The following is a 67,217-nucleotide window of genomic DNA, read 5'->3' on the forward strand; positions in this document are numbered from 1 at the left end:
GTGACCCTATCCTCCCTAACATAAGCGGCTTTTCGGTGGTGAAATATCTGTGAGTGGGCCCTTTTCTCAAATTGCATGATTTTATTAAAATACTAGGCTTGCATTCGTGAAAAACATGGTTTCATGAATTATTTAGGTTTTATGATACATTTACGAATTCTTGAATTTACACTTTATGAAATATTTATGATTTATTGAATATAAGTTTTATGAAACAATTATGATTATTGAATTTATTGTTTTATGAAAATGTTCTACTTTATTGAATTTATGTTTATTGAAATATTTATGAATATGATTATGGTGATGATGTTTTGAGCTAGAACACAGTCATGATTTTATGATATGATGCTTCGAACTATTGAGATCTTATGATATGATGTTTCGAGCTTTTGAGCTCCGATGATGTGTTATGAGAGATGTGGTTTATGTTTTATGTGCTTACTTAGTGGGTAATCATACAACACATACACACAACACGAGTATGTCCCTGTCTACGACTACATGACTCAGTTTTCGTTTATTGAGGTACTTCAGGATGTTTTCTTCACTAGCGCAACCCAGTTTCATACAGTTTCACCTTCGGGTGATGGGGCTTACCATATTTCTTCACTGGCGCAACCTAGTGTCGTACAACTTCACCTTCAAGTAATGGATTCAGTGTGATATGTTACGCGTATAGGATATTTATGATATACTCCCAGCTTCACTGGCGAAACCAGTGTCAGACAGCTTTACTAGCCACGACTAGTGTCGGTGCAATATGTATTATGTTTTCTTCACTAGCGTAACCTAGTGTCGTACATCTTCACCCTTAGGTGATGGTTTTGCCTTCGGTCGACTATGATACCCCTATTTTAAGTACACTGCTTTATCATTTACGAGCACATTACGGATTTTCCTTTGGACGATTATGATGCCACTATTTAAATACATGGTTATGTTATTTATGAACGTTTTCATGGCATGCTAGAGTTAAAAAAAAAAAAAAAAAACCTACCATGTAGTATTATTCGGTGCTTTCAAAATGGAGGGTTAGTATGTTCAAAAAGAAAATTGGTTTTACTTATTATTATTTTAAACTCTGGTCCACTCACCCTTTGTTTTGGCACCCCCTTCAGGACTTAGAAACAAGGCGTATGATTCCGACATTGAGGCATTCCCGTATTGGTAGTTCCGAGTCCTTTTCTCTGGGTAGGACCTTTTCTTTGTAATCACACTTTTTTCTATAATATTCCTTCTGTTGATAATCTTGATTAGTTGTATGCTCCGAACATATTCACGCATTTCTTATGTTTTAACTATCAATGATTAGTACCTTACCAATGTTCTGTTTAAGTTATGCATTTTTAATTATGTTTACTTTATTTCGCAGAAAAATTTGCATACATGTTTTACATATTCTTAGCATAAGCATGCTAGATTGGCTTTCGTTACCTTCAGGTGTCGGCCAGCACATACCCATCTTGATGATTGGATGATATCGGGATTGAGGCGTGACAAGACTCAACAAAGATATTTTGTGTAACCCTCTCGACCGCCAAAGCATCCTTTCTCTGGTAACCAATGCTTTCATCGAGTAGGTTGCATCCCCTATTCCTCTGTGGATATTTCTAGGCCCAACAATGGAGTGAGAGGCTCGAATAAAATCCTACAACCAACATATAGACCTCATCAATAATACATTGTCTTTCACATTTCCCTGTCCACAAGACCACCTTCCTAGCCCTCAAATGGATTGCATGTTAGAAATACTGTAAATTCTATTCTTTTGGATGGAGGTCAAAGTTCATGTTGTTAAGGTCGGAGGCTAAAAAGAGAGTGTATTCGATATTCTATAAATTCAATCCTTTTGGTGGGTGACCAAGGGGAGGCGACATCTCAGAACACATATGCGAAATCTAAATAGTACACAGTAGTCATCCCCGATATGTCTTCTAGTGAAATTAACTCTAGTAAGCGGAATATCGTTGCAAATTGGAGACCTTTACTTTTGGGGGGACATCTCCAAGGGCAACCCAAGTCTTTTTCCATGTAGGCACGCATAGATCAGGATTGAAAGATGAACCTGTTGTCAACAAATCTCCATTTGTTTTTTTTTTTTTTAAACAAACGATGTTATCTATGTTAAGAGGGGAAAGTGAGCTTAGCCTTAAAATGGGCTAGCATGAATGTGATTCAAATTTGCCTAGCAAGAATTGAATCTAATACCTCTCACTTACAAGTAAAGAGAAATATCATTAGACCGTAGTACTAAATGGCAAAAAAATGTATACTAAATCAAAAGGAATACATCTACTTTTTGTTGGGTAGTCATATAAATACGTACATAGAAAATATTTGCAATTAAAATAAAATGAAAGAAATTGAATAGACATGGAGAGTACCCAACAACATATTGTTGATATTTTGATTTGCAAAACATATGGAAAGCTATTATTAACAATCCATAAAAGATTCCATACACTCCAAACAACAACAATAATAATAAAGTCTTATCTTGCTAAGTGGTGTCGGTCGTATGAATCTTAGAACGTCATTGTGCTCGGTTACCACCTTTAAGTATTCTGTTACCTCCAAGTACTTCATGTCATTTCTTAGAGTCTCTTTCTAACTCTTCCTAGGTCTTCCTCTACCCATTTTGCATCCAACCTATGTCTCATAATTGCATCTTCTAACCCGAAAATCTATAGGTCTTCGGTTCACATATTTAAACCATCTTAACCAATTTTTTTCTCATCTTGTCTTTAGTTGTAGCCACTCCTACTTTACCTTAGATATCCTTGTTCTTAATCATATATTTTCTTGTGTGTCTACACATCCAACAAAATATTCTCATCTCCATTACAATCATTTTTTTGCACGTGTTAATGCTTGACCAACTAACATCTGTGCCATAAAAGCATTACTAGTCTTATTGTTGTCCAATAAAATTTTCTCTTGAGTTTTAGTGGCATACATTGGTCACACAACATACTCAATACACTCATCTACTTCATCCATCCAGCTTGTATTCTATGGTTAAGATCTTCACCCAATTGTTCGTTCTTTTGTTGGATAGATCTAAGATAACGAAAGCGATCACTCTTTGGTACTTCTTGATCTTCACCCCTTGCCCTCATTTGGACCTCTATTCCCAGTGAACTTGCACTCTATAGACTTTGTCTTTGACCAACTTAGGCAAAGACCTTTAGTTTCCAATACTTCCCACCAAAGGTTAAGTTTCACATTTACTCCCTCCTGCTTTCATCTATCAACACTATATTATATGTGGAAAGTATACACCAAAAAATATCATCTTAAATATGTCTCATTAACTCATCCATTACCAATGCAAAAAAGTAAGGACATTAAAAAAAAAAAAATGTAAAAATGCACTTAGAAAAGTAAAATGACTTTTTTTGAAGGGAATTGATATTAACACTCTAAAAATCTCATTTGGCACTCCAAATTGTCTATAATTAGAAAGAAAAATACATTTATGAGGAGTGTAGAATGAGATTTTTGGAGTGGTAATAATAGTTTCCTTTTTGAATTGCCCATAAAACTTATTTTCATACATTCAATTCTCCTCTTCGAAAACACAAAAGTTTAATTTTTTTTTCACTTACTAAATATTTGGGACATGGTTTTAATGGTTGTTTCTTGATTTGGGTTTCATTAGTTTGCATGCAAGAGGATAGTTGGGAGATCAGATGGGGTTCGACGCAAACATCTAAAATTTGTTGAAAAATCAGCAAGCATTAGTGGAAATTAAGCTGATAACAGTTAGTTTTTTTTCTTTTTTTTTTGATAAATCCTTTCCATAGAAAGGAAGAAATTTTATTGCAAAAGTAATTTATAAGACAAAGGCCTACAAAAAAATATTAACAAAACAAAAAAGGCCACCCAAGCTAACTTAAAAAAGCCCAACCAAGAGCCCAAAGATACAAAGCACCAGAACGTGCTAGATTCATCCCACCGTCGCAACAGTTCTTCTTGATTAACCGAATTCGATTTCCCAATTGATGCCACAACTCCCACCAAGCAGCATCGCAAAGATGAAATGAAGTGATACCTCATCGCCCAGCCACGAACGACGCACCGGCCTTGGCCAAAACTTGAAAGAAGTCTGTGTGATTACCACGAACAACATTGCCAACAAAGATAGACAGAGAGAAGAAAGTGGTGTTGTAAACACCTGAGCTGGCTTAACCCTCGAAACTCTACACACCCCTTGAAAGAATGCATCAAAATGTGTTGAAAGCTGACTACAGACCGGATCAAAAGAAGTCGAAGAAGATGGACGCCCATAAGGTATAATGGATTGGTTAAAACGGGAAGGATAGATGGGGAAAGAGGTAGCAAAAGGAATGAAAGGAGGAAATAGAAAGAAAAAGGCCAGTTCCTCACTATAATTGAAATGAGCATTTTGCTTATTATAATGAGACAGTTGAAAAGAAGTTGTTAAATCTTTTGAGTGTACATCGTACAGAACCATCTGCAACAATATTAAACATATGATACAAGAGAATACATTTTACAAGCTGACCTCCAAGGTCAAAAAAGGGGGGAACTATAAACCAAGTAAAGAAACAAAACCATCAAAAGAATAGGCTAGTCTCCAATGAGAAACCTCTACCTTTTTCCCTTGGTTGTCCGTAAGTGCTCAACCAAAATCTCTGATCTAGGGCAAAGTAGAATGATATTATTGCCCATGAACTTAGAAAGCAATACAAAACAAGAAAGAATGTGAAAGGACATACTGCAAATCTAGATGCATTCCTCAAATGCGGAGGTAGCCCCTTCTTTCTTGAACTCCAATTCCATGGGTTTTCTTTAGGAATGACTTCCTGTTGAGGGACCAGCTCCTCTTCATGACTCTTCTTCTGTGCCAAACAATTATTCGGGTATAAAGAACAGGAAAGTTGAAGCAGAGAAGTGCCAAAAGAAGCATAGCTACACAGAGTAACATGACATTACGGAAACCATCTTTCAACGTTGGATCTTTTTGTCTCGTCCATGGAACTGCCCCCACATTCATGCTAAACATTGCAAGGGATACAAGGGTTTGTTGTCAAATGCTTCGTGCTTACAGTGGAACATATAAGGATGCCTCACAAAAACCTGCCAATGAAAATTTATGCTAACAAACAACTTTACCTCCAGTAATGATGGATAAAGGAAGGAATGTTATAGAGAGGAAAGAGAGACAATACAGTTTCCTGTTTATCTGCTCAGCTTGCCAGGTGTCTAGACCAGTCTGTATTGCCGTGACACGATTTGCTATAAAGCCTACATTCTCCTTTAGTCTCCTTAACTGTCTGATCAGCTCTTTAAGTGAGGCAATATCTTCACTCGAAAACCATTGTTTTGAGGAACATCTTTCTTTGACATGAGGAAAAACTTGCTCCCTATGAGGTCAGTAAAATTAAAAGGACAATCAAGAAGGTTTATCCCACATGGTCATTCCTAGAATAAGAATTTACATCAGTTAGGAGTTACAATTTCTACCCCGTTCACATTCTTCTAAACAATCAAGGAGTATGTATGATATGACACATGTCTACAAACTAAGATGTTTATGTGCTATTAGGCCCAGTCTCCAAAATTGCTGATGGAAAAACAATCAAACAACAACAACAAAGCCTTATCCCACTAAGCAGGGTCGGACTATATGAATCCTAGAACGTCACTGCACTCGATTTTGTGCAATTAAGCATTTTAAACTCATGGAATTGGCTCTAGTGAAAGAACGGAAGAGCAAAATACAGTCACCCTTGTCCTAATAAGCAACCCACCGGAAGCAACCAAAATATTCCTTGGTGAATAGGGTGAAAACTCAAACTACGGACATACATACTTTAGAAAAAGGAAAAGCCAACAGACATAAAACAGGTGTTATTGGGGCTACACCTCTCGCTTTGTCAGTATACTACGAAGAATGGCATGGATTGGTAGGAAATACCATTCCAGCACAATATGAGGCGGGGTGGGCATCAGATTAGCAGGTTTATAATTGTCGGGATGCTCCAAAACATTAGGAGCATAAAACATCCAAATGGAAGAAGTTTGTAGTGCACTAGTTTCTTTGATTAGGTTGTTTGCCATTGTAAAGAGAAATAACCTCTCAAAATATGCAATAATGCTTTACTTGGTTCCTCTTTGTTCCACATTTTAAGAAAATGATGGATTGACAAACTACCTGTAGAAGCCGCTGTAGATTTAGATGCATTTTGGGTAATCTCCTATCATCCAGCATTTGTTTCTTTAAAGCAAACCCACCTGTTACAAATCAGAACACCAATGCATATTATTTGATCAAATAAAGTTCTAAATATACATAGAAGACTTTAGAAGTCTGCTTCTTTAATATAATTTTATTATTTTATTATAGCGCTAACTATGTACATTATTTGAAGGATATGCATGGTACTATATGCCGGTGGAATTTGGATTTGATCATAAACTCTTTGTTGACATGCATGGCACTTATAAACATCATGCCAGATTGATATACTACAGAAATAGGATGATATATAACTGACTTGTTGGGTTTTTCCAGCCCATGATGAGTTGTCCCAAGTTCATTAGGAATTATAGTCTTGGAGGATTAAATTGTTTACCTAATTGAAGTTGTTTTCCAATTGGAGTTGTTTTCCAGGTTGAAGTTGTTTAGCCAGTTTAAATTGTTTACCCAGTTGAAGTTGCTTTCCAAGTGGAGTTGGTTTCTCAATTGGAACCAGATTCCAACTAGGATTAGTAATCCTTATTGAAGACGACCTTTATTATGTTTAAATAAAGGGCTATTGCACTAATTTTAAAGTAGGAGCAAAATCGTTTGTTGTATACCACTCAAGGAGTTGTGAGAGAAGGGTAAAGTGTGTGTGAGAGAAAAGAAATGAAATCAAGAGTGTATTTCTTCTTCTTGTTCTTTTAGGTTTTTCGTCAAATCTTAATCCTATTCCGTTGTACTCATTATTGATATGGTGAAGATTGTTGTTGCAGTTCTGTGGAAGTAGGCACATATAGCTGAACCATGTTAATTCTTAGTGTTATTTATCTTGGTTATTTTTGTTTGAAGATTTCTGAGTTCGTTTGTTTTCCTATTCTTAAATGTGATATTCACAATACGACCCTATTTTGTTGTTTTTCTTTTATGAACTGTATAAATCTATGATACATCCTAATCAGTCATTTTTAAGCAACTACATTAACAGATAAAAAAAAAAAAAAAACAGAGGATAGAAGTTTTAGTTATTGTATATGGAATTTCACCAATTCCTAATGTCCATTCTTTTTTAACCTTTCCTCAGTGGTTTGTTACAGTAAGTCAAAGTCCTAATTACAAATGGGAGACAATACAATTACTGAAAACATTAGCAGTTTAAAATGGTGTCTAAGGAATATATACATCTTAGCAGTTCAAGATTGCATCAGTTAACTAAAAGGACAACACAGTACGTCCCACCAGTTACTGAAGGTATCCCAAATCAACAGAAATTAGAATTGCTTATAATAGAGAACAACAGTACTGATTAGAAATAAGAGGAATGAAATATGAAACTTGTAAGTTTTATAACATTTTTTGCACACTGGATGAAAAAAAAAAATTGACTAGAAATTTTTTTTTTTGGGTAACAAAATTGACTAGAAATTTGTTAGAAAAACAATATGCGCTGGGATAAACAATGAATAGACAGAAGAATGCGTTAAAATGAAATCTATTGGATGTAGTTAAACATAGTAGATGAAACTCACCTTTATCCATCTGAAGCTCAACGGAATCCAACTCTATCTCAAGTTTAGTCACAACATCTTGGAGGTGATCCACATGCGTGTCAACAATATGAACTACAAGATTTGAGACAGATTTTGGCACAAGATTATTGTCTTCCTCAGAGTGATTCATTGTCAATAAGAACTCAAGAACATGCACCCTTATGACAATCCCTTTCCTTTCCCTCTGTTCTCCTCTATGATACGAGGGGCTCTCCACATTAGGAATCTCTGAGAGAAGAGATTGACCCACCGGTGAGAAACCCAATCTAGGAACGTGGCCCAAACTCACAGTGATCACTAAATTCTCAGTAATTCTTGCGGCAATTTTAAATGTGAAATCACTGGAGGGAGGGTCGGGAGAGTTGACTCTGAAGACAAAAGCCTCATCAACATACCCACAAAATGGTCTATTGCTGACAAGAGAGAATATCCTGGAGTTTCAAAGGCGGGCAAAGAACGCCAATGAGGTATTGGGCAGACTGAGAAAGCTTTTGATGTTCTTTTGGAAGTTCAACATGGTACCAACTGAACTCATTGCCTCTACCTTCTGTTAGATCCTATTCCTTATTGTAAAACTTTCCAGAACCATTAAAGATATAGGCTTTCTTTCTCACTATCCCCCCAAAATGACTCTGGTAAGAGTGGGGCTCCCGGAAATGAGCATATTCAGAGGGCTCTCTGTCTATTTCCTCAGCCTCTTTGTTGGTGACGGGTTCCTCTTCATGAAGCTCCATAATTGTATAGCTTTTATAATATAATGATGCGAGATTTATACGCACACAAATTAAACCCTCTTTTTGTCAATTGTAGTATAAGTATAAGTAGGGATCGTTCTAGACCGGGGATTAGGAGGGCTTGTTAATCTCTTGGAAACTGACTCAAAAACGTAAAAACAATATAAAACACTAAACTAGACTCAAAGAATGTGAAACTAAACGTTAAAACATTAAGACAAACCAAAAGACTCAAAATGCTTTAAAAACACAAACTAAATTGATTTCTAACTAATTTGACAATAAAGTAAAGGGGGGATTGTGTTTGGACGAGATTAAATTAAATGGACAAATTGTAATTAAAGGCAAAACGTAAATATGAATGAGATGAAAATATGGATGATGGAATAGCCAAGGGGTTCTTCTCCACACATGTTACACTTGCATACAAGATTGATTCTCAGTTGGTCTTTCGATAAATTATGATTTCTCAACACCCCGGGTTAATTAGGTCCGCTTAAATTAACCGTCAAGTTTTCCTTAAGTTAATGAATTGGATGACATCATACGACAACCCAAAGCATTCTTCAAAAGTTCCTTACATGACATCATAATAAAGATACAATCAAAGATCATTACGTTCAATGAAAACTATAAGTGTTGACGAGGCATTCGTTACTATGATTGCATGAAACTTATGCCAAGAATTTGTTTAACGCGATTGTTTATAAGCAACCTCCACTACTTGTGAATATAAGTTCATAACGATTAGGTGAAATTCACTTATATTCTAGCGTCATATTCATGCATGAAAATTAAGCGCGCATTCTTAATAAACATACATAAATAAGTTATCAATCAAACAGTTAAACAAATTGAATCCACAACTTATGAAATTCCAACGAAAGTTAATCAATTTATATTGCAAACATAAACATAGTTTCGAATCACCCCCTAGCTAAAGGGGTTTTAGTTCCTCATAACTTTGAAATCAAAGAAACACCTAAACATTCCAACAACTCAACTTGAATTGTATGAACGTTTAGGCACTCTTCTCTTCCGTACAAAACAAAGAGAATTGAATTTAAACATTGAAATCAAAGAAACACCTAAACATTCCAACAACTCAAACTTGAATTGTATGAACGTTTAGGCCCTCTTATCTTCCTCTTTATTGTAGCATAAGGTCTAGGGATAGTTGGTTGGGGGGATGGAAGTGTGGAATGGAGTGGGGAGTGATGGAAATGGAAGATGGTTTTTGGATTCTAATGGAGAGAAACTCACGGCTAGAGAGAAAGAATGGATGTGTTTGTGTATGAAATGAGATGTTCAATGAATGAATGAATGCAAGGGTATTTATAGGAGTAGTGGAGGGAACATATAGGGAGAGAATGGATGGGAGAGCATGTGAATGATAGCTAGGAGAATGATTAAAGGGGTGTGAATGGTTGGAAATGCATGTGGGTGAATTGGTGGTGCAATGATGAAGAATTGCATGTGGAAATAAAAGGGAAAATGTGGTGAAATGATGAAGTAGGAAGGTGGAAATGCATGTGAGATGTTGGAAAGGAAATGGGAATATGAGTAGGCCATGGCATGGGAGTTGTTTTGTTGGTGTAAATGTGCCATGGTTGCAATGATGAAGAATAAAGGGTGCATGTGGGGTGGAATTGAATGAATGCAAAGTGAATGAATAATGAAATGAGTTAAAGAGGGAGAATGTGGTGAAATGATGAAGTAGGAAGGTGGAAATGCATGTGACTTGTTTGTGGAATAAAGAATGAATGGTGGAATGATGAAGAGTTGCATAAAGAATGCATGTAGGGTTAGCTAGGTTGGCTTTGTTTGGGTGCATGTGTGTTAATGTTGGTTTTGCATGTGAATTGATGGATTGTTTTTGATGGAATGGATGGTTCTTTGCATGGCTTTTGAAGTGATTGTGGGCTTTGGAATTGGAAGGAAATGCATGGCCTTGGGGTTGGTTTAAGAGAGAATGGGCTAGGCCCTTTGTTTTATGTCCAAAATGAATACAAGGCCTTCAAATTCGTCCAACACTTTGGCTCCAATCATATGCTATCCATTCCAAGCCCAATTTTGCTCCAAAATGCTCCAAAATGCATCTTTTTGCTTCCTTAGCCATATGAACCTAAAAACACACGAAAATGGCTTAAAATACTAAAACAACTATGAATTAACAACATAGATGCACGAAAACAAGCTAAGTAAGTCGCCTAAATATGCTCCTATCAAACTCCCCCACACTTATCTTTTGCTAGTCCTCGAGCAAAACAGAATAAAAACAAATAAACAAAACGACACTAAACACGTAAAACACAACCTACACCTTCCAACAATCGTTTCAGGGATTTCCAATGCACATGACAAGTTAAAAATTATTATTCCCACAGAATTTAGCCATCTTTACCCTTAAGTACATTCTTAATCATAGTCACCACATACTAGTTCACAATTAAGCATTTAAAACCATGTTTTGAATGTAGTAACATGCCTTAGAGAATTTGCTCAATTCCTTACAAGATATGCACTCAATTTTCACTCAGATTTTCTAACTACACACCCTAATCTAGTCATATGTGAGAAGATTGATGTAAACATGAAAACGAACACTCACATATATGTATCACAAAGAACGCAATTTTTGGAGTTAATAAGCATGTTTAGATTATGATCTCATGAATGGAATGCTACTACTTAGACGCGAGAACCAGTGACACCATATGCTCATACCAAGTTCAAACTCCACAAATTGAAACACATAACACTCAAGATTGAAGTCACGGGTTGTAATGGGGCTTGGGGCGTGTGGATAACAAAGAAGGGATATGGAAAACAAAGGTTCTTAAAGAAATAGTGAGCAAGGCAATTGAATCAACTTAGAATTCACTTTTGAATGAAAACTCAACTTTGGAACAAAAAGGGAGACAATTTAGGGCCAGAATTGGTGTTTTGAGCCCTTACTTCAATCACTCATTCTTTCATTTTTTTTTCAAGCTCTTTTTTCTTTCTTTCTTTTCTTTTCTGTTTTTCTTTTCTTTTGAAACTCAAAACATACTTAAGAACAAGCATTCATTCTCCCACACTCATTTTCTTGCATAATGTAACTCAAAAGGAATTCATTTAAGTCATGCTCACTATCTTCTAAGAACAAAGGTGTGGATTGTCCTAAACTAGGCTAGGTGAGGAAAATGTGGGTAAACAAAGAATAGAGGCTAAACAAGGCTTAATGGGGTTAAACTTAAACACAAAATGAGTTAAGGGCACATGGCTTTTTGGCTTTGATGGTGGTCACTACACAACTTCATCTTGATATATGTTATGCAAATCAATAACATGCTTTGAATGAAATGGGCATGAGTTCTAGCATTTGGAACTATATGATGAAACGCCTTCTAAGTAGTAACCAAGCAAAGAATAATGAGATCATGCAACGACTTTAGAAAACAAGAAATCACAGATTATACTCTCCAAAGAACGTTATAGGCTCAAGTCTTTCAGGGTTGTAGCGTTTGTTTGAGTTCCTTCCTTCAAGCATGTTACAAAAACGAATTTTTCTTTTATGATAGCATGTGAAGTCATACATTATAACCATAACCAAGCATATACCAAGAGTAAATCAAACTTTTCTCTATGTTTATAACTCTTTTTAACAGTCATGCACCAAATCCTTATCATTGTGTTGGAAGGTATCCTAAGACACAAACACACAAAAACGACTCAAAACACTCTTTTTAGGCTTTTCAAAACACTTTTTCAAATTTTTATGGGATTTTCGAATTTTTAAGTCAAAACACACTAAAACAGTTTTAAAACACTTAAAAACAGCAAGAAACAACATTTGAAGTTATGGTGGATCAAACCCTACGAATTTGCATCAAAACACTTTAGTTACCCCCCCACACTTAAATCAAACATTGTCCTCAATGTTTTAAGCTTAAAACCACACTAAACACAAGCAAACATAAAAATAGCAACTAAACATACTAAACATAGAAGAATGTATCTAACAAAGAGAAGAGTTTAGAGACGCAAATCTGGTTATAGAGTGTAAATTCCATCTTCTCCTTGGTAATTGCATTGAGGCTTGGATCTTTGTGATTCCACAGGCTTACTCTTGAACTGCGCTGCTCCATCGTTGATTTTCCTTTGTGCTACTCTTGAACTGGGCAGCAGGCTTCCTTTGGTCTCCCCCGAAGGTCTGAGCTTCCTTCTCTTATCTGTTTCTTTGTTCAATCTCTCCAATTCGTATTGAAGAGGGTTAGAGGATAGCTCAGCAAAGCTAGGTAAGCAACCAGGGAATAGAGTCTAGATAGACTCCAAGTGCCGGCTGATTGCTTCTTTCACTTTGCTATGCGATTAATAACAAAGACAAAGGAAAAGACAGGGAAAGAGCATGATATGAGATACTTTTGCTTTTGACCTTGATGATATGAGATACCTTTGCTTTTGAAGAAGCGGTGAATGAATCAGCACATGTATTTGTTGTGCTGCTTCCTCCTGGGTCATCTGTACTCCAGGCATCTGGTATCATCTTTGGGGAAGAAGAAAGAAGTGAGTGTTTCGAAAGGCTTTGCTGGGAGTGCGCCCTCAGAGGTGAGAAAGAGTTGGGCATTTTCTTCAGGTTTGCCTTGCCATAAAAGATGAAAGTCGACAAATATAGGGATTTCCTAATAGCAAGTGGTGGTACTGTTCTCTTACCCTTGTCGACAAACGTTTTGATCCCGCAAATCCGGCTTTTTGAAATAGTGACGACTCTTCGATCTTTGAAGACGCCTCTTCGATTTCTGAGCAGGCGCTTTCTGAAAAGCAGAGAAAGCGTCGCCGAACTTTGCGCTTGTCGGCTAAAGACGTGTAGCTGCGATGATGGCCTCCACGTGTTGAACGCGTTTTCTGAAAAGCTGAGGGAGCGTCGCCGAATTTTACGCCTCAAATTCCGGCTTTTTGAATTGGTGGACGCGTTGCCTTGGCTTTTTATAGAGCTATCGATCACCGCCAACTTACACACTCTGAAGATTTCTCATTCTGAAAATTCGTCTCCGGTCCTTTGAGAATCTACTCCGTCCACCCCTTCTCTTTGAACACTTTTGAAAAATGGCAAACCCATCGAACCTTAGCTTAGAATTGAGTCTCCGTAGTGATATGGGCGTGCCGCGTCAAGGTAACGTATGGCGCCCTTCTTTCTTATCTTCTAACGGTCCTCTTACAGGTGAAGACTCTGTGATGCAGGACGCCACAACAGCTACGATAGTAGCTCGGAACCTCCTCACTCCCAGAGATAGTCAGCTGCTTTCAGGACGGTCCGATGAGTTGGCCGTTCAAGAGTCCCTGGCTCTCAGCGTTCAGTGCGCTGGTTCTGTGTCAAACATGGGCCAACGCCTCATTGCTCGCTCCCGTCAGGTTGAATCTTTGATGGCGGAGGTGGAGAACCTGAAACAAGAGATCAAACAACTTAAGTACGAGAATAGAACTTTGCATGTGCTTGCCAATAACTATTCGTCGGGCATGAAGAGGAAGCTTGATGAGATGCAAGAATCTCAAGGTCGGATGCAAAGTGACCGTCAACGGCTTGCGTCTTTCTTCCAGGGGCACCTTTTTCCTGGGTCATCCAGCGTTCCGCCAAGTATTGGGGCCTGGAATGCTCTATATCCGATGCCTCCTGCTCCTATGCCTCTCGCTCCGATGCCTCTTGCTCCGATGCCTCTTGCTCCGATGCCTCCTGCTTCGATGCCTTCCGCTTCTAGAGTTTTGCCTCGTGGTGGGTCTTCACGCAAACAAAAACAAAAACAACCTTTGTGAAGCTCCATTTGTTAGATACATTTGTAATTTCTAGAAAATTAATGAAAAAGCTTTGTTTTATTCACTGTATTGGGTTGCCTCCCAAGTAGCGCTTTCTTTTACGTCTTGTAGCCGGACGAGCAACTTCTTTCCTCACTTATGACCCACGACATGGAATTTATCTTTGAATGGTGGGTGGTACTTGAGATGATCCGGTAATGGTTTAAATTCTAGAGTGGGTGCCTGGATCATTAACAACATATCAGTATAAAAGAAAATTGAAATTCGGGGAGGTGGCTTACCTGTGTGCTCCGTCATAAACTCAAGAATAAACACCACTCCCTGGAAAGTTTCAGGGATATTGGACTTGGCCAGATTGCATGTGATGGTTATGACTTGTCCAATGTCGTCAAATTCAACTTCTTTGGGAATTGTTGTCTCAAGTATATCCTCTTTGATGAATTCTAGACATTCCCCAGTCACATCTTGCTCTTGATTCTTTGGAAAGGATTCGAAGATGCCTTTCTCACCCTCTTCTTCCTTGGATTGCATGATCCTGCAAGGAATAGGGATATTAGGTGGAATGGGGTTAGAACTAATTGAATTTGGAACAACCTTACTTGAATTAGATGGCGTAGGAGCAATAGGTGCCTCCGGCAAAGGTGTTTCCACTCTTGCCGTGGGTTGGGTGTATTCCTCTTCCTTGTGATTTGATTTTGATGGTTGAGGGTCCGTTCCAACTTCCTTGTCACTTCTCAACATGATTTCCTTGGCAGTTTCAAATTCTCCCTTCGGATTTGCAATGGTTGAACTAGGGAGTTCACCTTGCTCTCTAATCTGTCCAAGGAACTCAGAAATCTGCCCTATTTGTTTCTTCATATCCATCATCTCCTTCTCGTTATTTGCTATCTGGTTGTTTTGATTTTGCAACCCCTGCGAAATAGAGGTTAGTAATTGCATAGCTTGATCACTTTCCAAGGACGTACCTGAATGAGATGATGCCGAAGGTTGTTGGGCAAGTTGTGGTGGCTGCATAGGCGTTGAATAGAACTCCTCATATGGCTGCCAATATCCTTCTTGTTGAGCCTCATTGTCTTGATTTTGTGAGCCCTGCACCAAACAAATTAATTCATTAAGCTTTTGATTATAATCTATTGACGAATTTGAGTTTGGTTGGGCATATTGAATATGAGGTGGCTCCCAATATCTTTCTTGTTGAACATTTTGAGGTTCCCACCACATAGAAGTTGAATGATCACTCCAATCCGAATTGTAAGTATTGGAAAACACGTTATTCCTTGATTGAAGATCAAATATATCAACGTTTTGCATTTGGGACCTTTCCATGAGTTGTGACAAAAGATAAGCATTATCAAGTGCCATGTTGTGCTTCTAAAATCAATGGTATAAAACTAAAAATATATACACACAAACGAAAATAAAACAATCCAAGAGATTAGCAAAGTTGCTAATCCCCGGCAACGGCGCCAAAATTTGATGCGAGATTTATACGCACACAAATTAAACCCTCTTTTTGTCAATTGTAGTATAAGTATAAGTAGGGATCGTTCTAGACCGGGGATTAGGAGGGCTTGTTAATCTCTTGGAAACTGACTCAAAAACGTAAAAACAATATAAAACACTAAACTAGACTCAAAGAATGTGAAACTAAACGTTAAAACATTAAGACAAACCAAAAGACTCAAAATGCTTTAAAAACACAAACTAAATTGATTTCTAACTAATTTGACAATAAAGTAAAGGGGGGATTGTGTTTGGACGAGATTAAATTAAATGGACAAATTGTAATTAAAGGCAAAACGTAAATATGAATGAGATGAAAATATGGATGATGGAATAGCCAAGGGGTTCTTCTCCACACATGTTACACTTGCATACAAGATTGATTCTCAGTTGGTCTTTCGATAAATTATGATTTCTCAACACCCCGGGTTAATTAGGTCCGCTTAAATTAACCGTCAAGTTTTCCTTAAGTTAATGAATTGGATGACATCATACGACAACCCAAAGCATTCTTCAAAAGTTCCTTACATGACATCATAATAAAGATACAATCAAAGATCATTACGTTCAATGAAAACTATAAGTGTTGACGAGGCATTCGTTACTATGATTGCATGAAACTTATGCCAAGAATTTGTTTAACGCGATTGTTTATAAGCAACCTCCACTACTTGTGAATATAAGTTCATAACGATTAGGTGAAATTCACTTATATTCTAGCGTCATATTCATGCATGAAAATTAAGCGCGCATTCTTAATAAACATACATAAATAAGTTATCAATCAAACAGTTAAACAAATTGAATCCACAACTTATGAAATTCCAACGAAAGTTAATCAATTTATATTGCAAACATAAACATAGTTTCGAATCACCCCCTAGCTAAAGGGGTTTTAGTTCCTCATAACTTTGAAATCAAAGAAACACCTAAACATTCCAACAACTCAACTTGAATTGTATGAACGTTTAGGCACTCTTCTCTTCCGTACAAAACAAAGAGAATTGAATTTAAACATTGAAATCAAAGAAACACCTAAACATTCCAACAACTCAAACTTGAATTGTATGAACGTTTAGGCCCTCTTATCTTCCTCTTTATTGTAGCATAAGGTCTAGGGATAGTTGGTTGGGGGGATGGAAGTGTGGAATGGAGTGGGGAGTGATGGAAATGGAAGATGGTTTTTGGATTCTAATGGAGAGAAACTCACGGCTAGAGAGAGAATGGATGTGTTTGTGTATGAAATGAGATGTTCAATGAATGAATGAATGCAAGGGTATTTATAGGAGTAGTGGAGGGAACATATAGGGAGAGAATGGATGGGAGAGCATGTGAATGATAGCTAGGAGAATGATTAAAGGGGTGTGAATGGTTGGAAATGCATGTGGGTGAATTGGTGGTGCAATGATGAAGAATTGCATGTGGAAATAAAAGGGAAAATGTGGTGAAATGATGAAGTAGGAAGGTGGAAATGCATGTGAGATGTTGGAAAGGAAATGGGAATATGAGTAGGCCATGGCATGGGAGTTGTTTTGTTGGTGTAAATGTGCCATGGTTGCAATGATGAAGAATAAAGGGTGCATGTGGGTGGAATTGAATGAATGCAAAGTGAATGAATAATGAAATGAGTTAAAGAGGGAGAATGTGGTGAAATGATGAAGTAGGAAGGTGGAAATGCATGTGACTTGTTTGTGGAATAAAGAATGAATGGTGGAATGATGAAGAGTTGCATAAAGAATGCATGTAGGGTTAGCTAGGTTGGCTTTGTTTGGGTGCATGTGTGTTAATGTTGGTTTTGCATGTGAATTGATGGATTGTTTTTGATGGAATGGATGGTTCTTTGCATGGCTTTTGAAGTGATTGTGGGCTTTGGAATTGGAAGGAAATGCATGGCCTTGGGGTTGGTTTAAGAGAGAATGGGCTAGGCCCTTTGTTTTATGTCCAAAATGAATACAAGGCCTTCAAATTCGTCCAACACTTTGGCTCCAATCATATGCTATCCATTCCAAGCCCAATTTTGCTCCAAAATGCTCCAAAATGCATCTTTTTGCTTCCTTAGCCATATGAACCTAAAAACACACGAAAATGGCTTAAAATACTAAAACAACTATGAATTAACAACATAGATGCACGAAAACAAGCTAAGTAAGTCGCCTAAATATGCTCCTATCATATAATCAACCCAATACTATCAATACAAGTCCACAATTATATCAAAGTCAATTATAAGCAGAAAAATTCTGAATCCACCTTCCCACCAATCATATAAAACCTCTAATCAATCATTTTTCAGGTCCAACAAAACATTGCAGGCTTCCATTTATATTACAAATGGCAAAGATGTTACAGGTCAAATTAATACAGGAAATGCTCTTTAGATGCAATAGCTCCAGAAATCAATATTACTAATCAAACTTGGACAACCCATATATTCAAATCATCCCCAAATCATCAATCCTTGAAAATACACGACAACTATTATTTAAGTCACCCCAAACAATATAAATAAACAACCCAGATGGAAAATTGGGGAAATGAATAATCTTTTTGTTTAGAAAAGAATAACTTTCCATTACAATTCATAAAATTACAAGATAGTTATATATATACAACTTATCTACACATGTCACTGTCAACCACTCTCCAACTAACTAACTACACATCTCAACAAATTAACAAATATTGAATTATATCTCTAAGTATTAACTAACTATTGTATGTACATACGTATCCTAAACATTCCCCCTTAAACTGAGTTGAGGAGTTCGAATAGAGAGTGTGTGTCGGAGAATGTGAAATCGGTCCTTAGTAAGAGCCTTAGTACAAATATCTACAATCTGTTGCTGGGTGCAAATATAGTGGACATAGACTTCTTTGGCCAAAACCTTCTCTCGAATGTAATGGTAATCAAGCTCAACATGCTTGGTACGAGCATGGAACAATGGATTTTTGGCTAGAGAGAAAGCAGAAATATTATCACACCACAGTTGTGGAACAGAAGGTGATTTGTAGGCAATATCCACTAAAAGCTTGCATATCCAAGTGATTTATGCAGCACTATTGGTAAGAGATCAATACTCTGCTTCAATGGAGGAACGAGCAATAGTAGGTTGCTTCTTGGCGCTCCAGCTGATAAGAAAAGAGTCAAGAAAAATGCAGAAACCGCCAGTGGACTTTCGGTCAAGAGGACAACCTGCCAAATCAGCATCTGAGAATGTTGTGAGTGTTGGAGTAAAGGAACTCTTGGGAAACCATAAACCCAGATCAATAGAGCCCTTAAGGTACTGAAATATGCACTTGACAGCTTGAAAGTGAGAGTGACGGGGACTATGCATATATTGGCAGACTAAATTCACAACAAAAGAAAGATCAGGCGGGGTCCAGGTTAAGTATTGAAGGGCTCTCACGAGAGATCAATAGTGTGCAGCATTGTCCAGTAATGGAGAGGTATGATCCATCTTTGATGTACTTAGAGGAGTGGCACAATGTTTGGCCCTATCCATGTGAGCTTTCTTCAACAAATCCAGTATGTATTTGGTTTGGGATATGTAAATACCCTTGGAGGATCTTTTCACCTCAATGCCAAGGAAATAGTGTAACGCATCGAGATCCTTGATAGGGAACATATAATTAAGTCGAGTGATAACTTGTTGACAGACTGAAGCAGATGGCCCAGTGACAATGATGTCATCAACATAAACTAAGATGAACACCATTGGATCAGTCTTGACAAATAAAGAGTGATCTGATTGAGAACCAGTGAATCCCAAAGAGGTTAGTGCTCCATAAAGTTTTTCATACCAAGCTCGGGGAGCTTGTTTGAGGCCATAAAGAGACTTATGGAGATGACAGATGTGATTAGGATGAGTAGAGTCTTCAAAACCAGGTGGCTGTTGCATAAACACTTTTTCAGAGAGATTACCATGCAGGAAGGCATTGCTTACATCAAGTTAATTAAGAAACCAGTCATTTTGAGTTGCCAAAGTGAGGAGAATTCGAATGGTGATCAATTTAGCAACTGGACTAAAGGTTTCTGTATAGTCTAATCCTTCTTGCTGGTGAAAACCTTTTGCAACGAGACGTGCCTTGTACCTGTCAATGGTACTATTGAGTTTTCTTTTGATTTGAAAAACCCACTTGCATCCTACTACATTGGTGGAGTGAGATGAAGGAACTAAAGACTAGGTTCCAGTTTGCTTCAGTGCAAGAAACTCATCTTGCATAGCTTTAACCCAGTGGAGATATTTAGAGGCCTGAAGATATGTAGTAGGAACAAAGTCATGAAAGAGATGAGATGGTATATGATGCTTGGTTGCAGTTAAGGCCTTAGGTTTGTAAATGCCGGATTTAGATCTGGTTTGCGTAGGGTGAATATTGGTGGGAAGATGTGAAGATGGATGTGGTTGTGGAGAGGATGGAAAGGCACTAATGGGAGAAGAGGTAGAGGGAATGGTAGATGGATGTGGTTGTGGGGGCTGAGAGACTGGAGAAAGCTCTTGAGGGAAGGGACGTGGGTTGACTGTGGTGTTAGGCAAAATTAATTAAGATGGAATAGAGGGATTAGGAGTAACAGTGGATGATGGGAAGGATGCTGCAGAGATTTGCTTGTGAAAGGGAAAACTGGACTCTTCGAAGATGACATGCCTGGAGACATAAATCCATTGGGAGGTAAGATCAAGACATTTATAGCCCTTGTGGTTGAGACTGTAATCCAGAAAGATGCACTGTTTGCTTTTAGGATCTAACTTTGATGTAGAATAAGGCTGCAACCAAGGGAAGCAGCTACAACCAAATATTTTCAGTGTGTGATAAGAGGGGGTTCTGCTGAATAGCAATTCCCATGGAGAAGCCTTGGATGCAGTAGGCATTCTATTGATCAAGTAAACTGCAGTAGTAAAAGCATGATCCCAATAGACGTGAGGAACTTGAGAAACAGTCAATAATGTCCTGGCAGTCTCCACTAAATGGCGATGTTTACGCTCAGAGCAACCATTTTGTTCCGGGGTATGAGGACATCTTAGTTGATGGTGAATGCCATGCGCAACAAGAAAATTAGAAAACTGAGAACTCAAATATTCACCACCAGAAACAAAACGTAAAGTGATAATTTTGGTGCACAACAGATTCTCAACATGAGCTTTGAACTTCACAAAGATACTGAAAACATCAGACTTGTATTGCAAAGGAAATAACCAACAATATTTGGTAAAATCATCCACAAAGATGACATAATACTTGTGATGAAGTACAGAAGATACATATGTTGGCCCCTAAACATCTGTGTGAAGTAGTTCTAAAGGTTTGCTTGTCCGACTTGGCACAGTAACAAATAAGAGCCTAGAACTCTTGCTTAATGCACAACCATTACAGAAAGTAGTAGGAGCATTACTAGAAACAGAAATACAAGACTCATATTTCAACTTATGGAAGATCTTAGTAGAGGGGTGACCTAAGCGTTGATGCCAGAAATCCCTGGAAGCATTGATAGAAGCAGCAAATGCATGATGAGGATTAACCACCAAATCAGAGTTGAGAGGTTGAAATGGATAGAAACCATTTTGCACAGGTCATTTAAAGAGCATATTCCCCGAAGAAAGATCCTTCACAGTGAAGTGAAAAGGATAAAGATGCATAAAACACCAATTATCAATGAGAAATTGATTGGCAGAAAGCAAATTGTGTTTTAATGCAGGAACATGTAACACATTTTGAAGCTAAAAATTGAAATGAGAAGTAGGTGATTGAGAAGATCCAAAGTGAAGAATTGGTAAACCTTGGCCATCGCCAATAAAAACTTGCTCAGGGCTTGTATAAGGTTCTGGATTCTGGAAATTGTTATATGAATTTGTCATGTGAGTGCTGGCACTAGAGTCCACAGGCCAAGTTGGAGAAAAGGAAGCTGTATTGGCAACCATAGTAGAAGGAGAGGAATGACCAGAAAAATTCGGATTCATTCGCTGAGGATAAGCAAATGCTTCATGACCAAATTGTAGACAAATTTGACAGGGAATCTTCTTGCCAGAGGAGAAGAAATTGGAGCGACCACCGTGATTATACCTTTGATAGCCTTGGCGATTGGAATTATGTTGAAAATTTTTAGGTCGAAAATTGCCTCGACCTTGAAAATTTTGAGGATTAGCGACGGAACCTCGAGTTGGAAAATTGGTGCGATCGGGACCACGGCCTTGAGAATTGAAATCGTGAGCCGCCATAAGAGCTTGAGAATGAGGCGTAGGAAGAAGACCAGCAGAGGAATTGAAGGTCTGAAATGGTGAAGATGAAGATGTTTTCTTCCGATTCGTCAATTGAATCTCCTTAATAAGAAGAAGGCCATGAAGTTCATCAATTATTGTGGAACCTAGGCGAAACTGAATTGCGTCAACAAATGAGTCATATTCAGGTGGAAGTCCATGAAGAACGACAGAAATTAGCTCGGAGTCTGCAATCGAAGCTTCGACATTGGCAAGAACATCAGCAATCACTTCAATTTGTTGAAGGAATCGTGTAGCTAAGGAATCTTCCTTAGTCAGACTTCGAAGACAAGATCTGAGTTTATTAATATGCAATTGAGAAGCAATTGCAAGCCTTGATTCTAGTTTTGTCCATAGTTCTCGGGAAGAGGTGACTCCAATAGTGCAGGGAATCAGTGAATCAGAGAGTGTCAAATTGATCCAAATGAGAAGATTCTGATCATTCTGAAACCAGGTAACATATGTTGGATTCATAGCGCAAGATCCAATTGCGTTAGTGAGAAATTGAGGTGGTGGAGGAACTGAGCCATCAATGATGCCTGTAAGATTGTACTAACTGAGCCATCATCGTGGTCAGTTTGATCGGCACCAGAGATCCAATATTCTGGATCGTGATGGAAGTAGAGTGAGAGGCACTAGAGAAATTAGAGCTGGAATCGATGATCGGAGGATGATGAATGTGAGAACCAGAGTCAGAAGAGGGAGAAGCCGAGGTCGCCATGGAAAATTACAGAAGAAATTAGGTTTTCAGATGCAAGAAGCTTCAGAGAGATGGCAGCTTAGCAAGGAAGAGTCGTAAAAAGCGTAGCAACGAAGGAAAGATGATTGAGTCGTTAGACAAATGCGAGTGATACCATGTTTGGAAAAGAATAACTTTCCATTACAATTGATAAAATTACAAGATAGTTGTATATATACAACTTATTTACACATGTCATTGTCAACCAGTCTCCACCTAAATAACTACACATCTCAACAAATTAACAAATAATGAATTATATCTCTACATAATAACTAACTATTGTATGTACATACGTATCCTTAACACTTTTTACCTCATTAGGATACTAGCAATCCAGCACCGCACCAAATGAGAGGCAGCATAATCCATTAAAAAGCGGCGGAATACAGAAGACCCATAAAGTTTTAGAGTAGCCATATGCTGTTGAACAATTCCAAATGAAGATTGTGACGTATTATCTGCTTGTTTATGGACCCTTTTTGTTTTAGTCAAGACTCACGAGATTATGGAATATTTTGGGAGATAAAATGGTGGAGAGAACAAGAAAGATGACACAACATATGTTCTACACATAACATACAGTTTCCGAGAAAGTTCCTTCTCTCCAACTGAAAAACTACCTTCAAAAGCGGAATAAGTATTTATCTATAAGATTTATACAATAAACAAAAGAAAAGAAAAAAAATAGCAGAAGGGAAATCATGGTCAAATTTGAGAAATACTTCGCATTTTTGTTTTAAGTTGAGAGTACAATACCCACATCGATGAACGAGGGATTTTGCACTGGTGAAACCCTTTTTTGTGTGTAATTTATCTACCATTTCAGGTACAATATGTTCAAGTTTTAGGTCTTAGGTGCCAATGATCACGCTTCAGGCATGATGCCGCACCTTGGCAGGCCCTGATTATACTATATGTTTGTGGTATTAATTAGATCCAATAATTTGGTAAACTTCCACTTTCTACACTGTTGCTTCATGAGCGAGTTAAAAACATGGAAGGATGAGAAAAGTATTCTCCAGTCAAAATTCGATCGGATTTATAAACTTCAGAATTATACTCATTCATGGACGTAATCATGGTGTGCTTCAGGCAATGCCTTTCATGATTAAACGGCTCATAGAAGCGAGCCAAAGAACCATGGAATCCTCGTTTGGGAGGTATTTTCCATTTGTAATGCATTGGGCACAAGTCTTCGAATGAAGATCATGGCGGAGGCTTATTCAGCTCTTCTTTGCCATTGTTGGCTTCAATGGTTACTTAGCTTCTTGATAGTCAAGTGGAGATTCACGTCTTGTACCCCACATTAAGTGGTTTCTATTAGAAACGTCCAAATAAGGGAAATCAAACTTGTGACAATTCGATAATCCATTGAATTGGAGGGAACAAGATTGTGATTGGTGCTACAGGAATAAATCATTCATAAGCATCAAAGTTAAAACAATCGAGTTCTAAGACATGGTTTTCATGAAAAACGTTGGGTTTTCATGGGTGTATTGTTTTATGAAAACTTCGGATTTTAAAGGCCCTAAATTTGAAACTACAGGTTTAATTTAGTTTATGAACGTTGAGTTCATAAAAGAGAGGTTCCTGTAAGAACACAAAATGCAATATACAACTAAGTGTAGTGGATTTGAGTTACTATGAAAGTATGTCAATGGTTCAAAGTATAAAAATAAATTATTGAATCGTTAATGTCCAAAAGTGATCTCCAGGTCAATAAATTCAGATTCATTTTCAGATTAATGAACTACATGTCACTTTTAATTAATTTAATAAATCGGGCCATACGGGGTATTTTGTAAAAGCTAAATAATATTAAAATAATATTATTGGGTCGAAAATATAGCCCCCAAAAATATTTGGGCTAGGTGCCGTAAGTAGGCAAGGCCTTAAAGGCCTTAGGAGTGGATTGCATGCCACGGGCCTAGGTAGAGGAAAAGAACAGTAGCCCAAGCTGCTGGTTTGCGCTTTAAGGAGGTGTGGGTTAAGGCCCAGCGAAAGCTGGCTTGTAGGTTGAGGCACGGGAACCCCACCATGTGGCTGGCATCATATTTGGGCAGTGGGGACCAAGCACAATCATGTGGGCTAGCATTGGAGTGAGCAGGTCTTCAGGCTTGGACAAGAACTTAGCAAGCAAAGCTTGCCGTGGGTTGGTTCTGACAGACAGGGCCCAGGAAGGCTTCAGGCCCATGCCAGTTAATCAGGCCGAAGGCCTGGGGGTCTGTGTTGTTGCAACAAAGCATTAAGGGCTGTTGCCAAGGTTGTGACACGAGGGTGGTGCGGTGGGTGTGACGCACCATGTCTAAATTTTCCCTTTTTTTTTCGTTTTTTTTTCTTGAAATCCCCTAGGGTTTATGTAACCCTAAATATGCTTCTAATTTATTTTGTATACATTGACTCACATATTCCACATAGCAAATATAATTGTGCGATGCATGAAACAAATATACATATTGACAAATATATAAACATATACTATATATATATATATATCGGACGGTAAATATAAATGTAGGGGGTTCATGCATCATGGGGAATGTTTTCATGCTTCAAGGTCGTTTCAAATATCTTACTTTATTTTAAGCATACCTGATTGGCAGAAAAAAAAAAAAAGCCTTTGAATTTGTAGAAGATCATTTTCATAAAGCCGGAATTGCATCTCCAATGAATTGTATCACATTCACCACAGAAAAAATTAAATTGAATCAATAGCATGTAGATCAATTCAATGAAATAATAAATTAATCATAAACAGAATGATTAAAACGTAGTACTCCCCTGATTGAAGATCAAACTCTCTTTAGTGCAGCGTCAAGAGCATGTTGATAATGTGTTGTAGGCATAATTTACTGAACAATAATGGATGCCATATAGAGAGAGAAGGTGCGGCATAGAGAGAAGAAGAGAGATATGTGTAATTGTAGGTGTGTGTTATTCCACCCCATTGTGCATTTATTTATAATAGTAGGGAAGGTTGATTCCTTACCCTTTTAGAATTACAACTCTAATAGGATATTAACTACCAAGGGGAATATAAAAGATATCCCTAGATATGTTAGGATTTACACAATCACATTCATATTCCAATAGGACTGCAACAATCAAATCACTTATTACTATTATATTTATGTTGTTCAAGTATTATTTAATTATTCATGTAATTGATTCCAATTGTATTTGTTTGATCGTGGAGATAAACAAGGAAAGATGGATTTGTTGTTTAGATTTTGTGAGGTGAAAGAATGAAAAGAGGGTTTCACCAAATTACCAATGTTTTATTTCTTGTTAATTTTTTTCCTCTTTATTTGGCTACATTTTATCCCTTTGCTATGAAGCCATATCCCATATATAGTGGCAAAGCCAAAATTTTCAAATCATGTGTCAGGATTCTGACAAAAAAAGAACTTCATTGGACCATTTCGTCAATCACCTAGTGGGCACATGTCAATTGCTATTGACATTTGTTGAAAGTTTAGGTCAATGTACGACAACTACTACTATGACCTATACAGGTGTCGACGAACAATTCAATTCGTTCGAGAGGCTTCCGTGCCTATCTATCAATTATTAAGTGCTTTCCTAGCCCCCCGGTTATCCCGATCGGGTTGATAAAAGGTTTCTTCTTAATTTAAGAAGGTAGCGTTAGCTAAGTTAAATTTATTGCTTATTCTCTTTTCGTAGACGCGGAATGATAATTGAGAATCATTTAACGAAACGCCGAGAATCTCGTATGTAATTAAGTTAGAAAGTTCAGGAGAGTGAGAGAAAGTACGCCCAAAACTCCCATGCCTTTCTGGACCAACCAGATTTCCGACAAGTCTTTCTGTTATAGCAAGAAGCGGAACTACAAGTGAATCTTATCCGAAATGGATCCTATCAAATATTTCACATTTTCTATGATCATCTTTATTTTAGGTATTTGGGGAATCCTCCTTAATAGACGAAATATTCTTATTATGTTAATGTCAATTGAATTAATGTTATTAGCTGTGAATTTGAACTTTTTGGTATTTTCCGTTTCTTTGGATGATATGATGGGTCAATTATTTGCTTTATTGGTTCTAACGGTGGCAGCTGCGGAATCCGCTATTGGGTTAGCCATTTTCGTTATTACTTTCCGAGTCCGCGGGACTATTGCTGTAGAATTTATTAATAGCATTCAAGGTTAAACATGACTCCTAGAGAATTACAAAGAAATTCTCTTCTCCTTTCGTTCTCTTCTTTCTTTTTTTGGTTGGCAGGGTCAGGGCCTTTCTCGCTGGGCGAGCGCATCCGATTCAAAAGACCTTCCCGTTCAGTTTCTGCAAGGATAGAGATAAGCTTTCATAATGAGATTTACTTCCAAGAATATGCATGCCAGAAAGATGCTATTTGCTGCTATTCCATCTATTTGTGCATTAAGTTCGAAGAATATTTCAATCTATAATGAAGAAATGATAGTAGCTCTTTGTTTTATAGGCTTTATCATATTGAGTCGTAAGAGTTTAGGTAATACTTTCAAAATGACTCTCGACGGTAGAATCCAGGCTATTCAGGAAGAATCGCAGCAATTCCCCAACCCTAACGAAGTAGTACCTCCGGAATCCAATGAACAACAACGATTACTTAGGATCAGTTTGCGAATTTGTGGCACCGTAGTAGAATCATTACCAATAAATAGAGGAAAGAGGATATCTCCCGTAAACCCAATAAATAATAGCTGGGATTGCCCGGTTTCTCTTCTAGTAAATAACCTTCGGAAAGAAAGCATTCCTCCCTCTCGCCTGCATCTGAGGGACTGGGCTCTAACCCAATAACTGAGCCTGCGTCAAGCTAGTTAAATCTTTAGAGGGGCCCTTTTGCCTAATACTAGGCCTACATTCTAGAAAGCAGGCACCGCTGCAACAGAAGAAAAGAAGGATCAACCAAATCCCCACCGACCGGTGAATGGAAGCGAGGGGCGAAGCAACTACTCAATAAGCAACAAAATTGATCTGCAAGCCATCATATATACATCATAAAGTTCCTAAGGCTACGCCCGGAGAAGACATGTACGGGAAAGCTGCCTCCCTTTGGTCAGCAGATGAAGGAGCCGGCCCCACAAGGTATGCATTTTCGGATTTTGCTGCAAGAGATGCTTCAGACTTGCTAATGTAATGGATTTGAATTCCTCTAATTGAGCCACAAAAAAGTCATTATACGTTCTTATTGTATAAAATACATAAAAAAAAAAAAGAAGCAATTTCTAACATATATGAATATGTAATTTCTTAAACTAGCACTTGTATTTATATGTTGTTTGTCTCACGCTCTTTTGATGAGTGCAAGTAAAATCGGAGGCATCCACTAAGGTAAATATGTCATACACATGGATTCATATAGTTTAAGTTTGTGTTTAGAATTATTTGTTTTTAATGATCTGCTTTCGTTTTGGGTTTACAAATTATTATTTTTAATAGGTTGTTTTGGTTATTTGAGTTTGACTTAACAGTCCATTTTTACTTAATTGGCGTGGTTGCTTGGTAAATATAGTTACTTAATTAGGCTTTATTTAGTTAAAGCTTGGAGGAATGGACAAAATACTCGTGATTATTCGCTTATTTAAATTTAACGATTATGGTTATGTATATAACCATTTGTTTGTAAAATATAAATAGGCGAACATGGGTATGCTCACAAATACAAGCGGATGCCCATTTAACCATTTATATTATTTATAAATTTAAAAAAAAAATTGAAAATTTAAGGAGCGACTCGTTGTCGGATGAGAGAATGCTAAAAATTCAAATTCATAATCTTACCAGATGCACGCGGAAGAGGAAGAATTGAGAAAAAAAAATTGCTTTTGTCATCACGAATTTCTAATTGTTTGGACCTGGAAATTTTGAAAGTGGGTGGAGTTAGTTCTTCGTAAACTAATAGTCTTTTTGTTGTTACTCAGTACAACGATCTGGTGATATTCATCTTCACTTGAAAGTGAGAGGTCTTAGGTTCAAATCTCATTAATGGTGAATTCAATACCAAATTAAGCTGTCCATTGTTTGGTTTAGCCGAACTCCCTCTTCTCTTAGAATAAAAGTATTGATGTACTCAAAAAAAAAAAAAAAAAAAAAATTAGACTATGGTTTCTTTCTTGCATATATTTTTTCTGCAGCCACCAAAGTTGGGATTAGGATTTGCAATGTTAAACTTAAAAGTGAAGCCAGAATGATCTGCCTTGCCATTGGTTTATATCCAAAAAGGATTGGTCTTTCTTGTTGATCAGCAGCTACTAGTAAATAAGTTGTGCGGGTTGAGTTTCACAACGAGTTTAGCTAATTTCGTGATACTTAAAAAATATATTATGTTACCTTCATTGTTAATAGCTAAAAATATCGTTCGTTTACTATTATATAAATTTCTCGGATGATGTGAGGACTTAAAGGATTAGAATAGAGAAATGCATGTTAAATGTACTTTATAACATTAACAGCCTTCAATTATCAGAAAGAAAATGGTGACAATTCATTTTTTAACTTTCAACTTGTTCAAAAAAAAGAAAATGGGCAAAAAAAGGGTAAACGATTATGTGGGTAAGAACTCAAATAGTTATGAATAAATAACTGCGGTTACTCGCCCACCATAATCGTTGCCCATCCCTACTTCGAGTTCAAATGGTAACAAAACCTAGCAGATATGTCATCCAATATTATCTGAATCTTTTGAAGATTAGTTGTAGATATATGCATAGTTGGATTTTGAAGCTGTATGCTGCACAATGCGCATGAGTATGTGTTTGTACCTGATTTTGCATCATTGGCCTGAGCGATCGAGACCATAGAATAAGCGGAATTCTAAACCGTTGGATTGAGAGTTTTTAAGATAACTTTGTTATTATGAAAGGATAAGATTATGGTTTTTAATCATAACAATTATTTTTGGTAATGAATATCTTTGACATTTTCTTGTACAAGATAAATGGAATACAAACGATATCTCCAACTCGGAAGCAAACTGGTTTGGGATGGATTTGATCAGTTCAGTTTGGTTGACAGATTCACATGGCATGTTATAATCATTATCATTTTGGTGAATGTTGTTTGTTTGGTCAAATTCACTTGGAAGCTGTTGATAGGATTGGATTTATGAACGGCGATGTGATCGTGGAATTGCAATTAAGTCGCAATTGGTTTGCATGGGTATATCTGGACAAAAGGGGGCCTTTTATTTGGAATATAAGGCATTACTTATGGCCACGTGGAGGATTATTGTACTTACAGTGGAAGATTTTCTCAAAGAAATAATTTCGAGTGCATGAAGATAGCAAGTTTCTGCATTATGACATTTCACTCTTAGAAGATTGGCTTTCACTGTGGTGCACGTTTCTGCATTATGACATAGCCATCCACAACTGTGAAACAACTTTGCTAATGCAGTTGTAATCTGTTGCAGAATTTGAAGAGATGTTCATAGCATAATCAAAATAGTGAGTTTTTCTTACTATTTATTTTTGGGGTTTTGTCCTTTGGAAGGAATATGGTATGCAAATAATATGTTAACAGTCTTTAGGAGATACCCTAATTTGATTGCTTTTGCTGGTACTTCATTGTTCTAAGGCGGAGGCCCAGGCTGAGTTTGAATATGTGGGTGGCTTAGCTGCAGATGGATGGGTGCATGCAAATCATATGCATTACTGATGCCATATGGAGGCTGGGTAGTTTTGTTTCCTCCAATCATATCCCTTGCTTCATAAACCTGAGATTAAAATATTCTGTGTTAGTGTTTGCTAGAGAAGACATCTTCACAGTCGCTGATGCGTATAATTAACAGAATGGCTTTATGTTTTAAGCTCACTTGGTTCCCCTCACTGTCCCTTTACCATTGCATTTCTCCACCCTTTTGATGAATTATAATGTGTTAAATAGAAAAGCAGAGCTTAATGTATAAACAATACCTTCTTTTGCAGTTCCTCATTCTCCTTACCTATGAGGTCTAGCTTCTTATGCAGTTCTATATTCTCTTGATGTATGAAATTTGCCTAAAAATAAAGTAAAAAACAACATTAATAAGTATCAATTAACCCCAATAAAATGAATTAACATTAATCAACTGGGGAAAATCTCAGCCAGTTTACCTTCTGGTTCAATTCTTTTATTTCATCATCAAATATCTGGATCTGCAGAATATAAAAAAAAAAAAAACCAAGATGAGTGCCATGCATGTGCTATATAAAGAAGGGAGCATGAAATTATTAACTAAGACTATAATCAGGGCTAAGGCTTTTGATACCTTTTTTGTCCGGACACCTTTCAAACTCATCTCCAGCTGGCATTCTAAATTCTGTAGATCTTTGGCACTCAAACCAGAAAGCTCTTCCCCCATTAACTGCCTGCATAATTTATAGAAGGTGTGGGGGTATACTCTAATTGTTCTCACAAACTAATTCATATTTACTAAATGTTACTTTGTGGTGTATGAGATACTATGTTTTTCCCAATAAATCACTATCTCACATTTCATGGGAAAACCTCAAGTGTTTTAGCAATATTTAAGTAACAGTATCAGGATATTGTGAAGAGATTTTGCATTTTAGTTGGTTTAAAAGCTTGGTCTTTGGCAAAATCGCTTAAGGAGGAAGCATAGGGAACACCCAAATCATTTAGGAGTAGGACAATGTGTTGTTAGGCTTCACTGGGGACCTCAGTTATTGAAAAGGTTTTCTGGGTTGGTATTTGGATGAACCGTGATTAGTTTGATAGCCTTTTGAATAAGCAACATGAAATATGCATTGTTATGTTTTGGTACTTGAATCAAATTGTTAGGCTATGTTGAAGATTCAATATAAAGCAATTATTCTACCTGTGGCATTCTTCCAAGTACTGCAATTGTTGCCTCAAGCTTGCTACCTCCCTTTGCCAAAACTATTAAGTACAAATACAATAAATGTTGTCATGCATGAAATATGAACTCACTAAATGAGCAATTATAGGAGCACTAGAAAATGTTAGCCATTGTACAATCACACATCAAGAATCTGAAGCGTGCATATTTTATTTTATCCGTAATATTTTTAGGAATAAGAAATTAGGTTCTCATCTCTTTTTTTGCTACTCCATTGATTAAAACCTTATTCTTTTTCAATTTTTGATCAAGGTCCTTAGGTTTTAATAAACGTCATTAATTATTTCAATAATAAAATATTTTTTTTATTTCTAAATATATTCATTTAGTGTTAGAAATGTTACATTTGATATATTTATATTTATGGCTAAATTTTTTTATTATATATTTTTATTTTTAGTTTGTACCCTTTTTTAATTTGTACCAATTTTCTTTTTAATTTTAATTTGTACCCATATATTAATTTCTTTTTGTGCCCAAATTTTTTAAAGTTTTATTGTGTTTGTACCCATATTTTTAAATTTATTTGTACCCATTTTTAATTTTGCTAAATGTACCCATGTTAATTATATGTATTTATTTTATGTCTTAAAATATATCAATAGTTATTTTTTAAATATGTTAATAATTATGTGGGTACAATATTTTCTTGCTATAATTTTGCGATATTACTGTAATATTTATTTTTAAGTATTTATTATATTTAAAAAATATTATTTGACTTTGTTGAAATTTCATAATTTGTGGGACATTAAATGCATAGATACATGAGTTAAATTTCTTAAACAATGTTAAGGACCTCAATCATAATATTTAAACAAACAAGGTTTCAGTCTAACAATTAGATTGATTAGGAACTAGAACTAAAATGATCCTTTTAGGAAACATATCTCCTTGCATGTTTACACAGACATGCGCTTGATGGAATGCTTTCAAACACACAGACACAAACAAAAACATGCATATAGACAGATTCGATTAATTCTCAAAGTTCTCTAGCTTATGGCCATGCAAGTGTATCCCATATAGGCAGATATGAATTGTTTTTGGGGCCATGCAGGTATATCTCAATTTTTTCATTATGCGCTCTTACTTTTATCATTCGTGAGTATTATTATCCCTTGTTTGATACCAAATGTGCATCTTATGTCTGCTCTGAAGGTTGCCTTTTCACTTATTTAAGCTACTCGGTGACTAGTATTGGTACAAAGTTGTCGAGAGCAGGTATCTACGTAATTCTATTGTGAAACAGCAAGAACATTAGCGATAACTTACCCCTTATTGAAATTGAAGGGTGTGTTAATTGCCATGCATATTATCTTCCACACTAAAGAAAAAATGACGACAATATTTACCCTATATTGAGCTGTTCAGAAGTACGACAAAGTTGTTTGGTAAACTCTAGTAGCTCCCACATTTTACTGAAACCCTAGGATACAACTATGCCACCTTTTTCTCTTCATTGTTATTCATGGATTTCACAAACGAAAATTGCTTGCCCACGCCATCTGGGTTCAGCTCAAAGATTTTCATTTTGCACTTGTTTCTTCAATTTTTCTTCCCATCACTCGAGGAATTCTCGTGGGAGGTCTTGATTTACATTTCCCAAAACCATATGTTACCAATAACTATGAAAATTGAAATATTCCCTTCCCTCGTACTGCAATCCTACGCTAAAGTTTTTTCATTACATGGGGCATGTCCGTCGTCCATAATGCTATTTCAAACTATCTAGACTAATCCTATCATGTACTTTTCCATACAGTTAAATTTGTGACTAAGGAAGACTACTTTCTCTCTATTACTAAGGAAGACTGCTTTCTCTCTATTTCTATGTTTGCTTTTCTATAATCTCTCCGTAAGGATGTAATCCAACATTGCTCGGGACGGATTATGGTTGCTAATTAATGTTTGTTACTATACATAGGTAAAACCATAGAGCTACGTAATTAAACAAGTGGTATGCTTGCGTATAAACATATATGAAAGTATCATTGTCCAAGAGGCTTATTGCTTAGTGTTTTGATGAGTAGATTTTATACTATATATTTTCTTCTATTCTTGGTATGTTTTAGTGAGATTTTGATGTTTTGTTATATATTTCAATTATATTACATGCGAATCAACTTTGAGCAAAAAGTAGCCAAACGAAGGAAGTTTGGAGTAATTCCAATTCGAGTAGATTTGTGAGTCTTTCGTGACCGTGGCGAAGAAAAGAAGGCCTAGCTCGTATATTATCTAGATTGACCTTTTTTTTGACATTTTAGGTATTTTGAAGGTCAAAATGACATATTTTGAGGAATGTTTCTTCTGAGGATTTGGTGGGGACATTTTCATCTTTGAAAAGAGACCTTCTGGGTCCAAATTAGAGTTGATATGGTCGGTCAAAAGTCAGATGTTCTCTACAATCCGAATTTGACTTTAAATAGGAAACCTTTTTATTTGCTAGTTTATTATTTTATTATATTTCCTAGTTTTATTCTAAAACCTTTTCTAGGTAGGATTTTATCTTGTAATAGTATAAATAATGCTATTTAGCCATTAGTGTTCTCTACACATTATTTTGGAGAACTCGGTTTGGAGGGCTTTTGACAATTCAAATTTATTTACAAGGTGTTTTCTATCCTTTTTCTATTTCAATAAAATTCCTTTTTTATATGATTATTTGTAACTAATTTCTTTTTCTAGGGTTAGGCCACGAGCCTAGCATGACTATGTAGTCTTTATTTAATTGCTTATGATAATATTCATGCATACTTTGAATTATTAATCACCGTGTTTAAACTGTCTCTATCTTAATGCTTAGCTGCTATTAGGATGTTTAGATAAGTAGATGGATGCAATTCGGTTGGAATATCATTGAGGATTGAGTATTGCTTCTTGTGGTTAATAATTGTAATTTCACTTAGGATGAATATCATGTCTTAGGGGTTGCATGGTTTTTCAAAGGGTTTTCGCAAAACTTAATGAGTTTTGTATGTTCATATTTGATTTGAGTATCACCAACGGATTGCATGTTAGATATACGTTCTTGCTTGAATATCAATAGGAGAATATGCATTAGGAAAACCTAACCTTCAAAGTTGTGTGTGTAATTCATAAGTAATTAACAAAACTATGTAGGACTGTTGAGGTGATGGCAGAACCCTAGTGTTTTCTCAATTTGATTTTCAAAAACTATTGGGATTAGTTGGAACTTTTGAAAATACGTTCTGATTTTTAAGATTTTCTATGGCTGGCAACTTGAAGGAGAAAGTTTTTGTTTCTTAGTTATTTTTTGTTTAAGTTACTAGTTTGTTTTTTGAGTCTTGATTTGCTTGAGGACAAGTTAAAGGCTAAGTTTGGGGGTACTTGATAAGTCAATTTTATACTATATATTTTCCCCTATTCTTGTTTAGTTTTGGTGAGATTTTGATGCTTCGTTATACATTTCAATTGTAGTACATGCAAATGTACTTTGATAAAAAAATTTGTCAAACGAAGGAATTATGGAGTAGATATGTGAGTCTTTCATGATGATTGTGCCATAATTCCAGAATTTAAATCTAAGCCGTTTGACCGTGGCGAAGAAAAGAAGGCCTAGGGTGCATCTTTTCTGGATTGACGTTTTTTGATATTTTGGATATTTTGAAGGTCAAGATGGCATATTTTGAGGAAGGTTTCCTCTAAGAATTTGTCGGGGACGTCTTCAACTTTCAAAAGAGACTTTTTGGGACCAAATTAGAGTTGATGTGGTAGGTCAAAAGTCTGATTTTCTCTGCATTCCGAAATTGACTTAAATAGGAAACCTTTTATTTGCTAGTTTATTATTTTAGTATGTTTTCTAGTTTCATTCTAAGACCTTTTCTAGGTAGGATTTTATCTTGTAATAGTATAACTAAGGATATTTAGCCATTAGGGTTCTCTACACACTATTTTGGAGAACTTGATTTAGAGGGCTTTTGACAATTCAAGTTTATTTACAAAGTGTTTTCTATCCTCTTTCTATTTCAATAAAATTCCTTTTGTTTTCTGATTATTTGTAACTAATTTATTTTTCTAGGGTTAGGCCACGAGCCATAGCATGACTATGTAGTCTTTATTTAATTGCTTATGACAATATTTATGTATACTTTGAATTATTAATCACCGTTTTTAAATTGTCTCTATATCTTAATGCTTACTTATTATTAGGATGTTTAAATAATTAATTGGATGCAATTCGGTTAGAATATCACCGGAGGATTGAGTATTGCTTCTTGTGGTTAATAATAGTAATTTCACTTAGGATGACTATCACGTCTTAGGAGTTGCATGGTTTTTCAAAGGATTTTTACAAAACTTAATAAGTCTTGCATGTTCATATTTGATCTGAATATCACAGACGAATTGCATGTTAGATATACGTTCTTGCTTGAATATCATGACAAGAATATGCATTAGGAAAACCTAACCTTCAAAGTTGCATGTGTAATTCATAAGTAATTGATAAAACTATGTAGGACTATTAAGGTGATGGCGGAACCCTAGTGTTTTCTCAATTTGATTTTCAAAAACTATTTTCTTTTATGTTTTTTTGCTCTTGCCGGTTTCTTTAATATTTTTAATTAAATTCATTTTTAATATTTTAGGTCATAAAATCAACCTTTTCCAAACTTTATTTTCAAATAATTAATTAAGACTTGATTTTTACATAAATTATTTATTCACTTCCTGTAGAGAACAACCTTGCTAGAGTCGACTATACTACGATTACCTTGTACTCTTGCAAGTATTTTTAAGTGTTTTTATCCCACTTTTACAAGTGGTAAAAATCCTATCATATTTGACAGAATCATATATATAATGTCTGCATACAGTATAATTGCAGGTATTCAGCATAAAGAAGACTGGAGTTGTTTTTGTTGAGTGGTTACCTTGAGTTCTGAAGCAGGATTCAACAGTTGATGGTGCTCCTCTCTCTGTTTGTTGAAACGATCGATAACTGATTTCATGCTGATAAGAAATTCATAGTGTATGGTAATTAGATGCAACAATCAAGTATCTTGTGAATATTTTTTAGTAAATTCATAGCGTTATGGTCGTTAGTTTATCAAGCATATAGGGGTTATACTTGCAATCCTTGTTAACATTTGTTTTAAACGGGCTTGTGGAAATTTGTAAACCCGCTTTTCTACAAGGATAATACTGTGGGAGGGGCAAATACTACAAGTCCCTTTTGATTATTAAACAATCTGGCAATGTTTTTCATGTTGTTACATATTTTGGTCATTCGGTCATTTTAGTTGCTTGAATGATGATCTCTGTTGGCCTTGATTTGCATTCACCTTCATAACTAATTAGTAGCTTCTGGTTTAGAGATATTTTTCTCCCCAACAATAGAAGAGGCCTCATGTTAGAATCTCCCTCGCACTTGGTTAAAAAGAAAACAAAAGAAAAGGAAGTCTTCCTATATCCTGGGTGAGGAGGGGGAGTCAACTAACCCTGCCCAAAGTCAACCAATTTTCAAATCCCAATCCCACCAAACTCAATCCATAATGCCCAAACTCCTACCACCCCACATTGACTTTCATTCTATGATGTTGCCACTGGTTCAGTGGAGAGAGCCTATTTCGCTATAAATATTGTGAAAAGTCTATTGCTTAAGAGATCAATGGTTGAGTGATATCATAGTGGTTTGTATTGAGAGCAATATTTTCTCTTCCACTGATAATGAAGCTATAATGCAGCATTTTCAAAATATGAAAACATGTCCTGGAAAATTGTAAAAAACCCAATCCATAATTATTTGAATAAAAGAAATTTATTGGACTAATAAGATTACAATTCAACCATTAAAAGTGTACAAAACTAACGGTCTCAAAATTTATGTCTTTTTTATGTCGCCACTGAACTGCTCCCTATATATATATACTTATGCAACTGAGTGAGAACTTGTAGGTAGAGAATTCTAACATCTAAAAACTTCACCTTCCCCATCAAGCATCCTCCTTCGTATGTACCAAGAAAAGGGCATTTCCTAAAGCTCGAGTCTGCACATTGTTCCTCAGTTTAGGCCCTAAAGAAATGTGATATTCATAGATAACTTGTTTTTAACGAGAATTGTCAAACTAACTGCAAACTTCTCATTCAAACTTTGATGACGTGCAACATGGAGGTGACGCCAGTTGAAGGAGTTATGATCAAGTAAACTTTGTCTAAGAACTTTGTCTTTTTAAGAGCTGTGTCCTCATGTGGACAAACAAAGCAATTGAGGAGACAACATATACACACACACACACACACATATATCTTAATTAAGATGTCTAAGTAATTAAGGAGAAGCATGTATCTACCTATTTACAAATTCTCATCATTCATGCCTCAAAAACCCATCTTCGTAACTAAATTCAATGTACTTTTGGATCATGCATTAGCTCCATTCTGTCTCTATTTATCATTATATGTAAATAATCAGCTCTTACCAATATATATCATAGTTGTATCCTATATATATATATATATATATAGAGCACAATGTGAGAAGCATTCATATATGTCTATTTGTAACTTTTTTTTTCGTTAGGAGGTTTTTTAAAAGCAATTTCTTATCAGGTATAATGTCTTTCTGTGCATATAGACAAGGAAAGTTTCTACACAATCCATGACCACAAGACAGGAGGCAACCAAATACCCCAATAACATCTTCGGTTAATTCCACATGCTATATATAGATTCATAAAAAAGTTAAGTATTTTATGCAATAATAACATCTTCGGGCAAGCAAAAATCTTCACATGAGAACAATGTTTCGCTCCAAAGAAGATTGAAGGGACGCAATAGCTGATATGTGTTTTCTGAATTAATACAATGTAACAAGTCTACCTCAAATCTTTTGCTAGAACATGCAGCATATATATTGTGTGTCTATATATATATATATATATATATATATATCGAACAAGTAGCTCTTGTTCCACTGCAAACTCAACCCAACAAAAAGTTCACAGGCAATACACACACACATATATAGATAGATTGAGAGAGAGAGAGAGAGAGAGAGAGAGAGAGAGATCTAACCTAGTGCTAGCATAATCGTAAAGCCTGCCGGTGCTAGAGAAGACAATCAATCCAACCTCAGCATCACAAAGGATTGATAGCTCCTTAGCCTTCTTAAGCAACCCATTTCTTCTCTTCGAGAAGGTCACTTGCCTGCTCGTCGAATTGTCAATCCTTCTAATCACAATCTTTCCTCTCCCCATACCTTCTTCTCTATTAGATCGGTAGATACATAGAGAAATTAGTTACTCATGTTCAAGAAAATTGTCCAATTTGCCTAAATTGGTAATCAAAACCTAAAGCAAACAAGACCAAAAGCATGCCTGAAATAACAGTAATATGAAGCAAAAGGAGATCATCAACTAGAACCGAAAAAATCCAAAAGAACAGAGATCATATTTATCCCGAAAGAGAAGTCTTTTTTCCCTTTCGATTTTTCCCTCAAAAGAGCAAGGTTTATAATAAACTGTAGAGAGCTTACATGGAAGAAACAAGCTATAGAGAAAACAGTAGCAGCTCCCCTATTTCCTTAATTTCCTCAGATGTATGTACCTATATTTATAACTTATAAATGCTTTATGGAAAGCCACAGAGTCATTTTCTGTACAAGTAGAAACCCAGTTTATATGACAAAACGTGGTACTGTGGAGGGAAACCGCCTAGTGGTTTAATGGCTTAACCGCGCCACCCACTCGCTAGAGTAGAGACCACTCTACTCGCTTTGTGAGGCCAACATTTCGTCTGTTGAACTTGAATCGAACAAAGGTCTGTTGACCAGCGTGCGAGAATCGGAGGAGATGCTCACGTTACAAAAAGGAGATCAGAATGGAGAAGGAGTATAGATGATTGACACGTTTTGTTTGGGAAACCAAGGGCGCTTTCTTCCATTTTGGGAAGTGAGGTTTGGCCTTCTCAATCCTCATTGGTCTGCTTTCCGGCAAAAAAAAATCCGTACAAATAAATATTTTGTGTGAAAATTATTTTGCTAAAATTAATATTAATTCTACTGTTGCGATTGGATTTCTTATCTTTTTATTGGTAATGACTTGTTCATTTAGATTTTGTGTGTGGTTGTTGGTCAGTTGTTGATTTATATGAATTCTATGTAGACGAACGATTGATAACTGACAATCATATAATGAAAGACGATTTGAATAGAGATGCAAAGGAAAAGTTTATTTTGATCTCTATGTTTACTATGTATGTACCAACTTAAAGAAAGTTTGCACGCTTAATTAGGTTATATGTACATATGGGTTTCTTATGTTTAACTTTTTTTTTTCTTCTTTTGAATGATAGTTCAAGCGAAGACTAGCGTTGGTATCAACTTATTTTAAGCATGAAATCATTTTTAGCTATTCTTAAGTGATGATGCATGTATATAATTAATTTTGTTTATCTGACATTATAACTGGATGATTATTGTTCCCGATGTTGATGTGTTTGATTATATATAGAATCTCGCAAATTTGAAGATACATGCTGTCTCTATATTATTCTAGTTATTATTAAAGAAAAAGAATAATGTTGGAATTTGAAGAGATTAGTTTAAATTATAACAACACTATATGTATACGCCCATGTGTGAGTTTAGATGTTGTCACTTTTGATTATTTCATTTTTCGTTAATTAATTTCACATATACTAGTGGTTGACAGGTACCATGGACTAATAAGGCGTGAAAACTACCAACTTATGCAAGATTCAAGCTTGAATACGCTTCTAATTGAATTATTTAATGCCATACTCACCAACACATTTGAACATATAAAGGTTGAATCGCACATGAGTTAAGTTATAATACAAGAATAATAGGAGGGGGAAGATAGAACCTAATTAAGAATCGTGTCGTCAGTGTTCACACTTTGTCTCTGTACTATTCAAATACTCTCGTGTACTATTTGTTCCATGTGAAATTGATATATGTGCGGTGGTGAAGCCTTTTTGTAATATATAATTTCTCGTTCACACTACCTTTTGTTTTAAGTATGCTTAAAAATGATTTGTTTTACAAACCTAGGATTTGACTTCTACAAATCACGTAGAAGATACAAAGGGATCGAGGTCACTGGCCAAATGCCAGAACCCCTAAAGCAAGACCAAACGATAGGCACAAAGGATAGACTCGGTACTTAAGAACAGGTAAGAAGGACAAGCAGCGGAGCTGAAGTCGCCACCCTTAAGAACCAAATATCCGTACAAATCATCGGTGAGGACATGAGAGGCCATCAATGAAGAGGATATGAACTAGAGCGGACCATATTCTAATGTATTGTTACAATCTTAGGATTTGATTTATTATTTCTTCTGGCTTCTATGAACACTTTCGTCAAACTTACCTTCAAAAGTGGAATAAGTATTTATCTATACATCTATCTATATAATAAACAAAAGAAAAGAAAAAAAAATAACAGAAGGGTAAAACATGGTCAAATTTGAGAAATACTTCATATTTTTGTTTTAACTTGAGAGTATGAAACGCACATCGATGAACGAGGGATTGCTTATTTACCATTTCAGGTACAATATATTGAATTAAAAAAAAAGGTATAATATATTAATCAAATCACTTATTACTATTATATTTATGTTGTTGAAGTGTTATTTGATTATTCAGATAATTGATTCCAATTGTATTTGTTTGATCGTGGAGATAAACAAGGAAAGATGGATTAGTTTAGATTTTGTGAGGTGAAAGAGTGAAAAAAGGGATTCACCAAATTACCAACGTTTTATTTCTTGTTAATTTTTTCCCTCTTTATTTGGCTGCTTTTTATCCCTTTAAGTCATATCCCATATATAGTGGCGAAGCCAAAATTTTCAAATCATGTGTTAGGATTCTGACCAAAAAAGAACTTCATTGGACCATTTCGTCAAGCACCCAGTGGGCACCTGTCAATTACTATCGACATTTGCTGAAAGTTTAGGTCAATGTACGGCAACTACTACTATGATCTATACAGGTTTGTTGACGACAACCGTAGAAATTGTCGAGTAATGGTTAAGACTGTCAAGACTTGTAAACTGAGGCATTTTATCGAGCACTTGGTGCACACAATAGAGTTGCACACAAAAATAAGAGAAAAGAAAGATAAAGATGATAGAAGAAAATAGAATTAGAAGAATGAGAAAGTTGTAATTTAGTTTTCCATAACTGTTTATAGAGGTCAAATACAAATACACAAATAAATAAACATAGGAACTAAAAAGTTGAGGTCATGGGCAACCAATGACCCCATGCTAGTTCAATTACTGCCCATACCTTTACGAATTGTTATTATCATTCTAAAAAAAGTTATTATACGTTCTTATTGTATAAAATACATATAAAAAAAAGAAAGCAATTTCTAACATATATGAATATGTATTTTCTTAAACTAGCACATGTATTTATATGTAAAAATTGTTTGTCTCACGCTCTTTTGATTGAGTGCGAGTAAAATCGGAGGCATCCACTAAGGTGAATATGTAATACACATGGATTCATATAGTTTAAGTTGTGTTTAGAATTATTTGTTTTTAATGAACTGCTTTCGTTTTGGGTTTACAAATTATTATTTTTAATAGGTTGTTTTGGTTATTTGAGTTTGACTTAACAGTCCATTTTTACTTAATTGGCGTGTTTGCTTGGTAAATATAGTTACTTAATTAGGCTTTATTTATTTAAAACTTGGAGCTAGGGATGGACAAAATATCCGCAGATATAGGTAACCGCGGTTATTCGCACATTTAAACTTAATGGTTACGATTATAGGTATAACCGTTTATTCGTAAAATATAAATGGGTGAACATGGGTATACTCATGAATACAAACGGGTGCCAATTTAACCATTTATATTATTTCTAAATTTTAAAAACGAAAATTGAAAACTTGAGGAGCGACTCGTTGTCGGATGAGAGAATGCTAAAAATTCAAATTCATAAAAAGTTTAATTGAAAAATTGAAAACTTTCAACTTGTTTAAGAAAAAGAACGGGCAAAAAAGGGTAAAAGATTATGCAGGTAAGAACTCAAACAATTATGAATAAATAATCACGGTTACTCGCTTACCATAATCATTGCCCATCCCTACTTCAAGCTCAAATGGTAACAAAACCTAGCAGATATATCATCCAATATTATCTGAATCTTTTGAAGTCTGAAGTCAATTTGAAGATTAGTTGTGTGTGTGTGTGTGTATGTGTGTGTGTGCGCGCGCGCGCGCCGGCGCGCACATAGTTGGATTTTGAAGATGCATGCTGCACAATGCGCATGAGTATGTGTTTGTACCTAATTTTGTGTCATCAGTCCGAGCGATCGAGATCGTGAAGTGAGTGGAATTCTAAACCGTTGGATAGAGAATTTTTAAGATAACTTTATTATTATGAAAGGATAATATTTTGATTTTTAATCATAATAATTATTTTTGGTAATGAATATTTTTGGCATTTTCTTGTACAAGATAAATGGAATACAAACTATATCTCCAACTTGGAAGCAAGCAGCACAGTTAAAACTGATTTGGAATGTTTGACGTGTGGACGTGTGGATTTGATCAGTTCAGTTTGGTTGACAGATTCACGTGGCATGTTATAATCATTGTCATTTTGGTAAATGTTGTTTGTTTGCTCAAAGTCACTTGGAAGCTGTTGATAGGATTGGATTTATGAATGGCGATGTGATCGTGGAATTGCATTTAAGTCGCAATTGGTTTGCATGGGGTATATCTGGACAAAAGGGGAACTTTTATTTGGAATATAAGGTTACTTATGGCCGCGTGGAGGATTATTGTACTTACAGTGGAAGATTATCTCAAAGAAATAATTTCAAGTGCATGAAGATAGTGTAAGACGGTTAACTAAAGGCATGGTTTTAGTGATGCCGATTGGGCTGGGGACTCTAATGATCGACGGTCAATTACAGGCATGGTTTTCTTTTTAGGCAATAATCCTATTTCATGGTCCTTCAAGAAGCAAAACATGATTTTCAGGTCATCTACAGAGGTTAGAGCTATGTAAACCACAGCAGCTGAGCTTGACTAGATTCAGCAATTGTTACAATTCATGCATGTTAAACCTCGTGATGCTCCTATGCTTTTCTGTGATAATCTTTCTGCATTGCATTGTTGTTTAACCCTGTCCTGCATCAACGTACAAAGCATATTGAGATTGATGTGCACTTTGTCCGTGAACAAGTTGCTAAGAAGACATTACTGGTTCAGTTTGCTTCTTCTCGGGAACAATTTGCAGATATACTAACTAAAGGTCTTAATGCTCCTTTATTTCACTCTCATTGCTTCAACCTCATGCTTGGTTCCTTCAAGACATGAGTTTGTGGGAGGATGTAAGAGTATAAAGAATGGTTAGGATCATGCCACTTGTCATAAGATGGTAGACCTAAGTTAGTTAGTTAGCTAGAGACTTGGTTCTCTATATATACATCAATGTCATAGCTTCTACATTAAGAAATGAAATCATAACAGATTAATGCAATACTTCTCTCTCACTCTTCTTCTTTGATCTCTCTTTTTTTCTAGTTCTTGAAACCCTAGCTATCTTTCTCAATCTTCCTACATTAACATGGTATCACTCGCCATTGATGCTCAGGCTGCAATCTCCGATCCTCTGGCTGCTTTTACTTATCTTCTCTGCTAGTGATTCTGGCTAATTCTCTAAGAATTTTGGTACTCTTCTTCATCTGCAACTTCTCGGGTTTCTGCCATTCTTGATCTTCTTGTGCACACCAGGTGTTTGTAATTTTTCTTCTATTACAAATCTTCTCATTTTGCTACTGCAACTATGGTGACTGCATCGCAATTACAAATTTTCGAATCGCTGATCACTAGTCTTATTTCTACAATCTCTACATCTATAAATGTGAAGCTTGATGATTCTAATTATTTGAATTGGCAATTTCAAATGCAATTGTTACTTGAGGCCACGAAATTTTGGGTTTTGTTGATGGATCGCATGTTTGTCCTCCTCAATATGTTACTGGTTCTGCTAATTCTGATAGTTCTGGTCTTGCCGCTGCAAATTGTTCTTCTCCATCTGAGAATGAAGATTATATTGTTTGGAAGATGCACGATCGTGCTTTCATGCAGTTGATCACTGTTACTTTGTCTCCAATGACGATTTCATATGCCATTGGTAGCACTAGTGCTTGTGATATGTGGACTCGATTAAAGGAACAATTTTTGGTTGTCTCTCGGACTAGTATATTTCAACTTAAGTCGAATCTTTAGACTAGCCAAAAGGGTTCGGATTCGATGTCTCAATATCTGCAACGTATTAAGGAAGCTAAGGATTATTTGTCTGCTGCTGGGGTCGCTTTTGTAGATGAGGATATTGTTATACTTGCCCTCAATGGCTTACCTCCTGAATATAATACCTTTCACAGTGTTATAAGAGGTCGTGAAAATGTTATTTCCTTCAAGGAGTTTAAGGTGCAACTGCTTACTGAGGAGCTGATTGTTGATAGCAATGTGAACTCACAGATTCTCACTGCCATGATTGCTAACAATTATGGTCCTAAATCTCCCCCAGCTCAACCTCGATCTGGAGGTTCAGGTCTTGGTTTCTCAGGTCTCAATAATGGTTTCAATAGTGGTTATTCTGGTTATTCAAGAGGGTATTGATCTTTTACCAACAAGAAAGGCAAAGGCAAATTTAATCAAGGGTATAGGTATCCTAATCCTAATCCTCGACAACAGTTTCACACTACTTTTCCTAATTCAAACCCTTGTGTTCTTGGTCACTTTCCACCACAGTACTTTGGTCCTCATACCACACCACATGTTCCTTGTCAATTGTGTAATACATTTGGTCACACAGCTCCATTTTGTAACTCAACACCAAAGGATAGGCAAGGTTGTAACATATGTGGTAAAACAAATCACACTACCTGGTATTGCTTCTTCAATGACCAAGGGCCTAATTTTGGTGGTCCACATCATTCTACATCAACTACGCCTGCATATGCTTTTTCTACACTAACATTTTCACCTCAGTCTCATATGTAAGCTATGCACACAGTCATTTCTCAATCATCCTCAGCTTCCACATCTCATCATCAACCACATATTTGGATCACTGACTTGGGTGCTACAAATCATATGACAGCAGATCTCAGTAACTTGTCACTGGCTTCTCCTTATCCCACAAATGAGATTGTACAAACTGCAAATGGTGAAGGTTTGCAAATATCTCACATTGGTAGCTCCATCATTCAAACACCTTTGCATCCAATAAAACTCAATTCTGTTCTCTATGTGCCTAGACTTTCAAGCAACTTGTTATCCGTTCCCAAAATCTGTCTTGATAACAGCTGTTGGTTAATATTTGATGCGTATTGTTTCTGGATTCAGGACAAGGCCACAGGGAGGATATTATACAAAGGCCTATGCAGTAATGGACTCTATCCCATCTCTTCACCCGTCTGTCATCACTTATTACCCAATCCAGGCATTTCCAAAGCTTCTGCATTTCTTGATCAGATTGTTAGTTCTAATCTCTGGCATAGTAGGTTTGGCCATCCTACTAATAATATAGCCAAAATAATGTTGCATAAGTCTTCCATATCTTGTACAAAGGATAATGTTCCATTGATATGTCATGGTTGCTTAGAGGGCAAGTTTACTAAACTGCCTTTTCAACCTAGTGATCATAAATCTGTAATTCCTTTTGCAACTGTACACAATGACCTTTGGGGTCCTTCTCCATGTAATTCCATTGATGGCTATAAATACTATGTGACTCTTATTGATAAGTGCAGTCGATATTGTTGGTTGTTTCCCCTTGTCAACAAGTTAGACTTTTTTGAAACCTTTGTTGGTTTTTATTCTTTTGTCCAAACTCAATTCTCGCTGTCTATCAAAACATTACAAACTGATGGTGGTGGAGAGTATAGCAATTCTAAACTTCAATATTTCCTTCATAGTAAAGACATTACACATCAGAAGTTTTGCCCACATACCCAGAACAAAACGGCTTGGCTGAGAGGAAACACAGACACATTATTGAAACCATTGTCACTCTCTTACAATCTGCCAAATTACCCTCTCATTTCTGGTCTTTTGCTTGTCAAGTAGTTGTGTATCTTATAAATCGTATGCCAAACCCTATCTTGAAGAATTGTTCACCTTTTGAGGCTCTATTTGGAGCCCCCTACCTTAACTCATCTTCGAGTTTTTGGTTGTTCTTGCTTTCCATTATTGAGACCTTACATCAAAACAAAGCTACAACCTAAAACCACAGAATGTGTTTTCCTTGGGTATGCCTCAAAGTATAAGGGTTTTATATGTTTTGATGTCTTAATAGGTAGAACTTATATATCTCGACATGTTGTCTTTAATGAGTCTAGATTCCTATATCCTCATTTGACTGTGAAACCTACATCCACACATGTTCAGGTATTTTCCCCTTAGTCTTTACCTTCATATCCTGTACCTGATATGAATAACACATTAGTTCAGCTCTAATTACACTCTCACCATCACCATCTATGTCAGTAAATGGTGTCATCTCTTCATCATCAGTTCCACTGTCTCCTTCATCCATTCCTTCTCATTCTGTATTAGAACCATTCCCTAACACATTGTCATCACCAGAGAATGTTGCATCTTCGTCCATTACTGCACTTGCAAGTTCTTCACCATTACTCCCTGTAGATCCTGAGTTTAGTCTGGATCTCCTTCAAGTGGTCTTGCCTATAACACCACTTAATCTACATCCTATGCAAACCAGAAGTAAGGATGAGATCATAAAAAAGAAAGTACTGCTCAGTAAGCTTCATGATTCTAGTGGTGTTGATTTAGCTTAAGTGGAGCATGCTACCTATAAGTCTGCTTTGAAAACCCCAGTTTGGTTAAATGTTATGAAAGAAGAGCTGAATGCACTTCACCATCAACACACATGGAGTCTAGTTCACTTGCCACCTAACAAGAATCTGGTGGGTTACAAATGGGTGTTTAAACTCAAAACGAACTCCGATGGTTTTATTACTCGACATAAGGCTCACTTAGTTGCTAAGGGGTTTAATCAAGAACCTAGTTTGGATTATGGGGAGACTTTTAGTCCCGTGGTTAAGCCAACCACTGTGAGATTAGTTCTAGCTTTAGCAGCACACTTTAATTGGCCTTTGCGGCAGTTGGATGTAAATAATGCATTCTTGCATGGAGTGTTAAATGAAGAGGTATACATGGCTCAACCTCAAGGTTTTGAAGACCATTCTCATCCTGAGCTAGTTTGTAGACTTCACAAGTCCTTTTATGGATTAAAACAGGCTCCCCGAGCCTGGAATGAGAGGTTCACAGGTTTTCTTCCATCTCTGGGATTTCAGTCTACATATTCTGATTCTTCCTTGTTTGTTAAAATTGTTGGAAGTGATATTATCATCCTATTACTATATGTGGATGATATTATTATCTCTGGGAGTTCTACTTTAACTATTCAGCAGGTCATTCAATCTTTGACAACTGAATTTGATATCAAGGACTTGGGTGAGCTGCATTACTTTATGGGGATCCAGATTACCAAAACTGATCAAGGCTTATTCTTGTCACAGTCAAAGTATATCCAAGATTTATTGGAAAAGGTTGAAATGATGGATTGCATGGCCTGTGACACTCCTTGTCTTCCTTACAGTAGACTATTAAAGGATGATGGTATTCCATACAACAATCCAACAGTGTACAGAAGCATCATTGGCGTTTTACAGTATCTCACTTTCACTCGGCCTGATATTGCTTTCTCAGTTCATCAAGTCTACCAATTTCTGCAGTCTCTAATGGTGTCTCATTTCACAACAGTGAAACGTATTCTACAATATTTCAAGGGTACCTTATCAGTTAGTCTTTTTATACTCGGGGTGAATTGTCATTAAAGGCTTTTAGTGATGCCAACTGGGCTGGGGACCCTAATGATCGACGGTCAACTACTGGCATGGTTTTCTTTTTAGGCAATAATCCTATTTCATGGTCCTTCAAGAAGCAAAACATGATTTCCAGGTCATCTACAGAGGCTGTGTATAGAGCTCTGTAAACCACAGCTTGAGCTTGACTAGATTTAGCAATTGTTACAGTTCATGCATGTTAAAACCTCGTGATGCTCCTGTGCTTTTCTGTGATAATCTTTTTGCCATTGCATTGTCGTTTAAGCTTGTCCAGCATCAACGTACAAAGCATATTGAGATCGATGTGCACTTTGTTCGTGAACGAGTTGCTAAGAAGACACTACTGGTTCAATTTGTTTCTTCTTGGGAACAATTTGCAGATATACTAACTAAAGGTCTCAGTGCTCCTTTATTTCACTCTCATTGCTTCAACCTCATGCTTGGTTCCTCCAAGACATGAGTTTGCGGGGGGATGTAAGAGTATAAAGAATGGTTAGGATCATGCCACTTGTCATAAGATGGTATACCTAAGTTAGTTAGTTAGCTAGAGACTTGGTTCTCTATATATACATCAATGTAATAGCTTCTACAGTAAGAAATGAAATCATAACAGATTAATGCAAAACTTCTCTCTCTAAGATTCTCTCTCACTCTTCTTCTTCGATCTCTCTTTCTCTCTAATTCTTGAAACCCTAACTATCTTTCTCAATCTTCCTACATTAACAGATAGCAACATGTGGGAAAAGGTCAGTACATGACACGGCTAGCATCAGAATATTTATCCACGAGTCAGATTCTATGGCAGTACGACGTGAGGTCCTGCAACAACATGAACTTCAATTGAACAGACAAATATATTCTGCGTAATTTTTTGCTCTACGCAAAACTTTCTCACTTTTGAGAATACAACTGACCACCCTAATTTTATTACAACTGATCATCATAACTTCTTCAAGTATATCTCTCAGTTTGTGTTAAATAGCTCTGTGATTAACAATCGGTGACATCTCTCAGTTTGTGTTAAACAACTTTGAATTCGTAAAGTCAGGCGATCGAGGAGCATCTCTTAGTTTCTATAAACAGCTCTACTCCAAGTTCGGTTGACTACCTATCTAAGTCTCTATCAATAAGAAATCTCTGAATTCTTGTAAGAAGATGTCACCTTATTAGCTTTCTCAACGAGTGAGGTGTTACCAAGTTATGTTGTTCAACATGTTAAAAGCCCAACACATTTTATGAATTTTTCATTGGGTAATATATGCATATTAAGCCGCGAACCTGAACTAAACAAACCGCAACATTTGTGACCTGGTTTGTGGTGAAATATAGGCAAACTGAAGTATACAGATCTAAGCTTTGCATCTGTATATAAATAACGAAAGCACAGTATGATACAATATTATTTTATCCATTATATATGTGCGCGCGTGCGTGTGCATACATATAGGTATATATACGGATCTGTATACCTGATTAGCATATTAGCTATAGGATCTCACGTTTTTAAGTACAGACTAGAGTTTGGAAGAAGAGGTGTCTAGAAATAGGATCTAAATATTTATTATTTTAATATTTGGCATATTTTCCCGTCGAAAAGCTACATCTAGTACCTCAACCTAATAAGGAAAATGGGCTGGAACTTCCCGTCGAAGTACTTCACACACAAAGTAAGGAAACTGTGCTAGAACTTCCCAACCAGACCTACCCCTCAACCTTATAAACTCTGCAATCAATTGTTAGAATCAATATGCCTTCAAATTGTTCATTTGTATGCTGCCCAATATCCCTTCATTTTCCAACCATCGAATAATTTAAATTGAAGCAACTGAATTTATAAAAGAACAAAGAATATGTAATGAATAAAATATCTCTCAGATGACTTAATTTCTCCCATGAACTATTTAAGTCACCTTTCTATATTGGTATTCAAAATTATTGAAAACTGATCATTAATCCAAGAACATAGTATTTGGAGGGCTCAACGTAGTATCTTGAGGACTCATAGCTCTAGGGTCTAAGTTTTCTATTGTTTACCTTGTTCTTAGGCAGTGCCCAGTTTATCAACCAAAAAAAAAAAAGAAAAAAAATATATAAAAGACTCTTCAGACCAAGCAAGATAGCATATGTGCATTACATTTCAAGAGAAATGGAGGTAAAGAAAATTGGATTGCATATCTAGAAACAAAAATCCTGGGCCACCTTTTAGAAGATTAAGCACAAAGCTTTTCTTATGCTTGCCGCTGTCTTGTTCATTTTATCTTTTAGGTATACCATATATAGACTGGCAGGAGTGAGTGTCATTCCTTCATGAAATTCTGGACCTCAAAAAAGTGTCTTGGAAGTAGGCGTAAATTTTGAGAAGAGTGTTATACTTTTGAAGTATTAGCATGATCACCTTCTAGTTTATTAAATATCTACTGATTGCCTTCGGAGTTATTAAATATGTACTGGTTGTGTTTTTTTATCATGATACAAGTAAACCAGAAAGTTAATACATATCAACCACAAATTGGTTTTATAAACAGAGGATATAGTTGAAGATTTTCTAGTAAAAAATCTTATAAAATCTTTCAGGAGGCCTGTTCTAGACAAGTGCAGTGGCTAATAAGGAATAGTTTCAATGTGGCAAAAATTATTGAGCCAGCAATCTACTATTTGGATGTTTCCTTTCTGGATTGAAATCACATTGAGCAGCTTTAACGACAGTAGTGAGTTGTCCTATATCTCAGAGTACATCATAGATGCCTGCAAGCACTATTAATGCAACTAACATTACGAAGATTCTGGTTTGTCTCATTGTGTGCCTAATTTTCAATTAATAAATCAAAGTAAATGTGTCTACAATTTGTGCTGGGCATTGTGCTGAATAACACATTAACCCATGCTTACTTGTGTTTATCTGTACTATCTGTGTGATAGTGATATAAAATGTGAACATAGTGCACATACTCTCATTGTGATATCTCAGATCTCCTATAATGTGCAGAGCAATTTTATGTAGTTTTGGGTGCCTACTTCTCAGTAATTTTTGTGATTTACGGCTCAAAATTAGGATGTTGCAGAAATTAGGTATAACAATTGACAATTGTTCTCTCATTGGTCACAACACATTTTTAATACAGATAAAAGTTGGTCCTGAGACACATAATTGTTACCCATTATTGCATAAATTTACTCCTAACAGGTTGTTCTTTTACAGAAATCCTAAAGTTTGTTTGACAGAACACTTCATGCCAAAGCTGTTGGTTGGATCCGTTTGCTATAAGTATGACATTTCACTCTTAGAAGATTGGCTTTCACTGTGGTGCAAGTTTCTGTATTATGACATAGCCATCCACAGCTGTGAAACAACTTTGCTAATGCAGTTGTAATCTGTTGCAGAATTTGAAGAGATGTTAATAGCATAATCAAAATAGTGAGCTTTTCTTATTATTTCTATTTGGGGTTTTGTCCATTCCATATGGTATGCTATAATATGTTAACAGTCTTTAGGAGATACCCTAATTTGATTGCTTTTGCTGGTACTTCGTTGTTCTGAGGTGGAGGCCCAGGCTGAGTTTGAATTTGTGGCTGGCTTAGCTGCAGATGGATGGGTGCATGCAAATCTTATGCATTACTGATGCTATATGGAGGTTGGGAAGTTTTGCTTCCCTCATTCATATCCCTTGCTTCATAAACCTGAGATTAGAATATTTTGTGTTAGTGTTTGCTAGAGAAGACATCTTCGCGTTCGCTGATGAGTATAACTAACATAATGGCATTATGTTTTAAGCTCATTTGCTTCCTTTCAGTTTCCCTTTACCCGTTGTTACTCTTCGCCCTTCTGATGAATTATGATATGTGTTAAATAGAAAACTAGAACTTCATGTATGGACAATACCTTCTTTTGCAGTTCCTCATTCTCTTTACCTATGAGGTCTAGCTTCTTATACAGTTCTATATTCTCTTGATGTATGAAATTTGCCTGAAAATAAAGTGAAAAACAACGTTAGTAAGTATCAATTAACCCCACAAACCACAAGCCCCACCCCACACACAACAAATTATTGAATTTTGAATGTCTATATTGTTATTATGTGTAAACAAAGTACAAGGAAAGCCCATATATATAAGCGGAAGAAAGGAAAAAACAGAAGAAGAAATCAAGGAACAGCACTTCCTTGATTTATGCTTTACCAACAACTAAAGGTGAGGACAATCAGCTAACAACTAAAGCAAGATAGAAATCCCTTGAATTAGTGAGAATGACAACTGTGACAGCCATACACAACCATGACAACTATGACAACTATGACAGCCATACTTAGTTGTTAGACTGCAATGAACCATACATACACCCATGCTTGCCGACTAGGGTTTAGGGTTAACTTAGACTAATCCTAGGACTTCTTCCAATACTCCTCCTCAAGCTGGATCAAAGGGATCAATTGATCCGAGCTTGGATAGGAGGTGATGAAAAGTAGTAAATGATAGTCCTTTGGTGAAGATATTTGCTAGCTGATCATGACTGCGAATGAAGTGTGTAGCAATTACCTTGGACTGCACTTGATTCTGAACATAATGACAATCAACTTCAATGTGTTTAGTTCACTCATGGAAGACAGGATTTGATGCGATGTGCATTGCTGCTTGATTGTCATAGTGAAGGGACATAGGTTGCAGGTGAGGAAACCCTAGGTCCAAGAGTAGAGTTTTGAGCCAAGTGAGTTCACATGTCGTTGATGCCATAGCACGATATTCTGCCTCTGCACTTGAGCGTGCAACCACACTTTGTTTCTTGATCTTCCAGGTGACAAGATTACCCCCTACAAACGTGCAAAAACCAGTGATGGACTTGCGATCGAGAGAGTTCCCTGCCCAATCTGCATCTGTATATCCTGAGATCTGAGTATGACCATTATTGCGCATGAGGATCCCTCTACCAATGGAACCCTTCAGATAGCGAAGCACACGGTGAACAATCTTCATGTGATCTGTGCTTGGAGCATGCATGAACTGACTAACAAGGCTCACAGCATATGATAAATCAGGACGAGTGATAGTTAGGTAAATGAGCTTGCCAACCAATCTCTGATAATACTCTATATTAGGAATGAGATCACCATGAAACTGCAGCTTCAAGTTGCTATTCAAAGGTGTCCGAGCAGGTTTACAATCTGTCATGTTTGCCTTATGGAGAAGATCGATGATGTACTTGCGCTGATTTAGAAAACAGCCCTTGTGAGAATGTGCCACCTCAATTCCTAAGAAATATTTAAGAGTGCCGAGATCTTTGATAGCAAATTTGTAACTGAGATATTGTTTAAGAGCACTAATCTCAGAAACATTATCACCTGTAACAATTAGGTCATCGACATAAATAAGCACCACAAGTTTACCAGATTTGCCCGATTGCACAAATAGGGAGGAATCAGCATTGCTCCGAGAGAAACCAACTCCTTCTAGGACATGACTGAGCTTGGCATACCATGCTCGGGGACTTTGCTTGAGGCCATAAATGGCTTTATGAAGTCTGCACACCAGGTCTGGATTGTTTGATTGAGGATGACCCGGAGGGATTTTCATGAAAACTTCTTCTTCTAGTTCCCCATGTAAAAAGGCATTTTTAACATCCATTTGAAAAAGAGGCCATGTATTGTTAATGGCAATAGATAACAGCACCCTCACTGTATTCATCTTTGCCACAGGTGCAAAGGTCTCTTTGTAATCTACTCCATAAGTCTGAGTAAATCCACGAGCAACCAATCGAGCCTTGTGTCTTTCAATCGTGCCATCTGAATGGAACTTGATCTTGTACACCCAACGACTTCCTACAGCCTTCTTTCCTTTAGGGAGCTTCATGATAGTCCAGGTGTTGTTTTCGTGAAGAGCTTGAAGCTCTTCTGCCATAACAGCTCTCCATTCGCTATGTAATTTAGCTTCTTGAAAGCTTTGAGGTTCATAGGTCTCCGTAACTGTATTGAGAAATGCAGCAAATGAAGGTGACACTTTGCTGTAATTAATAACAGAAGTCAAGGGATGCCTGACATTGTAAGTTACATAATCATTTAACTTGGATGGGAGTCTCCTCTCACGAGAAGGATTTCGACGAACTGTGGGAGGTTGAACCACTGGTAGTTGAGCAGTCTCTTGGTTGGAAGGACTTCTTAAGGGTTCAGATAAGATCAGTTCATCAGGTGCCACTGGTGGTGTGTTCTGCAGGTTGTGAGACTGAGAATGGACCTCATTCAGGGTTTGGTCCCTTATAACATCCGTTGCGTCTTCTTTACATGGATATGGTGTTGGAAACAAGTCAAGCATGTTCTGCCCTCTCTTGAGAGTAGTCCAGAGGTTGAGTGAAGTAAGGCATTGATTCCTCAAATCTGACATCTCTTGAAACAACCATTTTCCTAGTTGCGGGATTGTAACATTTGTAACCCTTTTGAGTGGAAGAGTAGCCCAAGAAAACACATTTGGCAGCCCGTGGTTCTAGATTGTCACGTTTTTGTGCTTGAATGTGAACAAAGAATGTACATCCGAACACTCGTAAGTGAGACAAATCGATTTGTCTGCCTTTTAGAATCTCATAGGGTGATTTAAAATTCAAAACCTTACTAGGCAATCTATTGATAAGATATGCAGCAGTAAGGACACCTTGAGACCAGAATTTTTCGGCACATTTGAGTGAAACATCAGGGCCCTAGTTTTTTCAAGTAGGTCTCTATTCTTCCTTTCTGCTACCCCGTTTTGTTGGGGTGTTCCAACGCAACTGGTTTGATGTAATATGCCATGTGTGCTTAGATAATTAGACATATTATGAGACATATATTCGAAGCCATTATCTGATCGTAAGACATGAATATTTGAAGCAAATTGAGTGTTTATAAGTCTATGAAAATCTTGAAAAACTTCCAACACTTCACTTTTAAATTTCAAAAGATATAACCAAGTTATCCTTGTGAAATCATCCACAAAGGTTACAAAGTATTTGTATCCGTCAAAGGACTCCAAAACTGGTCCCCAAACATCGGAATGCACGATTTCAAAAGGATTACTAGCCCTAGATAGGGAGGAGGTGAAAGGTAACCTAGTGAATTTAGAAAAATGACACACATCACACATCACACATCACAAAAAGGATATGACTTTATCAGAAGGATGTGCAAGGCGTCGGTGCTAAAGTTGTTGTTCTTGAATCAGGCTTGAGGTGACTTGAAAAGCCTTGGAAGTTTGAACATGCTGGACAAGGTAGTAAAGATCTTCTTGGTGGTGATATCCTGAAAAATCACAGTTTTTTGAGAGAAGATGGCAATACAGTTTAGTGAGTTTGTGATTTTTCCAACAGATAACAGCTGAAAAGGGAATGAAGGAACATATAGGGCCTCAGACTCGACATTACTAGAGATCAAGTGTACTTTTCCTTTCCCTACAACCATGGCACCTTTGCCATTAGCAACTGACACTTGGGATGGACATGAAAGTTTTTCAAAATCATACAGATTTGTGGACTTGTTGGTCATATGATCAGTGGCTCCTGAATCTATAATCCAATAGTCATGCATATTACCTATTTTAAGAGCAGTTGAGAAGGATCGTAAGATACCTGGAATATCTTGTTGTGTCACGCCTTCTTTCCCAGCCAAAAAACCAGCAAACTGCCCAAGTAGAGCAGCTGGTTTGTTATCAACATGACTGGTTGATCCTTCATTCTCCCCACCACCTTGTTTCTTGTGAAGAAAGGCAGCAAATTCATTTATCAGCATGGCCGGATTAGAAGTGAACATCTGTGCTTCCTCGGAATGAGAAGTCATGGTATGATTTGCCTTGGGTGATGGGTTGTGTGCTCCTCTAGTGAAGCTCTTGTTGCTGTCCCTCGAATGCTTGGGCCTTAGTTCAGGGTGGAGAATCCAGCAATGATCTCGTGTATGTCCACCATTATATCTCCTCTCCTTCACTAGCCCTGTGGTTTGAGAAATATACCCTAGATTCTGGTATATTTGACTTTAATTCCACAGTCATGATTTTTCTGCGAGTTTCTTCCCTTTGGATAGTGGCACACACACTTGAGAATGAAGGAAGTTCAGGATTCATGAGAACATGACTCCTGAGATCTTCGTATTCAGAGCTCAAACTTGCTAGAAGCTGAAAGATTTTATCTTCCTCAGCTCTCTTGATCAATACGGCAGCGTCAATGGTGTGTGGCCGATAAACATTCAACTCGTTCCACATGGTGGTCAACTTGCCAAGATGATGCACAAATGAATTCCCTTCCTGTTGTAGACTAGCAATATCCTTCTTTAGTTGGAACACTCGAGCTGCGTTATTCTGATTTCCATACATCTCTTTGAGATTTTTCCAGAGAACGTATGAAGATTCCGCATAACTGAAGATTTCTGCAATCTTTCGATCCATAGAGTTGAGCAGCCATGACATGACCAGCTGGTCCTTCCAAAACCAATCATTGTAATCTGATGAGGACACATCAGGTGCTGGAATCACGCCATTAACATAATCAAGCTTCGATCGTCCTCCTAACGCAAGGGAGACAGCTCTCTCCCACGGGAGATAGTTGAACTCATTTAGTAGGACCGAACTGAGACGTTGATTTGGATTGATATCAACGTCTAGATGAGATGAAGGAGACGCAGCATGCGAGTTTACTTCTTCGCCATGCACGGAGCTCTCTTCAGCCATGATAAAGAAGAAAGGGAAACAGGAAGACAGTACTCAGAAGCAGGTCGATAGAGATCACTGCTCTGATACCATATTGAATTTTGAATGTCTATATTGTTATTATGTGTAAACAAAGTACAAGGAAAGCCCATATATATGAGCGGAAGAAAGGAAAAAACAGAAGAAGAAATCAAGGAACAACACTTCCTTGATTTATGCTTTACCAACAACTAAAGGTGAGGACAATCAACTAACAACTAAAGCAAGATAGAAATCCCTTGAATTAGTGAGAATGACAACTGTGACAGCCATACACAACCATGACAACTATGACAACTATGACAGCCATACTTAGTTGTTAGACTGCAATGAACCATACATACACCCATGCTTGCCGACTAGGGTTTAGGGTTAACTTAGACTAACCCTAGGACTTCTTCCAATACAAATAAAATGAATTAACATTAATCAACTGCAACCTTCTGGTTCAATTCTTTTATTTCATCATCAAATATCTGGTTTTGCAAAATAGAAGGAAAAATAAAACCAAAATGAGTGCCATGTATGTGCTATAGAAAGAAGAGAGCATAAATTATTAACTGAGACTATAATCAAGGCTAAGGCTTTTGATACCTTTTTTGTCCGGACACTTTTCAAACTCATCTCCATCTGGCTTTCGAAATTCTATAGATCTTTGGCACTTAAACCAGAAAGTTCTTCCCCCATTAACTGCCTGCATAATTTATAGAAGGTGTGGGGTATACTCTAATCGTTCTCACAAACTAGTTTATATTTACTAAATGTTACTTTGTCATGCATGAAATATGAATTCACCAAATGAGCATTTATAGGAGCACTAGAAAATGTTAGCCATTGTAAAATCACACATCAAGAATCTGAAGCATGCATATTTTATTTTATCCGTAATATTTTTTGGAAATATATCTCCTTGCATGCTTTTGAACAAACACACAAAAACAAAAACATGCATATAGACAAATTGGAGTAATTCTCAAAGTTCTCTAGCTCATGGCCATGCATGTGTATCCCATATAGGCAGATTTGAATTGTTTTTGGGGCCACGCAGGTATATCTCGTATTTTTCAGTGTGCGCTCTTACTTTTATCATTCGTGAGTATTATTATCCCTTGTTTGATACCAAACGTGCATCTTATGTCTGCTCTAAAGGTTGCCTTTTCACTTATTTAAGCTACTTGGTTACTACTAATGGTACAAAGTTGTTGAGAGCAGGTATCTACGTAATTTTACTGTGAAATAGCAAGAACACCGATAACTTACCCTTTATTGAAATTGAAGGATGTGTTACCAGCCATGCATATTGTCCTCCACACTAAAGAAAAAATGACGACAACATTCACCCTATATTAAGATGTTCAAAAGTGCGGCAAAGTTGTTTGGTAAACCCTAGTAGCTCCGGCATTTTACTAAAACCCTAGGATACAACAATGCCACCTTTTTCTCTTCATCGTTATTCATGGATTTCATAAGATATGAAAATTGCTTGCCCACCCCATTTGGGTTCAGCTCAAAGATTTTCATTTTGCACTTGTTTCTTAATTTTTCTTCCCATCACTCGAGGAATTCTTGCGGGAGTTCTTGATTTACATTTCCCGAAACCATATGTTACAAATAACTATGGAAATTGAAATATTACCTTCCCCCGTACTGCAATCCTACGCTGAAGTTTTTTCATTACATGGGGCATGTCCGTCCATAATGCAATTTCAAACTATCTAGACTAATCCTATCATGTACTTTTCCATACAGTTAAATTTGTGACTAAGGGAAGATTACTTTGTCGACATTTCTAGATTTCCTTTTCTATAATCTCTCCGAAAGGATGTAATACAACATTACTCAGGATGGATTATGGTTGCTAATGTTTGTTACTGTACATAGGTAAAACCATAAGGCTACGTAATTAAACAAGTGGTATGCATGCGTAGAAACATATATGAAAATATCATTGTCCAAGAAGCTTATTTCTTAGTGTTTTGATGAGTAGATTTTATACTATATATTTTTCCCTATTCTTGGTATGTTTTGGTGAGATTTTGATGTTTTCTTATATATTTCAATTGTAGTACATGCGAATCTACTTTGAACAAAAAGTAGTCAAACAAAGGAATTTTGGAGTAATTCCAATTGGAGTAGATTTGTGAGTCTTTGATGAAGATTGTATCTTAATGCTTAGCTACTATTAGGATATTTAGATAAGTAGTTGAATGCAATTCGGTTGGAATATCACTAGAGGACTGAGTATTGCTTCTTGTGGTTAATAATTGTAATTTCATTTAGGATGAATATCACGTCTTAGGGGTTGCATGATTTTTCAAAGGGTTTTCACAAAACTTAATGAGTCTTGCATGTTCATATTTAATTTGAGTATCACAGACGGATTGCATGTTAGACACGTTCTTGCTTGAATGGCAATAGGAGAATATGCATTAGGAAAACCTAACCTTCAAAGTTGTGTGTGTAATTCATAAGTAATTGATAAAACTATGTAGGAACTGTTGAGGTGACGGCAAAATCCTAGTGTTTTCTTAATTTGATTTTCAAAAACTATTGGGATTATTGGAACTTTTGAAAAGATGTTCTGATTTTTAAAGTTTTGTATGGCCGGCAACTTGAAGGTGAAAGTTTTTGTTTTTAGTTAATTTTTGTTTAAGTTACTAGTTTGTTAGATTTTATTTTTTTTCTTTTGATTCTTGTTTTGCTTGAGGACAAGTTAAAAGCTAAGTTTGGGGGTACTTGATGAGTTGATTTTATATTATATATTTTTTCCTATTCTTGTTATGTTTTTTTGATTATTTTGGTGAGATTTTGATGCTTCGTTATATATTTCAATTATGATACATGCGAATCTACTTTGACCAACAATTAGTCAAACGAAGGAATTTTGGAGTAGTTCCAATTGGAGTAGATTTTTGAGTCTTTCACGATGATTATGCCATAATTCCAGAATTTAATTCAAAGCCGTTTGACCGTGGCGACGAAAAGAAGGCCTAGCAAGCATCTGTTCCAGATTGACGTTTTTGGACATTTTAGGTATTTTGAAGGTCAAGATGGCATATTTTGAGGAAGATTTCAATTGAGAATTTGTTGAAGACATCTTCAGCTTTCAAAAGAGACTTTTTAGGACCAAATCAGAGTTGATGTGGTCAGTCAAAAGTCTGATTTTCTTTGTAGTCCGAATTTGACTTTAAATAAGAAACCTTATATTTGCTAGTTTATTATTTTATTATGCTTCCTAATTTTATTCTAAGACCTTTTCTAGGTAAGATTTAATCTTGTAATAGTATAACTAAGGATGAATATCACGTTTTAGGGGTTGCATGGTTTTTCAAAGGGTTTTCATAAAACTTAACGAGTCTTGCATGTTCATATTTAATCTGAATATCAGAGACAAATTGCATGTTAAATATACGTTTTTGCTTGAATATCATGACGAGAATATGCATTAGGAAAACTTAATCTTCAAAGTTGTATGAGTAATTCAAAAGTAATTGATAAAACTATGTAGGACTGTTAAGGTGAAGGCGGAACCCTAGTGTTTTCTCAATTTGATTTTCAGAAACTATTTTCTTTTATGTTTCTTTGCTCCTGCCGGTTTCTTTAATCTTTTTAATTAAATTCGTTTTTAATATTTTAGATCATAAAATCAACCTTTTCCAAACTTTGTTTCAAATAATTAAGTAAGACTTGATTTTTACATAAATTATTCATTCAATCCCTGCAGAGAACGACCTGGCTAGAGCTGATCATACTACGAGTACCTTGTACTCTTGCAGGCATTTTTAAGTGTTTTTATCCTACTTTTACAGGTTGTAAAAATCCTATCATATTTGATAGTATTATATACATAATGTCTGTATACAATATAAGTACAGCTATTCAGCAGAAAGAAGATTGGAGCTGTTTTTGTTGAGTGGTTACCTTGAGTTCTGAAGCAGGGTTCAGCAGTTGATGGTGTTCCTCTATATGTTTGTTGAAATGATCGATAACTGATTCCATGCTGATAAGAAATTCATCGTGTATGGTCATTAGATGCAACAATCAGGTATCTTGTGAATATTTTTTAGTAAATTCATAGTGTTATGGTCGTTAGTTAATCAAGCATATAAGGGATATACTTGTAATCCTTGTTAACACTTGTTTTAAACGGGCTTGTGGAAATTTGTAAATCTGCTTTTCGACAAAAAACAATATTGCAGGAGGGGCAAATGCTACAACTCCCTTTTCAGTATTAAACAATCTGGCAATGCTTTTTCATGCTGTTACATATTTTGTTCATTCGGTCATTTCAGTTGCTCAAATGATGATCTTTGTTGGCCTTGATTTGCATTCACCTCATAACTTTTAATAGCTTCTGGTTTAGAGATATTTTTCTCCCGAACAATAGAAGAGGCCTCATGTTAGGATCTTCTTCGCACTTAGTTAAAAAGTGATAGGAGCATACTTCATGCGACTTAATTAGCTTGTTCTCGTGCATTTATGTTGTGTTTACTTAGTTATTTTAGTGTTTAAGGCCACTTTTGTGTATTTTCAGATTATAAGGCCAAAGTGTGCAAGAAGATGCAAATTGGAGTCTTTTCGAGCGAAAGAGGAATGAATGTGTTGAAGACTTGAAGAAACGATGAATTCCTACTCCAACGATGAATTCCTACCAAAACGAGGATTCCTACTCAAACAAGGATTCCTACTTGAAGTAGGAAAGTTAACCCTAGGTTTCCCGTTTTGGTAACCTTTCCTAATCTTAAACGTCGTATTTTCTAGCCACTTTGAAGGCCTTGTATGCACTTTAGGACACAAAACAAAGGCCCTAGCCCACTTTAAAGCCCTTGCCGTGCCTTAACCCTTCTTCCCTTCCCTTGCTGTGCAAGGGAGGGCAATTTTGTCCTAGGTTTGCACTTAAAACACATGCTCCTAACCCTAGCCGCACCTTGCAGCCATCCCCTTTAATTTTTGATTTAATTCCCTAATTCTAGAAGCTTTTAACTTAATTTTAATTAACCAAAATAAATTAGGGTTGGATTTTCAGAAAACCCTAGGTATTACACACTTAGCCGCACCCTAGGGGATGATTATTTTCCATTCATTCATCATTCCATATCAGCCGCACCCTGCCATTCCATTATTCTTCTCTGCCGCAGCCTTCCCCCTCCATTCCAGCCATTACCCAACCTTACCGTAGCCACCATATCCCTTCCAACCACCATCCACACCTCCATACACCATCCCACCACCTTGCCGCACCACCATATCCCCCTAAACCCATCCCTAAACCAGAAAATCATTCAAACTCACCACACACCATCTCTGCCGCAGCAAGGAGAAGAAGAAAGAGGAGCTTAGACGCGCAGAAATTTAAGTGGATTCGTTGGGCGTTCTAGGTGTAATCAATCTTTTGTTCTTTATGTTTAAATTCAATTTTATTTCTCTTTCTGTGAACATGAGAGGCTAAATCCCTAGTTAGCTAGGGGGTGATTCGAAACCATGTTTATGCTTACAATATGAATTGATTACCTTTTGTTGGAATTTCATGAATTGTGGATTCAATTTGTTTAACTGCTTGATTGATAACTTATTTGTGGATGTTTATTGAGAGTGCACGCTTAATTTTCATGCATGAATATGACACTAGAATATAAGTGAGTTTCACCTAATAGTTATGAACTTATATTCACAAGTAGTGGAGGTTGCTTATAAACAATCGCGTTAAATGAATTCTTGGCACTAGTTTCATGCTCATCATAGTAACGAATGCCTCGTCAACACTTATAGTTTTCATGTTGCTTAATGATCTTTGATTGTATCTTTATTGTGCTTTTCAGTAAAGGACTTTTGGAGAATGTTTTGAATTGCGTATGCGCTGTCCCATCCAATTCATTAACTTAAGGAGAACTTGACGGTTAATTTAAGCGGACCTAATTAACCCGGGGTGTTGAGTTTCATGATTCATCGAAAGACCAACTAAAAATCATCTTGTATGCAAGTGTGACATGTGTGGAGAAGAACCTTCTAGCTAGTATTCATCCATATTTTCATCAAATTCATATTTAAAATCTGTTTGAATTACATTCTGTGCATTTTATTTAATTTCGTCAAAAACTCAACCCCCCTTTACTTTAGTTGGAAAGTGTCTTAGTTTGTGTTTCTAAGTGTTTTGATTCAAGTTATTACCCAAATTCGTCCAAATTAGTGAAAGTGCTCAAAACTGCCCAGAAAGTGTTTTTAAAGCAGTTTTGAGTGTTTTGGTGCTGTTTTGAGTCTTTTGGGTTGTTTTAGTGTTTTTATTGTTTAGTTTTGCATTCTTTGAGTCTAGTTTAGTGTTTTAACCTTTGTTTTACGTTTTTGAGTCAGTTTCCAAGTGATTTAGCAATCCCTCCTAATCCCCTGATTTAGAACGATCCCTACTTATACATATACTACAATTGTCAAAAGAGGGTTTTAATTTGTGTGCTTATTAAGTTCGCATCAAAAAGAAAAACAAAAGAAAAGGAAGTCTTCCTATATCCTGGGTGGATCCATTAAGGTTGGGGGGGGGGGGTCAGCTAACCTCAAATTCCAATGAATCTTAATTGACGACTTGAGTGCTACCCTTAGAGGGTTTCAGTTGCCCTTCATATATGCCCTCCAACTGCTTGATAAAATGCCTCAAAGAGAAGTTGCCCTTATTATTATTTTTTTTTATGCTGGCCAAAACGATGATGTTTTGAGGTAGGTTGTTGTATAAAAAAGAAAAAAAGACAAGCAACAACTTAAAAAAAAAAAAAAATTAAAAGCAAACCCTGCGCAAAGTCAACCAATTTTCAAATCCTAATCCCACCAAACTCAATCCATAGAGCCCAAACTCTTACCACCCCACATTGACTTTGATTCTATAGGGTTGCTACTACTTCAGTGGAGAGAGCCTATTTCATTATAAATATTGTGAAAAGTCTATTGTGTAACTGAATGAGAGATTAATGGTTGAGTGATATCATGATGGTTTGTATTGAGAGCAATATTTTCTCTTCCATTGATAATGAAGCTATAATGCAACATTTTCAAAATATGAAAACGTGTCCTAAACAATTGTAAAAAAACACAAACCATAATTATTTGAATAAAAGAAATTTACTGGACTAATAAGATTACAATTTAAAAGTGTACAAATCTAACAGCTCAAAATTTGTGTCCTTTTTCATGTCGCTACAAAACCGCCCCCTATATATATATATATATGCACATGAGCGAGAACTTGGAGGTAGAGAAGTCTAACATCTAAAAACTCTGCCTTCCCCATCATGCATCCTCCTTCATACGTACCAAGAAAAGGGCATTTCCTAAAGATTGAGTTTGCACACTGTTCCTCAGTTTAGGCCCTAAAGAAATGTGATATTCATAGATGACTTGTTTTTAACGAGAATTGTCAAACTAACTACAACCTTCTCATTCAAACTTTGATGAAGTGCAACATAGAGGTGACGCCAGTTGAAGAAGGTACGATCAAGTAAACATTGTCTAAGAACTTTGTCTTTTTAAGAGCTGTGTCCTCATGTGGACGAACAAAGCAATTGAGGAGACAACATATATACATATATATATATATATCTTAATTAAGACATCTAAGTAATTAAGGAGAAGCATGCATCTACCTATATATATGTACAACAATAGCACAATGTGAGAAGCATTTAATAACTGATATACCAGAAATGCCACGTGGCATTATCTAGTGAATGAGTTAGTTAATGTGGTTAGAAGGGTATTGTTGTAATTAGCATTTGTGGATATATAAGAGGTGATAGGTTATTCATTTGATATACATTGTAATACTTTATGAGAGCAATTAATACAATCTCTCTCTCTCTTTCTCTTCTTTCTTTGAATCTCTCTTGTCTTCTTCCTTCTCATCAATTCTGCAATCCATTGTTCTTTATAGTTTTCTTAGGTTAATATGGTATCATTGCCGAAATTGGTTTGTCGCCATTTTCGATTCTGGTGAAGTCTTCCACTGGTTTGGATGTTGCTCGAAGATTGGGAATCTGGGTTGTTTGACGATTGGACGTCTAGAGTTTGGTGCTGTTTTGGCGATCTAGTGATGCTTGTTTGGTGATTCAATTGAATTCATTTCTGTTTTTCGATTCTCGATTTTGTATGCTGCTTATTCTCTGAAGCTGTGGTGTGTGTTTGTTCTTGATTTCATGGTTTGTTTGAATCAAAGATTTTGGGGTTCTTGATTTCTTGATAGAATTGTGATATGATGATTTCTGAAAGTATCATTCTTTTTGTATCTTTTCTTAGAGTATCATTCTCTAGAATTTGTGAATATGATGGTACTTATAGTTTGTGGGTTTGATGAAGAAAGTGTTAGTCTTTTTGTGGACCTTGGAATGTTATTCTCCTGAGTCGAAGTGTTTTCTGTGAATCTTGGAGTGTCATTCTCCTGAGTCAAAGTGTTTTATGTAGATCTTGGAGTGTCATTCTCCTAAGTAGAAGTATTGTTCTGTGAATCTTGGAAAGAATTGTGTCTTTTCTTGGAGTATCAGTCTCCTTGTTTGGGTGTTTCTCTGTGAATCTTGGAGAGAATTATATTTGTGATTGGCTAAGTATATTTCAACGGTGTCTTCTACATTCAAGATTGAGAATTTGTTGGGTATGTTGACTATAAAACTCAGAGATGACAATTTCGCCAAATGGGCATTTCAATTCCAGTCGGTTCTTAAAGGGTACAAACTATTTGGTCATTTTGATGGTACAATTGGGTGTCCATCAAGTATGTAGTGAGTGCAGACACTGGTATTACCAAGGAGATTACTGCAGAATTTCTTGAATGAGAGTTTACTATCAGTTTGTTGCTTGCCATACCAACAAATGAGGCAATGGAATATGTCCTAGGATGTAGGATTGCTTTTGAAGCATGGTTGAATCTTCTTGAACGTTATGCTTCTGTTTCGAAATCCATAGTTAATCATTTGAAAACCGAGTTGCATACGATTCAGAAAAGTACAGATAACATTGATAAATACTTGTTGGGATTGAAGAATATTAGAGATCAGTTGATGGCTGTAGAAGAGACAGTTTCTGACAATGATATTATCATTGCTGGGTTGGCAGGTTTGCCTAAGGAATATGGTGTTATTAGAACTATTATCTTGGCAAGGGAATCTTCAATCACTTTAAGAGAATTTCATGCATAATTGCTTGGTACTAAATAAGAGATTGAAGGAGAAATGAATCCGGGAAAGGTTCTCAATCTGGCCAGAATACTAGTTTGGGGTCTATCATGTATGGTAATGGATCTTCAAATGGTGCATCTTCATCGAATTTTCAAAGTCATGATCATATACCTGCTATTACATGAGGTACTATTGTTCAACAACCACAGGGTGCATTTAATAATTCTCATCAAAATGGACATCAAGATCAAGATCACTCGTATGGCTGGTTTTATGGGTCAGTCTAGTTCTGGACATCAGCCAAGATATAAGTCTCAGAACTACAATGTGGGTTATAGGTCTAGAAATGGTGGTCAATACAGGAATAATAGCAACAACTATAGAAGTGGTAACAACCTTAGAGGAGGAAGAGGGTTTCATAATTCTGCAGGGTCAAGACAAGTTCATAATGGTACTGGATCATGATCAGGCAATACAGAAGTAAGAAAAAAAATGTTGTCATTGAATGTCAGATTTGTAATAAAAGGGGACATACTGCAGTAAACTGTTTTCATAGAAACACAAGTAATGCAATAACTGGTTTTATTGTAGAATGTCAAATATGTGGAAAAAGGGCGCACTTTGCACTTGATTGCTTTCATAGAGGCAATTATACATTTCAAGGTCAGCCACCACCATCATCTTTATTTGCCATGAATGCACAACAAACATCCCAAATTCTTCCTAAGGATTCGTGGATTGTGGATTCAGGTGCTTCACACCATATGACTGCAAATATAACTCCATTAAATCAAGTGGCTCGTTATCAAGGTTTTGATAATATAACCATTGGTAATGGTTGAA

General features: G+C 36.4%; 1 protein-coding gene and 2 pseudogenes across 1 annotated transcript; all 3 read right to left on the reverse strand.

The window, feature by feature from the left end:
* Positions 1-4,765: 4,765 nt before the first annotated feature.
* LOC103956115 lies at positions 4,766-8,495 on the reverse strand (annotated as a pseudogene).
* A 21,694-nt stretch (positions 8,496-30,189) lies between these two features.
* Positions 30,190-39,449, reverse strand: LOC103967367 (MADS-box transcription factor 23-like). The gene is made up of 8 exons (XM_018652398.2): positions 39,145-39,449; positions 38,685-38,876; positions 36,542-36,620; positions 31,605-31,666; positions 31,035-31,134; positions 30,880-30,921; positions 30,700-30,783; positions 30,190-30,500 (listed from the first exon to the last, which is right to left on the reverse strand). The coding sequence occupies exons 2-8, from the start codon at positions 38,864-38,866 to the stop codon at positions 30,357-30,359; spliced, it is 693 nt and encodes a 230-aa protein (XP_018507914.2). The 5' UTR covers positions 38,867-38,876; positions 39,145-39,449; the 3' UTR covers positions 30,190-30,356.
* Positions 39,450-51,762: 12,313 nt separating this feature from the next.
* LOC103956140 lies at positions 51,763-61,224 on the reverse strand (annotated as a pseudogene).
* Positions 61,225-67,217: the final 5,993 nt, after the last annotated feature.

Source organism: the organism of the source record quoted next, unplaced genomic scaffold (assembly GCF_019419815.1).
Source record: "Pyrus x bretschneideri cultivar Hongxiangsu unplaced genomic scaffold, Pyrus_bretschneideri_v1 Contig49, whole genome shotgun sequence".
Classification (NCBI taxonomy): domain Eukaryota; kingdom Viridiplantae; phylum Streptophyta; class Magnoliopsida; order Rosales; family Rosaceae; genus Pyrus; species Pyrus x bretschneideri.

Coding starts and splice junctions, on each gene's coding strand:
- LOC103967367 (XM_018652398.2), bottom strand. CDS start 38,866: ATGGGGAGAGGAAAGATTGTGATTAGAAGGATTGACAATTCGACGAGC. Junction 31,135..31,604: donor TACTTGGAAGAATGCCACAG/GTAGAATAATTG, acceptor TAAATTATGCAG/GCAGTTAATGGGGGAAGAGC. Junction 30,784..30,879: donor TAAAAGAATTGAACCAGAAG/GTAAACTGGCTG, acceptor CTTTATTTTTAG/GCAAATTTCATACATCAAGA.